The sequence below is a fragment of the Acomys russatus genome, chromosome 16, assembly GCF_903995435.1.
Source record: "Acomys russatus chromosome 16, mAcoRus1.1, whole genome shotgun sequence".
NCBI classification, from domain to species: domain Eukaryota; kingdom Metazoa; phylum Chordata; class Mammalia; order Rodentia; family Muridae; genus Acomys; species Acomys russatus.
The window spans coordinates 24,740,595-24,801,542 of NC_067152.1; the positions used below are offsets into that span (position 1 = coordinate 24,740,595).

Sequence of the window (60,948 nt, forward strand, 5' to 3'; positions counted from 1 at the left end):
AAAAAACAAACCATCAAAAAACAAAACAAAACAAACAAACAAAAACCCAACCAAACCTTGTTAGTGTATACAACTTATGCATTTATTTATTCATTTATTCCTCAGCTCATCTCCCCTACAGTACCTCAGGTTCCAGGGTAAAGATACATAGTGTAGAGGACGCATCTTAAGATAGCCCATGAAGAGCTTTCATTTTTGGATTGGAGAGATGGCTCAGGATTTAAGAGCACTGGCTGCTTCTTCAGAGGACCTAGGTTCAATTCCCAGCAACCACATGTCGGCTTACAATTGTCTATAACTCGAGGAGTGCGGCCGCCCTCTTCTGGCACTACATGCAGGTGGTGCCCAAGTAGAAAACACACACACACACACACACACACACACACACACACACACGCACGCACACACACACACACGCACACACACACACACACACACACACACACTAAACCTGGGGCTGGAGAGATGGCTCAGAGGTTAAGAGCCTCTGTTCTTCTGTTCTTCCAGAGGTCCTGACTTCAATTCCCAGCAACCACATGGCGGCTCACAACCATCTACAGTGAGATCTGGCGCCCTCTTCTGGGCAGATGTACATGTAGGCAGAGCACTGCATTATAATACATAAATAAATCTTTTTAAAAATAATAAACTTTTTTTTAAAAGAGCTTTGATTCACATAGAAACAGGACGGGGGGATTGAGCCAGACAGGGCAAGAGAATCTCTGAGAGTTCAAGGCTAGCCTGGTCTGCATAGTGAGTTCTAGGTCAACCAGGGCCCTCAAAATAATAATAAGGGCTAGAGAGATGACTCAGAAGTTAAAAACACCTGCCATTCAGGAGCTGGGCGTGGTGGTGCACACCTTTAACCCCAGCACTCAGGAGGCAGAGGCAGGTGGATCTTTGAGTCTGTAGATCTCTGATTTACAGAGCTGGTTCTAGGACATCCAGGGCTACACAGAGAAATCTGTCTTGAAAAACCAACCAACCAACCAAAACCAAACCAAACCACAACAGAAAACTACTTGCTGATCTCGCAAAGGCCCAGGGTTTGGTTCCCAGCACCCAGATACCAGCTTATAGCTGTAACTCCAGGGGTTCAGCCACCTTCTTGTGGCTTTGCACATAGGGGGCACACAAGCAAGCAGAGCAATCACACACATGAATGAAAATAAATCTTTAAATATAGTTCAAAACTCCATTGAAACGTTATGCCCAAAACTATTACATTCTGTTGTTTGTAAAGTTTCCCCCCCCCCCACACACAAGACCAATAGGAATATATTGAATGGTGATAAGATAGATGGCTGGATAAGAAGATGAATGAAGGCCGGCTGTGGTGGCGCATGCCTTTAATTCCAGGTGGATCGCTGTGAATTCGAGGCCAGCCTGGTCTACAAAGTGAGTCCAGGACAGCCAGGACTACACAGAGAAACCACCCCCCCCAAAAAAAAAAAGAAAGAAAAAACCGAACGAATATCTCAAATGACTGTCCACTATCGCTTTGGCAAAGAATAGGCTTGACCTCTTTTTTTGCTTTCAATTGTTCTCCCTTCTCCCTTCCCCGATTGCTCTCTTTCTTTCCCCTTAGTGTCAGGGAAAGATAGCCCTTACACGCAGCTAGCTCTCCCCAGCCTCTCTAAGGCTGCTTCCCAGGACTTCCTGGGGCCTCCCTTTCAGCTGCCACATGCCACTCTTTCCAGTTCCAGCTCTGCTCAGCGGTGCCAAGGTCACCTGTGCGACGCCCAACTACAGACCCACATTGGCAGCCAGCGGTGCAGCAGCCCGAACCTTGGCCCATTCCGCCACCTTCTGGCCGTTCAGAAAACTTCATCTCTAAAGCGGCGGGGGAAGGTCAATGCAGCCCTTGAAAGCTTCCAGGAACCTGAACTAGAGCAGGGGCTTAACATTTTTATCGCGTGGAATCATCACAGCCGCTGCACCGGTGGGCCTTTAAGGTATACAGAAGCGAGGAGACGCAAAGAAACTAAGCTCACACGCTAAGCATCGGGGGTCTGAGATTCCTATCCGGGGCTGTTCGATTCTGTTTGGGTTTTGCTTGTCCGTGTGAATTTATGTGCTTTGGATTGAGGAAGGGAAAATACTTGGTTGCACTTTTTCACCTCCCTCCAAGGAGGGCAAAGGCCTCACAGCACCTTCCCAACAGTTGTCTTCCAGAGAAGGGTGTAATGGATGTTTGTGTGGCAGGGACTGGTTAAAAAAAAGAGAAAGAAAGAAAGAAAGAAAGAAAGAAAGAAAGAAAGAAAGAAAGAAAGAAAATATCAGGAAGAACCTTGCCTCAAAACAGTGTGCTCAGACCCAGTGAGGTAAGGAAGGACCACTATAAAACCTTGTCAGTCCGAGCAAGCAGAAAAGCAAGTCAAATGAGGTCTTATAATAATTGTTCTTTGGACATCACCGCCTGTTCTTCCAACTCGAGAATAATAACCCAGGAGTGGCATATTATTTTTACATCTCATTTGCATATGATTAATTCCGAAGCGAAGTGAATGGAAGTCACGCTGGCTTCTCAGCTCTCCCACCTGTTTGTCCAGTGGCCCCCTCCTCTAACCCTTGCTGGGCTCTGCCACCCCCACCAGCCTCTACCCACCCCTTGCCCCTGCCCCTCCCTCCCCACTTCCCTGTTCCCTTCCTCCCTGTCACCCACGCAGCCTCCGCCACCTGGCCACCCACCAGAAAAACTTTTCCCCAAGTTCCTGAGAAGTCGCGTAGGATCCAGGAGAGAAAAATCAAAGTAATAAAACCTCATTTAATTCCTAACGGAGGGCAGAGCTGTGAGCTGCAATTATCTTAATGCGGAGCTATTTTTACTCTCTCTCCATCTCTGTCTCCTGCCTTTCTGTCATGAGGCTTTCTCCTCTTCACTTCCCTTTGTCTCCTCATCTCTCTCCACAACCCTCCCCCCCCCACCCCAAGTCCCTCCTAGTTCTGTGTCCCTCCCCTTTTGCCTGACCTCTGCACAAATATCTCTCTGCCTTTCATGATTCCAAGGTTGAGGAGCCAGAGGCGTTATACCCAGACAAAGCTGGCCAAAGAGGTGAGGACCACCCACTGTCCCCAAAGGTCCATCTTTTGGGAATAAATTACCCCTACCACCATGGGGGTAATCCTTCTTGACTGTTCGGGTCAAACCAGTGTGTTCCCAGAAGTTTCCAATGGGCACTGGTGTTCCCAGAAGTCTCCAGGTCCCACTGGGGGTCAGGGCTTCATCCCTGTCCACTGTCCCCTTTGATCCACCCTTCTCCATGCACCCTGCTAGGGAAAGCGCCATTCTCTTACCCCTCACTTTGGCCTAAAGGCTGCCCAGGCACTGCTTGATTGAACCCCGCTGGGCTTTGTCGGTCCCCACTACACCCCATTTGGAAGAGGGGTCCTGGAGCAAGCCAGAAACTGGCAGAGATGCCCACGACTCAGGGGCAGCAAACTATCATGGGCCTGTTTCCCAGAAAATATGTAAGTCAACAAGCAGTGGCCAGGCCTGGGCCAGAGAATGTGGGGCCTGGCCACCAGGACATACTATTCCCAAGAGCAAATCTCAGCCCCTGGCACACACTTCAGTCTCATGCCCCAAAGGACACTGAGTCTGGGGCAGAATGGCATGCCCCTGACCTCATTTCCATTAGACTGCATTGGCCTCCCATTCTACCCCAGGGGCAGAGTGCTGGGGCTGGGAGTGGAAAAGTTGCTGGTGGAGTTAGGGGTGTGGTGGAGAGGGTTCCTGCTGTTCCTGGCCTGAGAGTGACCAGCTGAGAAGACAGCCAACACAAACAGAACCCCAGGAGGGCACACACAGGCACAGGTCCACACACGCTCCCTGAGCACTACAGAGAGGTGCTCAGTCCTTCTTGCCAGCCTCACAGAGGGTAGTGCCAGCTCCTGCAGAGACTCAAGGGTTCGGACACATAAACAGCAGGACTTAACCCAAAAAGCAGCCCCTCTCTTCCATAACACACACACACACACACACACACACACACACACACACACACCTCTGTAGAAGAGGCTGGCACCTCAGAACGATCATCACGCACCTCTCTTCCCCCATCTCTGTTCTCCAACGCACCAAGCCCACACACGTGATGGCACGTGTACTGGTTAGGCAGGCCACCAACTCTGCCCCCTGGGCTGGTTCTGTCCCCTCCCTCAGTAGACGAGGAGAAAAGGCAGGAGACACGTGAATGCTGGGTACACTGTGGCAGGGACTCATCCCTCTCCTCTCCCCTCTGGAATATGCTCTCACATTCTCAGCCTCAAGCCCCTCTTCTGCACAGCCCCCCGCCGCCCCCCCGCAAGCTGGCACCCGCTTGCCCATCACCTTGACAGCCTCTGACATCCTCCTCCACACCCACACCCTCCCACGCACGCACGCAGTCCTCCCACACGCTGCCACTCACACCCGCATCTTTGACACTCTGACACACTTACATAGACACACACACACTCGCACCACACCGACCCCCCACCCTCGCCAGCTATAGCACTCCAGGCCTCTGGTATTCACTTGCACATACTCCCCACCACGATAACTGACATGTGTCCTCCCTCGCACACCTCTCTCACACTCGCTTTCTAGGACACCCCCATTCACAGCGTGACATGTTGGCACTCTCTTCTCGACCTCACAGGCCTCCCTTAAAACTCTACGTTCCGTACGGGGGGAGGGGAGGTGCGTGGGGGGGGGTGTGAAGGGGCCGAAGCGGTTAAGGCCAGAGTCCTGGCTCCAGCTGCCTCTGCCCTCCCCTCTCTCCTTTAGCTTCACGCCTGAACTCCATCAATAATGCAACGCCGACTTCTGGGGAGACAGCGGGGGGAGGGGGCCCGGGCCGCTCCCCTGGCCTTAGCTCTCACTCCACACCCTCCTTCCAGCCCTGGGAGAACACGCTTCTCGATGCTCATTGGCCGCTTTCCCCTAAGCCCTCCCTCCGAACGCCTGGGCGCCAGTCCCTGGCGGAGGGGACGGGCTGGGACCCCAGGGTTGGGACCTGTGGGGTGCAGCTTGCAGAAGCAGAGGCGCAGAGAGGAAGGAGACAGAGGGAGAGCAGCCAGAAGCTGGTGGAGTGAGGCCGGGGGCAGCCCGCTGAGACCTGCGGAGAGCGCAGGTCGGGAGCCGGAGCTCCGCGCCCCATCCCTGTAGCGCGCAGCCGAGGCGCGGGGACCGTGAGTCCTAAGCTGGGGACGCCGAGCCCGGTGCTACAGGCGAGCCCCGCGGTCTAACCCTCCAGCCCTCGCGGAGCGCGGGATTTTCCTGGGTGCGAGGACACTGCTCCTCCTCCGCGCACCACGCGCTAACAGTAGCTCCGGACAGCCGGACAGCGGGCAAGGTTCATCCCTACACCCCAGGAGCGCGCAGCCCGCCATGGACCGAAAGAAGATCCAGTTCTCTGTGCCCGCGCCCCCAAGCCAGCTCGACCCCCGCCAGGTGGAGATGGTAAGGGGGCCGAGCCCCATTCACATAGCGCCCTCACCACACAGCCCGGCCGGTCCCCTGCTGAATCCTGCCTGGACTGCCGGCCAGGCGCCCCACAGGACGGGGAGTTCACTGGAGGCTCCTAGTAACTTTTCTCCCCAAGACCTTTGAGCCGATCTTGGGGCGGGAGAATTCTTGCAGTGAGCGTCTGGAGGCAGTCTGTTCGTGGGACCGCTCTTTTGGCCCTTACATAGCCCCGCTAGGCTAGTCCATTTCCCACGGGGACCACGTCACCCTGGTGGCACCCTTATGGGCACAAAGAGCTCAGGCGTCTGACGCTGTCACTTCAACCACTTAGGGTCTAGAGGACCACGGTTTCGCCCTATAGACCTGGTCTGGGGGTCCCCAGAATGTTGTTTTTGACTACTTACTGGATCAGGACCAAGAGCCACAACCCCAGGGAGGTGAACCTTCTTTGGGGGTTGGGAGACCTACAAAGGTGTGCGGGGTGGGGGTGAGGGTGGGGGATTGTGGAGTGGAGAGGTGGTGGAGGCAGAGGGCTGTACTCCTCGACCTAGCAAGGACACTTGTTGCTGAGATGCCACTGGCTCTGAAGAAGGCATGGAGAATTGGGCAAAGCCCTTCTTGGGGTGTTTGGTTCGGGTGGGCTGAAGCCTGGGCCTAAGCAGTTTTTGGCAACAACCATTTCAGCTCCAATTACCTAGGCCTCTCTGCATTTCCCTGGAGCTCCAAGGGGACCTAATTAACTGACAGTTGGTCTGATTGCCAAGCTAGGGGTGGGCCAGGAGAACAGTTTTACTTTTTTTTTTTTTTTTTTTTTTCCATGAGAACTGGGTAAAGATCTCCACAGCTTGAGAAAGAATGTGCCAGGGGCCCAGACTCAAACCCCTAGAGACTCCAGCAGACCCTTGGGTGTCTGGGGGCTCAGGCCCACACCTGAGCCTCAGGTACGGATGGAGGTGCCTGCAGTAGCAGCCTCCGACCCCTTCTGCAGCTGAGCCCAGCACTTGAGCTGACCTTTGGTGGGCAAGGGTCATGGGTACCTCCCTCAGAGTGCCCACAATGACAGTAGGACCTGTCACCACTTTTGGCTTCTAGAGGGCTTTCTATGGTAGCTGTGGACTGGGACCATCTGGACAAGGAGTCAGTGGATGATCTTTCTAGTCCTTTGGACCCGGTGTGTGCTGTGTGACCTTGAGCAAATTGCTGAACCTTTTCTAAGCCTCGGACTTTTCATCCCTGTGAAGTGAAGAGACTGAGTGAGCTGCCTTTGATTCACAGGCTCCCTGAGGACTCCAAAGCCCTGTTTCCAGCTGGTAAAGGAGATGCTGAGGGCTCTATAGGGTGTTTACCTTGCTCCCTTCTTCCATCTCCCTAGATCCGGCGCAGGAGACCGACCCCCGCCATGCTGTTCCGGCTCTCAGAGCACTCCTCGCCAGGTAGGGCCCCTGTCCACCCACCCCACCCACCCCCCCCCCCCCGCAGCTCTCTGGTGGCTTTCTGAGGGCCCCCATGAGACAGGGGGTCTGGCTGGAGACTGGAGGCCTGGAAGGCCAACTCAGCTGGGTTGGTTTACTCTCTTGGCACCTGTTGGCACCAGGAGTGAAGGGCACACTTTTGCTGTCCCGAAGACCAAGGCTTTGGGGAAAGTAACCTGATTCTTTTTTCTCTTCCTCCTTGGTCATGATTGGTGTTTGCCTGGTGGCCTTTCTTAGAGGAGGAGGCGTCTCCCCACCAGGTGAGTTTCCTGGGGTGGCTGGAAGGACACTTGGCTGGGCCCTGTGGGGTGGGGAGGACAGATGCCCTCAGAGCCAACCTAGGCCATCACAGGACATATTAACATATCCATCGATTTTCCTTGGGAAAATCCTGCTCTGCACGTCACCCTCTCTCTTAGTGGGGTGGGGTGGGGTGCACATGACGGAGGGTCCTGCTCTGAGCCAGGCTTCTGTGTGGCCTACGTGTCCTGTGCTCTATCAGCAGAGTTGCCCCCACTGGAGGGAGGGTAAGGGAGGGGGGTCTCTGGGGAGCTCACTTCAGCCGCCTCTTCCCTGTAGAGAACCTCTGGAGAGGGCCACCACCCGAAGTCGAAGAGACCCAACCCCTGTGCCTACACTCCCCCATCGCTGAAAGGTACCAACCCTAGCTCTCCATCTGTCATGTGGTCTCCTGGAGGCATGCAGCTGGGCTGACGCGGGGGAGGAAGAGGAAATGTCAGGGGCAGAGAAAGGGCAGCTGTGGTCTTAACAGTAGGCTGAGAGGTTGAAAGGGAGAGCTGGTTAGCCCCACAGGACGAGACGCATTGAGGGGAGACACTCTGGGGGTGTCTCTACTGGGCCACGCTCACCCCCTGCTTTGCCCTCTGGCTCCACAACCCTGCACAGGCTGCAGCTGCGTCTTGGACTCTCCTTTGTCTGATTTCCTGTCAAGGTGCCATTCCTGTCACATATTGCCAGGTGTCAGTGGTGGGCACTGGGCGAAAAAGATGAATAAGTTTTTTTTGTTGTTGTTTTTATTTTTTGTAGGCTCACAGCGTAGCTCAGTGGAAGAGCGCTTGAATGACATACATAGGGCATCGAGCCCCTGCTTACAGCCCTGGTTTTGTTTGTTTGTTTGGTTTGGTTTTTCAAGACAGGGTTTCCCTGTGTAGCCTTGGCTGTCCTGGATTTCCTAGGTATACCAGGCTGGCCTTGAACTCACAGAGATCAGCCTGCCTCTGCCTCCTGGGTGCTGGCATCACAGGCGTGCACCACCATACCTGGCTTACAGCCCTGATTTAAAAAAATAAATAAAAAGGCAATATGATGGCACAGAGCTCTCTAATCTCTCAGCCTTTTGGAGACAGAGGCAGGCGTGTTTCTGTGAGTTCAAGGCAAACTTGGGCTATGAGAGATTGCTAGGCCAGCTAGAATTGCACAGTGAGACCCTATCTCAAACAAACAAAAACATCCCAAACGAAAACACTCCCCCCTCCCCAACACACACACACCATACTTAGGAGGCAGAGGCAGGAAAACTGCTATGGAGGTCAGCTTGGCCACACAGTGAATGCCCAGCTAGCTAGGACAACACAGCAAGACTGTGTCTCATAAAGAAATGAAAAAAAAAAAAAATGAGTAGTTTGTTCCCTGGCCTCCAGGGTCCTTTGCTTCTAAGGGTCAGGGAGAGTTTGCAGGAGGGACAGTGCTAAGGCTCATGGAATCAATGAGCCAGGAAAGGCAGGCAAAAGGAAGGCAGTGTGCAAAGGGCTGGTGGTGTGAATCTAGGTTTTAGGGACAGCCAGAGGTTTGGTTTCTGCCCAGGGAGCTGTGGGAGATACATCTGAAGGAAGAGCAGGTGCACGGTGAGTGTGCTAAGCGTGTGCAAGTGTGCCTCTTCCTAACTAAGTGCCAGTGGCCTAGCCACCCCCCTCTGGTGGCCCTTTCTGGCCTGTCCCCCCTCCTCTTGGTGCTGGGGGCAGGGGAGGGGGCACGCATGCACCAAGAGCTCCCCCAGGTGGGTGGGTTTAGTATAGTTTCCCAGCACCAGCCAAGGTCAACAGGTGCACCCACATTGGCTCGCCTGCCAAAGCTGGGGACAAGGAGAGACGCTAGGAAGCCAGGAGAATGGCTCCCCTTCTCCCAGGACAGGAAAATGAAGGGGGGAAGCTGTAACAAGTGACAGGGTGAAAGGACTTCCTGTAGGGACGTGTAGAAGGGCTTACAGCAGGCGTGAAGATAAGCGGCACATTTCCAAGGAGTATAAGAACTTGGCCTTGAGACTGGGTGTAGAGCACGGACACAGCACACGTGAGGCCCTGGCTTCCAGCACCAGCACCCTGTGAACCAAGTGTGGTGACACGTGCCTGTAAGCCTAGTAGCACCCGGGAGGTAGAGCCAAGGGGATCAGAAGTTCGAGGTTATGCTCAGTGACTTTGAGGCAAACTTGGGATCCATCATGAGACTCTATCTTAGATAGATAGTGTGCCTCTTCTCCACTCTGGGCTGAGTGAATGTGAGGGAGAAAGTGTCTCCTCGCCCACCCACACACCCTCGTCCTTTTGGGGGAGGGGCTGGGGATGGGATCCAGGGTCTTACACACTATAATGCTGAGCCACACCCCTGGTTCAGCCCTCCTTGACTTTGGTACTGCACTTGGGGAGTGGGCTGAGGTAGGAGTTTAGGGCCTGGAAATTTCTTGTGCACCAAAAGATGACAAAAGATTTGCCTATGCTAGCCTCTCTGGGCTGTATCCACAGAGTCTGGGAAGGGAGAGACAGGGTTGTGGAACGGAGTCAGGAGAGAACTCAACTGGGGTACTTGAAAATGATTTTTTGTTTTTGTTTTTGTTTGTTTGTTTCTCGAGGCAGGGTCTCTATGTCTTTCCTTGGCTGTCCTGAAGCTCTCTCTGTAGACCAGGCTGGCCTCGAATTCACAGAGACCCATCTGCCTCTGCCTCTTGAGTTCTGAGGTTAAAGGCGTGCGCCACCACCTACCTTCTGGGTTCGTGAATCTTAAAAAGGAAGACTTGGGCTGGGCGTGGTGGCGCACGCCTTTAATGCCAGCACTCTGGAGGCAGAGGCAGGAGGATCGCTGTGAGTTCAAGGCCAGCCTGGTCTACAAAGTGAGTCCAGGACAGCCAAGGCTACACAGAGAAACCTTATTCAAAAAAAAAAAAAAAAAAAAAAAAAAAAGGAAGACTTGGGGTAGGAGGATATTATTAGGGTCTGAGACATGGAGAGGAGGTATGAGGAGACAATGTGGTAGGGAAAGTGTAGACTCTCGAAGGCCCAGCGAGACATGAAGGCATGAGAGACTTGAGCTAAGGCAAACAGGAGCTCACGGGGTGCCAGCGCGGGTGCTGTGCACACCTATTATCACAAAAACTTATTCTCCTCCCCAGCTGCCTGCCTGTCACCTCCTCTCCCCCAGCCCAGAGGCCCTCTATACCAAGATGGTTCTATCTGGCAAGCTTAACGCTTTCTGGACAAGGGAAAATGCCTGTCAGGGCTTGGGTTTTGTAGGGCAGGATTCATGAGTCCTCCGGGAAGGGTGGACAGCTCTAAGCCTCAGGGGATCAGGCGGGCAAAGGGTGCTTCCAGGTCAGGTCAGAACTCTCTCAGTTGGCTCAAGGTGAAGCTTTGTCAGGTCCCCAAGGCCAGGGCAGGGCAATTTATTGCGATTTTATTGCCTGGGTAGCTTGCCCACAGCCTGCGGGAAGAGGTAGGTTGGGAGCTGGGGGCAGGGCGGGGCATGGGGCACACACAATGCGCCCTCTGTGCCTGTCCCTGAGTTGGCAGGAGTGCAGGGCCCTGCTCAGTGCACCGGAGGCTTCCAGCCTACCCCCTGGGCTGCTAAGGGGAGGAGCCCCTGTTGGATTAAGTAGCCAAGAGGCACTGACCACTGCAAAGAGACCAGTCTGGGGCCAGTGAAGCCAGTGTCTCGCCCACTCTAAAGTCCTGATAGTCCCTGGCCCCTCACTGACTCTGCTCTAGTCTTTTGCTCTGTTTGAGGAGGAAGGATCTTTATGTAGCCCAGGCTGGCTTAGACCTTTGTGTAGCTAAGGATGCATTTGAACCCCTGATCCTCCTGCCTCTACCTTATGGATATGCTCCTGCTAGGAACAAAGCCCAGGGGTCTGTAAATGCTAGGCAGGTAGTCTGTCAACGGATCTACACCCCCAGTCCCTCCACCCGAGTCTTAACCCAATAATGTTCCTTCAGACCTTGCCGTTCCCCAGAACCCCCAACCCATCCCTCCCTTCCTCCCTCCCTCTCTCCCTCCCTGCTTTTCATCTTTGGGAAGCCGCCCACACTGTTCCTTTCCAAGGCTGAATCTGAGCAGGTCTTCGTGGTGGTGGTGGTGGTGGTGGTGGTGGTGGTGGTGTGTTGCTGTTTTCTGGGTCACCGCAGAGGAAGCTGGGAGATTAGGGATATGGGTCAAGACAGTGAGGGTTGCGTCGTACTGTCCACTTGTCCAGCAAGGACTTTACTGGCTGCAGAGTGCTGTGACCTCAGGCTCAGAACTGTCCCTGCTTTGGGAACCTGGGATGCTGGGCAGGATTGGACAGAGAGACATAGCAAGGTGGATTGTGAACAGTGTCAGGGAAAATGGCTCTGGTGTAGAGGCCTGGCGCCTTCTGCCTGGGGTTAACCCTGGCAGACACTCTCTGGTACCTGGGCACCTAGCTGTGTAAGCTCCCTGGCCAGAGAATGTTAAGCTGTTGCTGTGCTGGTCTGGTCTTGCCCAGCCAGGTGCCCTGTGGTGGAGGAGAGTTTTTCTGGTGCCAATCTCTGGGGGAGAGGGCAGCATCTTGGAAGGCTTAAGAGCCAAATATGATGAAAATGTACCCTGTTGTTCCCACTTTGGTTTGACACTCCCCGACGGTGGAGTGGATTGCGGCCTTTTGCTGTCAAACACAAGCCCCTTAGGGCACCACCTCTCCCTCAGTTGCATGCATGAGCCGTTCCTCCAGCTCGGCTGACCCTTGTCCCTCTCTGGGTCCCCTCTGCCAGCTGTGCAGCGCATCGCTGAGTCCCACCTGCAGACCATCAGCAACTTGAGCGAGAACCAGGCATCAGAGGAAGAGGATGAGTTGGGGGAGCTTCGGGAGCTGGGGTACCCAAGAGAGGATGAAGAGGAGGATGAGGATGAGGATGAAGAGGAGGATGAGGAAGAAGACAGCCAGGCGGAGGTCCCGAAAGGCAGCAGGATGATTGGTAAGCTGAAGGGACTGTGGTCTGTGGTTTCTGCTGCCATGGGTCAGGCATGGCTCTTCCAGAAGGATCTTGTGATGCCCTCTGTGGCCAGCTCCTGAGACCTGGCATTCCCCCCACCCCCTCCCCCACCCCATGCTAGTTTAGGTTAATCCTTTATCTGATTAAGTTTTCCCCATTGCTCATCCCTTTCTGAAAATTTAGGCAAGGCACAGGACAATTGGACTCACTCCCCACAGAAGTGAATTATGAGGAGGTTCAGAGGCAAAAAGAAAACCCAACATTCCATTTCCTGCAGTTCTGAACCTAGCATGTTCCCTCTCCCCCTCCCCCTCCCTCCTCCTCTCCTCTCCTCTCCCCTCCCCTCTCTGTCTCTCTCTGTCTCTCTCTCTGTGTCTCTGTCTCTCTCTGTCTCTCTCTTTGTCTCTCTGTCTCTCTCTGTCTCTGTCTCTCTCTGTCTCTGTCTCTCTCTGTCTGTCTCTGTCTCTCTGTGTCTCTGTCTCTGTCTCTCTCTGTGTCTGTCTGTCTGTCTGTCTGTCTGTCTGTCTGTCTGTCTCTCTCTCTCTCTCTCTCTCTCTCTCTCTCTCTCTCTCTCTCTCTCTCTCTCTCTCTCTCTCTCTCTCTCTCTCTCTTTTCTCTCTGGTTTTCTGGTCTCTTCTCTCCAGGATCCCTGACCCTAGTCTCTTTCCTTACTAGGAAAGGGCGAGAGAGTGCCCTCTAGTGTCCAGATGTAGAATCGAGGATTTAAGAGCCAGTCAGGCATCTAAAACCTACACAGGAGGCTTTAGAGCCAGAGAACCTATAGGAGACCCTGACACCCAGGCAACTAGGCAGAAAGACCTCACCCCCTCCCGTGGTTGTGTCCTTCATGCCACAAGAGGCTATGCTTCATCTATTTCACTTGGTGCACATTATGCTTTTGGGAATGACAAGCAGTCTCCCTCTTAAAGCGTTTGGTCCTTAGCTGGGTGGTGGTGGCGCACGCCTTTAATCCTAACACTTGGGAGGCAGAGGCAGGTGGATCTCTGTGAGTTCGAGGCCAGCCTGGTCTACAAAGTGAGTTCAGGATGGCCAGGGCTACACAGAGAGACCCTGTTTCGAATTAAAAAAAAAAAAAAAAAAGCTTCGGTTCTTGAGCTGAGACAAGATGACTTGGATCTCCTCTCTGCATCTCTGGTTGTGAGGACATCAGAAGGCTGGAAAGGCTGAGTGAACTCCTTCTGAGAGAGAGAGACATACACCACCAGAACACATAGACAAATTGATGACAGCTGCTCCACTTCTAGCACTCCCGAGTGACTCTTAGGGAACCAGCTCTGTGGCGATTGAGAGGGCAGGATCTCATGGTGCAATCCAGGTCGGCCTGAATCTGAACAATGTTTCTCAGGTTGACCTTGAACTCAAAGCAATCCTCCTGCTTCAGTCTCCTGACTGCTGGCATTACTGGCATAAGCCTACTCACCCAGCTTCCTGGAGGTATTATGTTATCTAAGGTAATATTTTTCTTTTTCTTTTCGAGAAGGGTTTCTCTGTGTAGCCTTGGCTGTCCTAGACTCACTTTGTAGACCAGGCTGGCCTCAAACTCACAGCGATCCGACTACCTCTGCCTCCTGAGTGCTATGATTAAAGGCGTGCGCCACCATGCCCGGCTTCTAAGGTAATCTACACTGATCTTCTTACTTAGCATTTCCTTCAGAAGTGTGCTTGTGAACTAAGTCACGCGGCCAGTCATAGGGAGGATTCAATCCAGTGTTCTGCCGCGATGTCTTGGAAGCTTGACTCAAGCCATCAGACTGCACTAGATGGGTCCTCCACCTGTAGCTGTGTACCCTCTTTTTTCCAGTGGGGCAGAAGCTAACTTGTGGGCAGGGTCTGGAGGGGCCCTGGGAGCGCCCACCTCCCCTGGATGAACCCCAGAGAGATGGAAACTCTGAGGACCAAGCGACACTGAGTGGTGAGCTTTGAAGCAAGGAGTTGGGAGGGAGCTGGAAACCTCCCGGGCCAAGCCAGGCCTTCAGCCTTCTTTGTCTTTCAGAGCCTGGAAAGGAGTCCCAGCACCCTACTCCTGAGCCCGGCACATAAGCTCAGAGTCCTGCATCTCCCAGGAGGAAGTGCTCCCCCAGAAACCCACTCTGTCCCCACCCTACTTTGTACCCTTCCTTTCACCTGCTAGGGCTGCGGCTTCTGACTTCTAGAAGACTAAGGCTGGTCTGTTTGCTTTGGCTGAAGCCCAGAGTCCCCGATGCCTCTCCCTGCCAGTCAGTTCTCTCCTATTTACCCGGTGGGAGGGGGGAGGGGGGAGGGGGGAGGGGAAGAGAGCCCACATTGGAAAACCCAGAAGGCCAGAAACAAATATTCGCCCTTCACAATTTCTCCTCTCCAGATCCGCTCCCTTAGGCATAGGAGACCCACAGGGCAGGCCCTAAGATCTGGGGAAAGGAGGTGCTGAAAGCCACCTGCAGATGCCCTGAGATCTCCAACCCTCTTCCTATGGGAGTAGGAGTGGGTGGGGGGAGCTTTAAGTCCCCACCCCTCTCACAGACTTCCACCAGGGCCCAGGCCTCAGGCATTCCTTTGCACAGCCTCGACATTTCGGATGTCTTCCCCACCGTCCCATTCCTGCTGGGTGCCTCCAAGATGGACTGGCAGAGGCTGCTTGTTGCGTTTTGTTTGTGCTTTGGTGCCAGAAATGCCACTTAGTGTATGTCCTTAGAGGGGCCACACAGTGAGGGGGAACCTGGTTCCCCTTGTCCTCTGGCTGCTTGGCTCTCTTCCCATTTCTTCCCTGACTCCAGCCCTGAACCCCCTCAATGCTGTAATAAATCTTTGTAAATAATTCTCCTGAGATTCGTCTTTCAGGGGAGGGAGGAGAGAGCAGGAAATAATGGCATGTTCTAACAAGGAAAATGGTGGTTATCTAAGGGTCAGAATCGTGACCCTGGTGTCCAGCCCTTCCCAGGGGCCATTTCTGCATACAACAGACATTAAGCATGACAGAAATACTAGCTCCTGAGGGAGATGACTAAAAAACCAAGGGAGAACAAAAGCCCTTTGAAAGTGTGTGATGGATGTGATGATGTACATAATCTCAGCCTTTGGAAGGTTGAAGAAGGAGGATCCCGAGTTCGAGGCCAACCTGAGACTCTGACGCCAAAACAAAAAATAATGTTTTTGTTGTTGTTGTTGTTTTTGTTTTTTGCAAGGGATCTGTGCCCTCATATCGCCCCCTCATACAGTTTCCCTTTACCCCACAGGGCCAGCCCTGTCTGGTCTAATAACCATGACATCCTAGAGTTCTTTCCTGTCTTCCTGCATGCTCTTTAAACAGCCTAACTTTGGCTGCGGCTCAACTTCCGGCTCTTGAGTCTGAGGCTCCGGGTGCAGAGCAATGGGACTGGGGCGGAGCTTCAGGGCCACACGATTCCCGGTTTGCCTTTGGGGCGGGCTCAGCGGCGGAAGTCGCGGCGCTGGGGGATCTCCTTCCGCTCTGTGGAGTTGCTTGGGCCGTGGAGCGGGACTGCGGCTGAGGCAGGAAGAGTGGGGGCCGTGGTGACATAAAGCAGGTGGGTCCTGCAGCGGTCGCTGGGACCGGGTGGTGGTATGAGAGCTGTCCCTAGCTGACGGATTCGGCTTCCCTGCCCGGTGTCCGTCTTTGGTTCGGTCCGGCCCTTCCCACGCCCCTCGCGCTCCGGTTCCGCCCCCTTCCTCTCTGCTCGCTCCTTTGCTAGCCCGGTTGGGGTCGGGCTGTCTTCGTCCTCTGGTCGCTTTCCTAAGCCTTCTTCTTTATAATAGGAGACGAGGCGAGGAGTTGGTATCTGAGTATTATGGGGCAATGGTAGGGCGTGGGAAGGGGTCAGAAACACGAGGAGGAAAACATACTTTCCAATAGTCTGCATCTCTGCCACCCCCTGTTTTCCCCAGCTTCCGCTGGAAACATCCACGCATAGCTTCCTAATGATTTCAGAAAGGCCCTTTAAAACTTTTGACTCCTCAGAAGTGCCTCTTATCAATGGCTCTCATTCCTGACGTGCTCCCACCTTTTGACCCCCTATATTTCCTGATTTTCCCTCTTACCTCTCTGACAAGAGGTCAGAAGTACCTCTTTACTCTCTCTCTGGCCCAACCCACTTCTCTGTGCGCTGATCTTGACGATGCCAGCGCTGTCAAGCTGTCTATGGGACGCCAGCGCTTCAGACGGAGCTCGCATGCTTTGAACCTGAGCTGGTCTTTTCTCTGTAAATTCACTCTTCCGCTCCTGTCCTATGTCGAAGAAAAACTCCGGAATTGCCTTCCATCCTACACCCTCAGTTTGCTCAGAGGTGTCAGGATAGCTAACTTCCTGAACCTTCTCTGTCACCACCCTTATGGAGATGTTTCTCAGCAACTTACTGTCCTGACTGCTTGCAGCCCAGCCCGAGCTCCAAACTCTGGCTCTTGTAGACTTTTTAGATTACAAGTCTGATTGTGTCATTTACTTCCTTACAGCCTCTTGCTTGCTTCTCATTGTCTGTGGGGAAAGGCTGACTCCCCCAGAATATTTAGGGGAGTGCTCTATGGCCATGTGGCTCTGTGGGACAGGCCTTGCTCACTAAAGGGTCTTTTTGTCCTGGTGCCTTTGTATGCATTGGTGCCTCTTTCCTCTCAGACCTGCTGGGCCTCCTCCTAACTTGTCCTTCAGTGTCCTGCATGGGCAGCACCCATCTCCTACCTCATTCATCTCCACCCGGAAGGTTGGGCACCCCTCTGTCCTCTGAGCATCCTTACCATCATAGCTGAGGTTTTAGACCCATGGACCAGCCTACTTGGGCTCTTAGGTTGTTTTGAGACCTTGGTGAGGGAGAGCAGTACCTCCCCCCTTCCCTTTCTTCATTTGGAAAATGGTGGTAGCAATGTCTTTCTACCTTGTAGAGTTTTTTTAAAAATTAATATTTATTTATTTGTTATTATGTATACAGTACTCTGCCTGCATGCACACCTGCAGGCCAGAAGAGGGCATCAGATCATGTTATAGATGGTTGTGAGCCACCATGTGGTTGCTGGGAATTGAACTCATGACCTCTGGAAGAGCAGTCAGTGCTCTTAACTGCTGAGCCATCTCTCCAGCCCCTACCTTGTAAAGTTGTGAGGATAAATGAAGTAGCGTATGCATAAAACTACCAGGCCTGTGAGTGCCTAATAAACACAGTTAACATGACTTAGGTAGGAAAGAACACTCCAGTTCTCTGTCTGGTGGTGATGTTTACTTTCATGAGCTGCTTGAGGATGACAGGTGTGGCTGGCTTCTCATTCTGTCCCTGGGTCCTAAATGAAATCTTAGGCTCACTAGGAACAGAATCTGGATTTACTGAGTAAAGATTCGGGGTGAAAAAGATCCAGGCTTTTGGGTTTCATTTCCAGCACTGCCCGCTCCACCCCACCCCCACCCCACCCCCGCAAAAGCAAGGCAGTAGTCGACGGTGGTGCACGCCTTTAATCCCAGCACTCGGGAGGCAGAGGCAGGTGGATCTCTGAGTTTGAGGCCAGCCTGGTCTGTAGAGGGAGTTCCAGGACAGCCAGGGCTATGCAGAGAAACCGTATCTTGGAAAAACAAAAAACAAAAAGGTATCAGGACTGGCACTGTGGGATGGGGTTAGCTGGAGCAGTAGTTCAGTAGTGGAGCATTTGCCCAGGTCTAGCACTGAAGACAACAGAAAAGACCCAGGCCTGACTGGGTCTGCTCAGGAAGACAGTGGGTAAATGCCACGTGGTCAGCGGTCTTCTCTAGCCAGAGGACTCTACCAAGAGCTCTACATCTGAGGGAGAGAAAGCCCAGAGGCTGCTTTTCAAATAAATATGCTGACAGCAACAGCAAGGCCTTAAGGCAAGAGGGTGGGTTTAGTAGGGGTGGGGAGACCATCGTGAACGCAGAGAAGAGAGAGCTGGGTCTTCCTCTGCCGAGTGGTTCCTTTCTGTGATGGGCTGTGAGAAAGTATCCACTTAGGATAAGAAGGGGCAATGACACGGAGATGTCTAAAATGCTGGTGTTTGTGGCCATTTTGGATGCTTTCTAGCCAAGCCATGCTGTAGACCAATGTCTAGGCCTTTCTTCCTCCTCCTCCTCTTCCTCCTTCTTTTTCTTTTCTTTTTTTGTTTTTTCAAGACAGGGTTTTCCTGTGTACCCTTGGCTGTCCTGAACTTGATTTTGAAGACCAGGCTGGCCTTGAAATCACAGAGATCCACCTGCCTCTACTCTAAGTGCTGGGATTAAAGGTGTGTGCCATCACGCCTGGCCTTTTTTTTTTTTTTTTTAAAGAAAATAATTTTTTTATTTTGTTTGGCTTTGTGAAACAAGTTTCTCTGTGTAGCCCTGGCTGTCCTGGAACTCGCTCTGTAGGCCAGGCTGGCCTTGAACTCAGAGATCCTCATGCCTCTGCCTCCAGAGTGCTGGGACTAAAGGCATTTGCAACCAGGCTCAACTTTTGTTATGTTTTTTGTTTTTGTTCATTTGTTTTGAGACAAGGTTTCTCTGTATAGCTCTGGCTGGCTCACTTTGTAGACCAGGTTGGGAACTCACAGTGATCCACCTACCTCTGCCTGCTGAGTGCTGGAATTAAAGGCATGCACCACAACGCCTGGCTTGGAGGCTGATTTTTTTTGGGGGGGAGAAGGAGGTTTCAAGACAGGGTTTCTCTGTATAACAGCTCTGGATGTCCTGGAACTCGCTCTGTAGACTAGGTTGGCCTTGAACTCATGGAGATCCACTTGCCTCTGCCTACCAAGCGCTGGGATTAAAGGCATGTGCCACCACGGCCTGGCCTCTGAGGCTGATTCTTGTAGGTCTCAGATAGCCCCTTTGCCCTGTGGCTTCCCTGACCTGTCACTGCAACCCTGGTCAGATGCTTCTTTCTCGGGGAAATACGGACCTCTGTGTATACATTTCTGAAAGTGCTCGGTACATCAGGACAGCATGGATCCATCCGTCAGTCTTCCTCACTGGGTCTGGTGACTCTGATAGAAAAAGCCAGGGTCGGGCACACTGCAGGCTCTCCTGCCCCCTGCTGTTGGTGGAGCTGTTGCACCCCTCGGCTCACGGGAGCACTGCAGTGTGCCTGGAGCACTCATGCCTATTCCATTGAGTGTTAGTGCTGTTGCCTCCCTTCTACAGATGAAGAGGCTGAGCCTTGAGGGAGGGTGGCTCAAGGCCACTCGGTAGCAATGTGAAGACTTGTGCTGTAATTTCAGAAGCATAGCCATGTTCTAGGCACTGCCGCTGTCCCGGCACCCAAGAGAGCGGCTGGCACATCTGGGAGGAAACAGGGGACAATGGAGGACATGCCATGTTGTCAGTTGTGTGTCCTTCTGAGTGTTTCCTGGCTGAAGCGAGGCAGATGTAGGCCTTTGTCTGGTCAGAGCTGGACCTGGAAGGAGGAGCCTCAGGCGGTCAGGCCTTTTTTTGAGAGAGCTGATAACTCTCCGAGGTGCTGGCCCTTTCCAGACTGACTTTGGGAACTTGATTTCCTCAGCCTCTGCTTTTACCCAGTTTCTCTAAAGAAGGGAGTGGGGCCTGACTCTTCAGCCCCTGAACAGGCCAGAGGTCATAGAGACACTGAGCTAGGGGGCATTGTGGCGGGGTGGGGGTGGGGGTGGCAGAGCGAACCCAACACGTGCGGTTGAGCTTTCCAGTGATTGTGTGGTCAGAAACCAAGTCTAGGAAGGAGTGGTTACTTCCTGTGCTAGCCTGCCTCTCCTCTTCCTACTTACCCTGAAGAAAGGGGAAATGGAATGCATTTTGGGTTTGCAAGTGTTGTATGTGTCACTGCTGCCGTATGCCCCATTGTCCTCAAATTTCCACTTGTCCTCTGCGGGTGTGGGAGCAAGTAGGTCAGCTGTTCCTAGGCCGAGGGCAGGCAGGAGTCACCGGACAGGAGAGCCATCCTGCTAAACTTCCTGAGGCAGAGTCCCATCCGCTAGGCCTGTGGACCTTTGGTTTGGGCACAGTGCCCTGCCGCATCTGCCTGAGCCTGTGTGGTAGCGGGTGGTATGGGGAGCTGTCACTAAGGTACTCTCTGATCTCCGTTTTACCGAAAAGGAAACTGGACGAGGCCCCGTGAGCTGGCCAAAGGCGGACAGCCCAAGAAGGAGTGGCCCTGGGCTTTTGATCTCAGGTCCCGCGCTGACCCCAGGCCTGTTCCTCCTCTCCCGTTCCAGGCAGGCCTCACACACCTGTAGAACAGCTGACTTAATAGATAGCCCGTGCCTTGCCACTGTGACCCGGGCAGCCAAGGCTCAGGTCTAGCTGTGAGGGAAGGGGTTACTGTCCTGAGGTCAGAAGACGCTACATGGTAGAGGAAAGCTTTGCCTAGGAGGTGACGGGAGTTCTCTGGCAGTAGGGGAGCCTGCTGTGCTGTGTTTGGGAGCAGCCCTCCGTCACGGGGGCTGGCGTGGGGGTCAGGTGTTAAACCTCATGTCTAGAGAAGTGTGCAGGGCCTCTCCTCCTCCTCAAAGTTCCGCCTGCAGGTGACTGGGAAATCAATTCCTTTGTTGGCTTTGGGGGAGCTGCCAGGGCCCTGAGCAGGGCAGGGTGCCAGATGGGCGAGATCCAGTTTCAGGAAGGTTGCTTTGAGGGCCCGATGTTGAGTGATCCTATGCATCAGAGAAGTCAGCCAAAGTAGTCATCCGCATGCGTTTCCTGGTGTCCTCCTCTGGGTGTGCGGCAGCGGGCAAGCAAGGGACTCCCCGCTGTGTGAGAAGATGGCAGGGAGCACAGAAAACAACAGTGTTAGAGTACCAAGTGCCATGACCAAGGAGAAAGCAAAGCAAGGAGGATGGAGCAAATAGGGAGGCTCAAGAAAGTTCTCTCTGTGGGGCTGCTTCCATGCAAACCACGGGTGGAGCAAGAGGGACAGCTGTGCAAGACACCCGGAGTTGGGACGTGCTTGGTGTGTCCAGGGACAGCGAGGGGCCAGTGTAGCTAGAGTGGAGAATTCAAGGAGGAAGAGACAAAAGAAGGGGCATGCTGTGGGCACAGTGGGGACCTTGGCCTTTACTCTGCGCTGGAAGGCTCTATAGGATGGCGGCCTTTGGGCCCTGTTGTTTGACCTAACAGAATTCCCATAATTACTGGCAGACTCTGGTCAAGTACAAGGAGGAAGGAAGGAGATAGAACCGTGAGAGGCGGCTCAGGCATCAGGTGAACAAGGAAGTAACCGAAAAGAGGGTAGATACTGGCTGGATTTAGAAAGGCAAGCCCAAAATTGTGTTGGTGGTTTTTGGATATGGGGAAAGGGCCCTGGGCTCCCCAAGTGAAGGCTGGATGTTGGGGGCTGGTGAAGCCTCCTGTGTAACAGGTCTCTGCTCACTGGAAAGACCCCTGGGGTGGGTCAGCTGTGTTCTTCTGGAACAGTGGGCAGGTTTTGGAACCCAATCTCCTCTTCCGCAGGGGGCTATCTTTTCCTCTCCTCAGAGGGTGTGTGAGGAGTGAAGGGGACAGTGTGTACAGGGTGGCGCCAAAGACTGCTACCGTCTGGGTTTTGTTGCTTATGTGCCTGTGACAGGCCACAGGCCAGGGTTGCTCTCTTTTGCTCCAATCTGGCTGCTTAGTTGCTTTTTTGTAGTTGTTGTTCAGAAGCCAGAGTGACTGAGAGCTACAAGGCTTTCGGGCTTTTTTTTTTGGTTGGTTTGGTTTTTTTGAGGCACGGTTTCTCAGTGTTATCTTGGCTGTCCTGAACTTGCTTTTGTAGACCAGGCTGGCCTCGAACTCACAGCGATCCACCTGCCTCTGCCTCCCATGTGCTGGGATTAAAGGTATGCGCCACAACGCCCTGCTGCTTAGTCGCTTTTAGCCTAGGCCTCCTTGGGGATGCTTTGCCCGATATCCAGTCCTGACCCAGAGACAACTCATGGGCTCTTTCTCTACAGAAGAGGCAGGAGAGTCAGGGACGTCCAGGTCGCTGCCTCCTTGAGCCGTCTCTGCAGTGCCAGGAAGGTCCTGATGTTTGTCCCATGTTACAGAAGAAAAAGACTGACGCCAGGAGAGAAGTGTTGAGAAGCCAGGTCTCGGTCCTTCTCCCAGCCTGGAGACCATTTTTCACCTGGTTTCTCTGACTCCCGTGCTTTGTACTAAGTTCGAGTCCCCTATAGCAACCCCAGAGGCTTACATTTTTCGGGGCACATGGACCCCTCCTGGGGTGGACTGCCCTGTCCTCAGGAAGTATTTGCCTGTCCTGGAACTTCCTCTGTAGGCCAGGCTACCCTGGAACTCTGAAATCTACCTGCCTCTGCCTCCTGATTGCTGGGATTAAAGGCCTGCACCACCACCACCCAGCAGTCCCAGGAAGTATTTGGAATTCTTGCAGAATCCACTGTTGTTCTAGGCACTTTCCTTGTACTGCCAGACAGTCAAGGTCAAGACAAGTGTACCCCACCCCCCATCCTCTACCTGCAGGTGCAGCAAGTACACAATAGCAGAGGCTTAGCCAGTGCTGTCACAGGAGTCTTGCCTTGGACAAGAAGTGCCTTCTGCGGGGCGGTAGCTCACAGGATATGGAGCTGCAGGCAGGTGGCTGGGGCCTCTGGCCTGTGGAAGAGAGCTATAAGAACCCTGTCTGTGCCCCTGCCACCTAAGGGCCCAATTTTCACAGTTGGGGAATCCTATCTGCTCCCCACATCTGCATGGAAGGGTGACAGGAAAGACCAGCGCTAAAGAGCCACCCCGGCGCACACTCCCTAAGGCCCTCTACTGAGAACCGTGACAGACCCCAACTTCTGCCCTTACCTCAGCCTGGCGATCTACCCTTGCCTGGAGCTGGAGTAACTTGGCATTCTGCATGACCAGGGCACCAGGCTGAGGGGCTGGGGAGCCTGCTGTGTGCTCTGTGCCACCCAGCAGGTTGGTTATAGAGTACAACTTCGAACTCGGGCCTTTCGGAGTGGCTCTTAGTATCTGTCCCTGTAGTGAGCATGGTCACAGCATACCACGGCTAAGCTGTTTCCCTGTTATCTGCCACACTGCTGCCTCAGCCACTGACCAAGCCCTCATCATCCCCTCCCCCTGACGCTTGTACAAACAGCATCTCTGTGAGGTAAGAATTCTAATGCCTCCAGTGTTTGCAGAAGCTGCAACACTTGGGGGGTGGTATGGGGAGAGAGAGAGGAATCATATGTGTGATAAAATATGCAACATAATATTTGCCAATTTAACACTTTTCAGTGTGTAGTCCAGGTGTGCTAAATATACATATAAAATCTGTGGGCTGGAGAACTGGGCTGCTCAAAACTGCCTGTAACTTGCCAGGGCATAGTGGTGCACGCCTTTAGGCCCCGCAGAGGCCGCCGTAGCTCTGAGTTAGAGGCCAGCCTGGTCTACAGAGGGAGTTTCAGGACAACCAAGGCTATACAGAGAACCCCTGTCTTCAAAAACCAAGCCAACCAAACAGAACAAAGTAAACAGAACCAAAATAAACTGTAAGTCTTGCTCTGGGGACCCACCATTCTGTTCTGGCCTTCAAGGGTACCCACATGCAAGTGCGTATATCCATTAACACATACACATAAATAAATAACAAGATAAATGCTTTTTTGTTTGTTTGTTTTTTGTTTTTCGAGACAGGGTTTCTCTGTGTAGCCTTGGCTGTCCTAAACTCACTCTGTAGACCAGGCTGGCCTCGAACTCACAGTGATTCACCTGCCTCTGTCTCCCAGGTGCTGGGATTAAAGGCATGCGCCACCACCACCCGGCAATAAATGCTTTTTAAAAGTTACATCTTCGGAAGGGCTGGAGAGGTGGCTCAGCAGTTAAGAGCACGGACTGCTTTCCAAGAAGACCTGAGTTCAAGTCCTAGCATCTGCATGGAGGGTTACGAACATCTAAAACTCCAGTCCCAGGGGATCCAATGCCGTCTTCTGGCTTCCGAGGGCACCAGGCACACACATGTGGTACACATGTGTGCATACATGCAGACAAAACACCCACATATATAAAATTTTTAAAAATTAAAGGGAAAAAAAAAACAGTTTAGGCTGGGCGTGGTGGCGCACACCTGTAGTCCCAGCACTTGGGGAGGCAGAGGCAGGTGGATCTCTGAGTTCAAGACCAGCCTGGTCTACAAAGCAAGTCCAGGACAGCCAAGACCATTACACAGAGAAACCTTGTCTCGAAAAAACAAAAAAACAGCTTAGTTACAGCGTGCCTGCGTGGCCTGCGTGAAACACTGGGTTTAGTCCCCAGCTCTACATAAACTGACGGCTCTTAGCTATAATCCCAGCACTCAGGAGGTAGAGGCAGGAGGATCACAAGCTCACAGTTAAGTTCAGTCCAGCCTCAGAGACACGAGATTGTGTCTTGGGGAAAAAAAAAAGCAAATACAGCTATGGACGTGGTTTATCAGCGCAGCCTTCACTCAGCCTGTAAGACTCCAGTGCTGAGAAAAATTAAATAAGGGAGCTGAGGAGACCAAGTCTCAGGAAGGTGCTGCTGCTTTGCCTCAGATCACAAGGGCCAGGGAGAGAGTGGGCCAAGCTTTGAACTCTGGCCTCAGGCCCATTCCATTCCATTCCACGTATGTATTCTGTTTATGGTGCCGGGCCTGTGTGTGCCAGGCGCTTTTGCTTTACCTCCGAGCTGCATCCTTGTATTTGCCACCTCGAGAGTCTGCCCGTGTGTCCCGGCCAGTGAGAGAAGGCTTGGGAAGCAAGGGAGGTTACAGTGACCTCTTCGTCCTCCCTGGGGAGTCACAGGGCCTGGTCCATCGCCCTATTCTCTCCTCTTCCAGCCTAGGGTGGGTGGCAGAACTTCTGATCCCACCCTTCAGCTTCCTTCCCACTCTCTCGAGCTTTCACAGCTCAGCTTCCACAAGCACACACGTGTCAAGTCTGCAGCCATCCCAGGCCGGCTGCTTCTTCTTGTTGCCACACGTGCTGTTCCCCTCCTAACACCTCTGAAGGCGGTTGGGTGGGGCCGGTGACAGCAGGCAGTGGGCTTGGGGGTGGGGTACTGCTCCCAGGGCCTACCAGCCTCTTCCCTCTGGGCCAAACAAGTGCTGGGGGACTTCTAGGGCAGGTCCCGGTCAAGGTGGCTTTTTTTACTGTGAGTCGGCAGGTATTCTGGCTACCAGAGGCCTTTTGAAGTCACCTGAGTGAACTGAGCTTCATGCTGTGTCCCAGGTCTCCAGGGTAACCCCGGGCCTGGAGGAGAGGCTGCTGTGTGGGTCCCTACTACAGCCATTGCCCACAGCAGATGGATTGTTGGGTTTTGTGGGTTGAGGCTAGAGCCTCGTACGTGCTAAGTGTGCCCTCTGCCTTTGAGCTATACCTGCCCACCAGAAATCTCATTTTTAGCTTTTTTTTTTTTTGAATCTAAGGATTCAGATAAAGTTTTATTTATTTTATCTTTTAAGTTTCTCTTGCGTAGAATCAGAAGTTTGTAAATAGGCCTTGCCACAGTGCCTGAGAGCCGCTGGAGACAGACTGGTGCCCCAGCTCTCTGTGGATTTGGAGCTGCTTTTGTGAGGAGGGTGGCTCCTGGCCAGCCTCCCCTCGGCCATCCTCTAAGCCCCCCTCCCCCATGCACGGCTCCCACACACTGGCATCTTTAGCTCTCCCAGCCCCCCCCCCCCCACCAGCACTCTGCTCTCAGCCCCATCCCGGTCTCTCGCCTCCCCAAGGATGTCTGGGTGTGAGCGTCAGGGCTGTTGCTGCTCCAAGTGTGTCTCACACCCAAGCTGCTGTCACCCAAGTCTTGTGCCCAGGGAGGGACCGGAAAGCTAGGGAGAAAGACATTCAGACCAGGAGTGGGGAAGCCACAGCACTTAGGAGTGAGATAGGCAGAAAAACAAAAGGGGAGGCAGAGGGAAAGGGACGAAGAGGCGCAGAGAAGATTGGAGGTGCAGAGAGCGGCTCCTGATTGGGAGAAGTGGAAATGAAGGCTCGGAGTGACATGGGTGACAGTCTTTGCTGTGGGCTGTGGGCAAACAGGCGTTCTCATATGTTACTGCTAGGAGTGCCAACTGCCAAGGGAATCTGGCAGCGCCTAACCAAACCACGCATGCAGGATGACCCAGCGGTGCTGCTTCTAGAGACTCTGTCTGGATGACGCACTCCTGACAGCGTGGCCCAGTACACATACTGTGTAATTCAGCACAGCGTTTCTGGCAATTTGCAAATAGAAGTGTTTGCTCATAGGACGTGGATTCAGTAAGAGGTGCTTCTTCTGTCACCTGCAGAACTCAGGCTGGGGCTGTAGCTCAGCTGCACGGTGCTTGGTCCCCAATAGGAGACGGAGAAAGGGATATAAATAGAGAACCAAGGCTCATGTGTGACTTAACTGTTAATCCCAGGTCTCAAGAGGCAGGAATGAATTTTGAGTTTGAGGTCAGCCTGGCCTATGTAGGATATCTAGAGTTTTTTTGGTTTGGTTTTTCAAGATGGTTTCTCTTTGTAGCCTTGGCTATCCTGGACTTGCTTTATAGACCAGGCTGGCCTTGAACTCACCACGATCCACCTGCCTCCACCTCCCAAGTGCTAGGATTAAAGGTGTGCACCACTATGCCCAGCTGATAGCTAGTCTTTTTTTTTTTTTTTTTTAATTTTTAAAAAATATTTTAAATTTAATTTTAATTTATGTGCGTTGGTGTGAGTGTGTCAGATCTTGGAGTTACTCACAGTTGTGAGCTGCCATGTGGGTGCTGGGAACTGAACCCCGGTCCTTTGGAAGAGCAGGCAGTGCTCTTAACTGAGCCATCTCTCCAGCCCCCTGATAGCTAGTCTTTAAAAAAAAAAAAAAAAAAAAAAAAGTACAGCCAGGTGGATCTATGAGTTCCAGGCCAGCCTGGTCGCAGGACAATCAGGGCTGCACAGAGAAACCCTGCCTTTAAAAAACAAAACAAACAAGCGAACAGACAAAAAGTGCCAATCGGCTCTATAAGCAATGGAAGAAGTCTTTTTGTTTGTTTGTTTTCGTTTTTTCGAGACAGGGTTTCACTGCTTTAGCCCTGGCTGTCCTGGAATTCCCTCTGGAGACCAGGCTGGCCTCGGACTCACAGAGATCCACCTACCTCTGCCTCCCTGAGTGCTGGGATTACAGGCGTGCACCACGGCGCCCGGGGAAGAAGTCTTTTATAAAGCTGATGTGCTAGAGTGCTCCTCTAGTGTAATTAAAAACCCCCATCACCACATACACGTGTGGTGGTGCACACTAATCCAGCAGGTGACGGCAAGAGGATCAGAAACTCAAAAGGCATCCTCAGCGACATACAGAGTTCAGGGCAAGCATTTAGATACACGAACCTCTGTCTCTAAAAAGAAAATAGGTTGAGGCCAGCCTGGTCTACAAAGCGAGTCCAGGATGACCAAGGCTACACAGAGAAACCCTGTCTCGAAAAACAAAAAAACAAAACAAAACAAAACAAAAAGTAAAAGAAAATAGGGCTGGTAAGATGGCTCAGTCATTAAAGGTGCTTGCTGCCAAGCCTGATGACCTGAGTCCCAATTCCTGGGGCCCCATGTGATAGGAGAGAACTGACTCCCACTAGTTACGCTCTGACCTCTGCATGCGTGTGGTGACACATGTGTACCCCCACAGATGTGTACATGCACACCCAAAAGAAATAAGAGGCTGAGAGATGGCTTTGTGCCTAAAAACATTGTCGCCTCTTCCAGAGGACTCCTCCGGTTCATGCCAAGCCTAGCGGTGTACACTTTTAATCTCAGCACTTGGAAGCAGAGGCAGGAGGGGTCTTTGTGAGTTCAAGCCACAGCTTGGTCAACACAGTGAGACACTGTCTCAAAAATGAACGAATGAGCCAGGTGTGGTGGCGCACGTCTTTAAACCCAGCACTTGGGAGGCGGAGGCAGAGGCAGGCAGATTGATGTGAGTTCAAGGCCAGCCTGGTCTACAAAGTGAGTCCAGGACAACCAAGGCTACACAGAGAAACCTGTCTCAAAAAACCATAAAAAAAATAAAATAAAGAGGACCTGAGTTCAATTCTCAGAACTCACGTGGCACCTCATAACCTCAGTTCCAAGGGATCTGACATCCTCTTTTGCCCTCCCTGGGCACCAAACACGCATGTGCTACACAGACATACATGCAGGTAAAACACCCATACATACTACAATAATAATTTAAAAAATCCAAAATGGCTATGGATCGTGCTGGTTCCCTGAGAAGGGACGCGTTGAAGTCCTAACACCCCTGTACTCCAAGGTGGGGTCATCATAGGTGAGATGCAATCGCCAGGAGCAAGTGGGCCCCTAATCCAATAAGGCTGGTTCTGTGTGACTAGTGTCCTTAACAACAGACACAGGGAGAGTTCACGCCAAGGAGTGGCAGATTGCTGTGTCCCAGAGCTGGGATTCATGCACTTGAGATAGTTCTGCTGGCACCTTGATTTTAGACTCAGAGACGCTGGAAGCTGGGGAGGGCCTGGCTCTTCTATTTCTTAAAACCTGCTGTTTGTTTTTCCTTCCTTTTCTTTCTTTCTTTGTTATGCCAGGGGTTGAACTCTGGGGTTCTCGTACATGCTAGTCAGGGGTTCTATTTCTGGGCTACATCCCCACTCCAAGTTCTTATGGAGAGTTTGTTTTGGGTTTGGGGTTTTGTGCAGCGGTGACAGGGAGGCTGACTCTCACTGTCTGTCCCAGGCTAGTCTTGAACTCGTCTTTCCTCAGTTGGATTATAGGTACACATCACTCTACACAGCTCAGACTTTTATACAAGCTGGGCTGAATGAAGGCAGAGTGTTTGCGCCCAGCATGCAATAAATCCTGGGTTCAAACTCCAGCGTAAGCCAGCAGAGTGGCGCATCCTTTATTCCCAGCTCTCAGGAGATGGCAGCAGAAGGGTCAGAAGTTCAAGGCTGCCTGCCCGTGGCTCCACAGGGCTGAGCTACAGGAGACCCTGTCCTTCAAACAAATAAGCAAGGAGACTTTCTGGGAGAGGGAGAGAAAAGAAAGAGAAAAAAGTAAAAGATGATTTTAAGCTGTTCTGGACTACAGATGAGAGTCTCTTACAAGTAGACGTACAAGTAGAAAGTTGCTTTGAGAAAGAGACAGGAGGAGATGAGGGAGGAAGGGAGACATATGGGGGGGCACAGGAAGTGTCACTGCCCTTGGAGATGGGGCACGCTCGGCACAGTGTGCTGAGTCTGCAGTCTCGGATGGCTGAAGGAGCTGGGCCCGGCTTCCCCTCAGTACCCTCTAGGTGATCATGTACAGGAGCATCCTTGGGTCTAGAAAGTAGCTTTCGGTTTTCTGCTGAAGACAGTCTGTCTGCATCTATTTGTGGGGTTTGCTCAGAGGCAGAGGGATGGGCCTGCTGTTGGCCACAAACTGGGTCCCCTTTAGGACTTGCTAGGTTAAGGACCCCGAAGGTGGCAGATGGGAAAGAGGTGTAACAGAGACAATACCAACAGATCAGAAAGGAGGGTGGGGCCGGAGAAATGGCTCAGAGGTTAAGAGCACCGGCTGCTCTTTTGAAGGTCCTGAGTTAACTAGGGATCCTTTAAATGGCCAGACACACAAAGCAAATCACATTACAGTGGCATGTCCATTTATCCAACAGTCAGTTACGAAGCACCTGCTGTGTGCCACCCATGGTACCAGCCTCATGGAAGATAGCAGTGACGAGTCAGTCAAAGCCCTGCACCTGCCCTTGGACGTCACCGTCCAGGGGAACAAAGAGTAGAGCATGAAGATAAAGTTTTGGGGACCAGTGAGCTCCCTGAAGAGAGCCAAGTGGGGGAAAGTGCCTTCCTTTGAGTGGGGTCTGGGAATATGGCCACTGTGGGCAGAGTGTGGGGCGTGGGGAAGAGTGTTCCAGACAAAAGGAAGGCCAGGCTCGGGCCAGAGGCTGAACGGGGCTGCCCCATGGAGGGACCTGACTGAAGGCCCAAGTGGCTGTGCTATCTATGTTGGGATCAGAGTGCTGCCTAATTGGAAGAACTTGGCAAAGCACCCACCCTACCTCACCCCTCTGCCAGGGCTTGGGGGAGCTGAGGGAGGGTAGTAGGTGGGGGAATGGCAGGTTCCTGCCTTGTGAAGAAGAGGTCGCTGAAAATGAAGAGGTGATAGTAGTTGGGCCTAGGATGGGCTGACAGAGCTAGAGAGAAGGGACCAAGATGTCCATTGTCCATGCATGCACCACACGGAGACACTGCTCCAGAGGCCTCCCAGTTGCCATGGATTAGGGGTGGGAACGTGGCTTTGTGCTATGAAAACAAAGAACAGAGCCTGGGGCCCTCTTCTCCTGGGGGTGGGGGCGGAGACCGGCCAAAGGCTGTTGACAGGACCTTAGGCCAGCTTCAGTCTGTGCAGGAACAAGCTGTATCCCCAAGATTCAGAGGCCAGTTAGTACCCCTCTGGGGAATCCCAGAACCTACAGGCTGCAGGATAGAGCAAGGGGATGCTCAGATCTTGCCGGCTTGTGGAGCCCGGCGCATGGGGGCTTTTGAGCAGAGCTTTGGGCCTTGGTATAGGACGGGGGAGCCCAGATATGCTGTAGAATAAATAGGATCCCTGGGGGTGATACTCCAGGCACTGCTGGGACCCTGACAGCCACTTACCTATTCCCCCAGCCCCGCTGCCGAGGCCCCATTGTCCCTACCTCAACGTGGCGACCCACCAGGATGAGCAAGCAGCCTGGTGAGCTGGCCTGTGACTTGGAGCGCAGCCTGCCAGCCCTGGCCTCCCTGGGCACCTCACTGTCTCACAGCCAGAGCTTCGTCTCACCACCTCTGGAGAAACGCAGGGCCATCTCTGACGTCCGCCGCACCTTCTGCCTCTTTGTCACCTTCGACCTCCTCTTCATCTCCCTCCTCTGGATCATCGAGCTAAATGTAAGTGAGGGCCATGTTGTGTGGGGGGGTGGGGGGGGAGGCTGTCCCCTTGGTTCTTAGTTTCACCAACTTGGCACATGGGAGGGTTGCCTCACCCACAGGGTGGACCATCTGGGTTAAGAATGGGAAATGAAAATAGCTGCCGTAAGCCGGGCGTGGTGGCGCACGCCTTTAATCCCAGCACTCGGGAGGCAGAGGCAGGCGGATCGCTGTGAGTTCGAGGCCAGCCTGGTCTACAAAGTGAGTTCAGGATGGCCAAGGCTACACAGAGAAACCCTGTCTCGAAAAAAAAACAAAAAAAAAAAAAAAAAAGAAAGAAAAGAAAATAGCTGTCGTTAACTTCCACACAAAGAGAGATCCGGGACCGAGGGCTGGGGGATCAGAGGGGTTGTCATTTGTCCTAGGCCCCTTAGCAAGACCCTGAAGGAGCATAGTTGGACAGATCTCTAGCTCCTAGGCTGGGCGCTTAGCCTCTGCACCATACTGCCCCCTAGTGGGACTCTGCAAACAGGAGGAGAAGCACATCAGCTGAGCTGGGGGACAATTTTACCTTCTTTCTGTTTTACTTTGCTCTCTGGCTCAAGTTCATCCGTTCATCCATTTATTTAACAAACCTCCTCTGAGTCTCTGCTGTGTCCCCAGTGCTATGATAAGAGCAGAGAGGACTTCCAGTGGGGTGAAACACTTCCAGTTCCTGGTTGGTGGCCTGGATATGAAGCTGTCTCTCAGTGCAGCATCCACACCCCCATAGTGCTTGGCCCACCCTTGGGCCTGATCTGTCTGAGCCTCAGCACCCTCAAGCTGGTCCCACCTCGGTTTCCTCTCCTCTGTTAACTGTGGGATCTCAGTCCCCAGGGGCCCCTGCAGTTTTCATCTGAGGTGTGAGCTCACGGGCAGAGTTGTAGTTGGCAAAGGCCCTTTCTGCAAGTCCCGAGCTTGGCCTTTGTTGATGTGAATGAAGAGTTTGGGAAAGGAGTTAGCAGCAAGATGGAGATGAAGTAAATTTGGCTCTGGTCATGTTGAACTGGAGGGGTGAGGCAGGGTGGGTGAGGTAGGTGATTGCCCTTGTGTGTCTAAGGTGAACTGGTACCCCCGGGGGTGATGAGGGCACCATTGATCATCTCACTGATAAAGGGCTGGGCTTCGGAGATGTCCTAGGCATCTTCCTTTTGAAGGTCTCAGCCAGCATCCAAGCAACCCTACATCTCACCCACACCCCTAATTCAGTACCTATTTCATAACCAGAGAAGAACTTGGGGAAATGTTGATAATTTTGCTTTTGAAATTCTTGGGCTGACAGCTGTGATTGCTCAGCAGTCATCATGGCCTCCTGGAGGATCCCTGCAAAGTGCCAGAGCCTAACCCACAAACAAACTGCTCTCAGATGCAAGAAGGTTCCAGAATGCTGGCTTTAACTCTTAGAAGAGTCAGTGTAATACTTCACTTGGCAGACAAAGGGAGAGAAAAGGGTGTGTCTTTTTGAGACAGGGCTCATGCGTAGCCCAGGCTGGCTTTGAACCAGTGACTTACTGCCTCGGCCTCTTGAGCGCTGATAGTATAGGAATGTGCCACTATGCCTGGATGAAAATGTTATTAATTTCAGGCTTCTCGTTTTATTTCCTTATTTTGAAGAGAGAGACAGAGACAGCGACAGAGACTTGGGGAGCACATGCTCTATGGAGCCAGCTCTCTTTTCCATCTTCGCATGTGTCGGGGGTGGGGGGGGGGGGTTGTCAGACTTAATCAGGTTTGCATTATGAGGCAGTGAGCACCTTTGCTAATGGAGACATCTTGCTTGCCCCACTTAGGTGCTTTCTAAGGGTTCCTATGCTGCCTCACCCCAAGATCCGTGCTCAGTGGCCTGAGTTTGTAGCAAGTGTATGGCACACACCTGTAACTCCTAGCCCTTGGGGGACAGGCAGGAAGACTAGGATTTCAAAGCCGTCCTTGTCTGCATAGTGAGCTGGAAGCCAGCCTGGACTAAGTGAGACCCTGTTATCAACCAGGCTCCCCCAAGAAATCACCCCAGAATTTAGGTGACCTACCACAGTAGGAAGCCCCAAGTCTGGCTGATCACTAAGGATCATTTGGGGGCTCCATTACCAAAATCCTCCCTTCTCCCTAGGGGGTGGGTGTTGGGGGGGAGTGGCTGGGCTGGCACTCCATCCCCTCTGAGGAGTTGGGATACCGTCTGTCCCTTGGAATCTGTCCAGATTCCCTCACATCTAAGAGCCCTGGATGTTGGAGTCTGAGCCAAGGTGTTAAGGGTCTTGGTGAAAGTCCATGGTGGGCCAGGCAGGGACAGGAGCAAGGGCTGGTGGGCTGACTGTTCGTGTGGCTTCTCAAGGCAGCAGCATGGTGATGAATCCCACTCATTAAGCACAAACCTAATTGATTGATTTGCAACCTGGGGCTCTGTCTGACACCTCTACCCATCCACTCCCCCTCTGCCCCCTATCATCCCACATGGATCGTGGCTGGCAAGACAGAGAACCAGAGTGCTGCGAGATAAATAAAATTACAGAAGAGGCAGGCTCCAGGGTCTACTAGCTCTGCCTGGGCCTACCTCCTCCCCTGCACAGCCCACAGCCCACAGGCCTGTACCTTCCTGTACCTTCTTGGGCAGTGTACTTGAACTCAGTTTGGCCTGTGTGGGCTCTCTTGATCCTTGAGGAACCAAACTGGTGTCTGGGGTCTTGGCTGCTGGCTCAGTTCCCTTGTTGCTTCAGGGGCCCTCTTGGGTGGTGGTGGAGTATCATTCCTCCTCGGGGTGCCCTGGGCATGGGCTCCTCGCCGTCGCTGGAGGAGGGGCAGCCTTCGGGTCGCTTCCGCCCTCAGAGCCCCTCCTGCCTTCCTCTGCAGACCAACACTGGCATCCGAAAGAACCTGGAGCAGGAGATCATCCACTACAGCTTCCAGAGCTCATTCTTCGACATCTTTGTGAGTGACCCCAGGCTCTAAGAGGAAGCCCCTTTGCCTGGACTCTTCCTCCATCCCACACCCGGCCCAGTAAGGGAGGATCAGCTCATCTGCTGGCAGCCCCCCTGTCCCACCCCCCGGGTCTTCACGAAGCTGCTACCTGGGGGCCCCACCTTCAGAGAGCCCACGGTAGGGGCAGGGAGATAGGACTTGTGAGCAGACGTGTACACGCAGTTTGTGCCAAGGAAACACTGAGCCACTGTTGTCACCTGAGGCAAGGGTACCCTGCAGCAGCGCTGAAGAAGCCCTCCAGCCTCTGACGCTTCGGTGTCTCCCCTCTCCGCACCAGGTTCTGGCTTTCTTCCGCTTCTCTGGGCTGCTTCTGGGCTACGCTGTGCTGCGGCTCCGGCACTGGTGGGTGATTGCGGTAAGGTTCTACCTGTGGCAATTCTGAGGCCTTCCCTGGTCAGGGCTGGTGTGACGGCTGCGTGGAGAGGACTCACACCCCAGCCCCTACCTCCCCTCTTGCCCCACTTTTGGCCCAGCAGGTCACCACACTGGTGTCCAGTGCATTCCTCATCGTCAAGGTCATCCTCTCTGAGGTCAGTGGCTCAGGGCCCAGCTGGCCTGATCTAGCCTGAGGGTGGGCTTTTCTTCTGGAAGGTTTGGGGTATCTGCTCTCCTCTCTCTGTCTCTCTGTCTCTGTGCCTGTCTGTCTGTCTGTCTGTCTCTCTCTCTCTCTGTCTCCCTCTCTCTGTGTTTCCTCTCTCTCTCTCTCTCTACTTGGAGACAGGGACTCATGGTATAGTCCCTTGGCTGTCCTGGAACTTGCTATGTAGACCAGGCTGGTCTTCAATTCATAGAACTCTTTCTGCCTCTACCGCCCCAGTTTGGGGTTACAAGCATGTGCCACTTTGCTGGTTTATAAAGTGCTGGGATGGAACCCAGCCAGAGTTTCAGTGTCAGGCAAGCACTCTGCTACCTGGGACACACCCTCTAGCCAGAGCCTTTTTTTACCACCCCTACCACACACATAATTCGTCTTAGAGGGGTGTACCGTAACTGGTCCCTAAACAGCTGGTCCCAGAAATAGGGTATATATAGTCTGGCTAGCCAGAGCTGGTAGGTAGCTTCAGTAGAGGGGGGGCTTCTAGGTTTGGGGTAACCTCCTGCCATGGAATTCAGTGTTCTTCTCCTGCCTCAGCTGCTCAGCAAAGGGGCTTTCGGTTACCTGCTCCCCATTGTCTCTTTTGTCCTGGCCTGGCTGGAAACCTGGTTCCTCGATTTCAAAGTCCTACCCCAGGAGGCTGAAGAGGAGAGATGTGAGTGCTAGGGGTCAGGGCTGGTGTAAGGGCCGTGAGGAGAGGCCGCACTCCTCAGCCTCGGCCTTCCCTCTTGTCCCACTCTCTCTCTCCTGGCATAGGGGCTAGGGCCAGGTGGCCTGGGTTCTGAGAAGGTCCTCTTAGCATGCCTTAGTCTGAGCCATTTGCTGCTTTAGCTGCCTCCCTGAGCCCGAGATGAGGCTAAGTTGGGGACCTTTGATCTGGGATAATGGGACAATGGCCGTCCACATCTCCTTCTGCAGGGTATCTTGCTGCCCAGGCTGCTGTTGCCCGTGGACCCCTGCTGTTCTCTGGTGCTTTGTCGGAGGGCCAGTTTTACTCTCCCCCAGAATCCTTTGCAGGTGAGAGCTGCTGGGTAGGGAGCTGTCTTCAGGGAGGAGCTGTGTGGGGAACCAGGTAGGCTGGGTCTGTTCTTTCTGTTCCTTCTCTCAGGCTCCCTGGGGAAAGCCAGCAACCCTCTCCCACACACTTTGAGCCCCCACGTTCTTGCACTCACTCATCTGTGAACCCCACCACCTCCTACTCTTGCTCCCCACCCTTTGCCATTGTCATCCGCTCTTGTTTTCCACAGGGTCTGACAATGAATCAGATGAGGAAGTCACTGGGAAGAAAAGTCTCTCTGCGCAGGTATTTCACTGCCCACCTCTACCCCAGCCTTGGAATGGGTTAGTGCTGGGCTATGCCGGGCTGGACAGGTTCCCCTGCAGAGAGAAGGCCGTGGCCTTGAGTGCCAGCTATTGCCTGTCTGTTGGAGTACCTGCCCCACCACTGGCTGGTCAGGTCTACTGACATGCCCCCATGCCTGAGGCCACAGGGCCAGGGCCAGCAGCCTGGACCCCACATGCAGCCGGGCTGGTCTCTGGAAGGGTTGTGCACTGTGTGAAGAAAGAGCAGGCTTGGAGCAAAGAGGACACAGGCCGCGGGCTGATCCCTTTCTGTTCTCCTGGCCAGGAGCGGGAGTACATCCAGCAGGGACGGGAAGCCACCTCAGTGGTGGACCAGATCTTGGCTCAGGAGGAGATCTGGAAGTTTGAGAGGAGCAATGTAAGGAGCCTCTTCCCCACCTGGCTTACCTGCACGTTGTAGGAGTCTTCACCCCTTTTTTTCCTGAGCTCTGAGAAGTGACCCCCAAGGGCTGAGTAAACTGGAACCACATCCCTGTCCCAGGGAGGTGGTGGGATACGGAACTGGAGCTAGCCATATAACCTAGGATCTGCCACCCAGCAGGAGGCCAAGCTGGCCTGGGCTCCGGCTCCCTCTGTCCCCCCCTCGCCCCGCGCGCACGCCCCCCCCCATCTTCCCCAGCCCAGGCCTCACCTGACGTGTGGCTCCCCGGGATCCACGTTCTGAGGGGAAGCCAACCTCTGTCCCGTGCGTAGGCAGAGAGCTGGGGAAGCGGGGCGCCGTGCCCAGGTCCTTGCTGGCCAGTTCCTCTGGCCAGCCCTTGGCAGTTGGAGCTGTGGTTCTGGTTTGTCGTGGTAGCTCCTGCCTTTCAACGTGAGTGCAGAGCTGATCTCTGCACGTGGTCCTGCTTGCCAGAACCACCTTGTTTTAAAGGCTGCTCAGCTCTCCTGGACTCTGGCATTTTCACCCTCGGCTGCTGGAAACCTATCTTGCCTGTCACCCTTTCCTGTGCCAAAAGTTCCCCCCCCCCCCGTCAGTACCCCCCAGCCTCCTCCCTTACACTGTCTGTCCTTGCCACAGGAGTACGGGGACACCGTGTACACCATTGAGGTGCCCTTCCATGGCAAGACCTTCATCTTGAAGGTGAGTAGGGAAGGGGGGTCCCAGAGACACCTGCTCTGTCTACCAAGTCCCCCCGACCAGAGAAGGTGGCTTTTCTCTTATCACCCAAGCCCTGACCCCCCCCCTCAGACCTTCCTGCCCTGTCCTGCTGAGCTGGTGTACCAGGAGGTGATCCTGCAGCCTGAGAGGATGGTGCTGTGGAACAAGACGGTGACTGCCTGCCAGGTGAGCCACCCGGCTTCTGCTCGCCACCCCTCGCCACACAGCTCAGGGCACAGTCATACTTCCTCATAACCATTTTCCTCCAGGGGACCTAAGCTTCTCTCTATACAGTGGGAGCCGCTATGGTTCCTTCCGAGAAGGGCAAGAGGCAAAAAGACTCGGTGTGCTTACCTTGTACCCGGCCCGGGGCCTGCAGGCGGCAGCGACTCTTACTTAGTACAGTATCCCTGGCAGAGAGCAGGGTAGTCTGGAGTTCCTGGGGTGCTGGGGCAATGTAGGGGTCCCCCCTGTACCTCAGCTTCCCCGCATTGACTTTTAGATCCTTCAGCGGGTTGAAGACAACACCCTCATCTCCTACGATGTGTCATCCGGGGCTGCAGGTGGCGTTGTGTCCCCCAGGTAAGCACTCAGACCCTTTTCTCTCAGGTAACCCTCTCACACTTGGGACGTCTGTTCTGACCTGCCCTTCCCTCCGCGCCCCACCCCCCAGGGACTTTGTGAATGTCCGGCGCATTGAGCGACGCAGAGACCGATACCTGTCATCTGGCATTGCCACCACACACTGCGCCAAGCCCCCCACGCACAAATACGTCAGGTGAGCCCGGCCTCCCGCAATCTGTAAACAAACAACACAGGGTACAGCGTGTGCAGCTGGAACAATGCCCCTCTGACCCTGCGGCTGAGGCTCTGTTCTAGTCCCTGCCTCCCAGGCCCTGTCCATCCCAGCCCTAATCCTGCTAATCTTGCTGCCTGCAATCATGCCGCCACCACGGAGGCTGGAGGGCGCGCGCGCACGCGTGTGTGCATGTGTGTGGTGGGCAGCTGGCTGGGTGGGCTGAGGAGCTAGGGGTCGTGCTGGGTTCTGAGGTTTGGGTTTTACCTTCCTGCCTGGAGAGACTTAAGTCCCCTCTTGTTTCTTGGCCCCGCTGCCCCATCTGTGTGGATGGAGAGACAGTGGAGTTGAGGGTTTTTTTGTTTTTGTTTTTGTTTTTGCTGGTAGAGGGTGGAAGGGCTGGGGCGCTAGGTAGCTCTGTCCTCAGGGGGTGGTTCCAGTGGAACATTTTTCAAGAACTTGAGATTAGGGCTCTGCCTTGGCTGCAGTGGCCTTGCTAGGGGATGGGCAGGCCTGTGTCCTCTGTGTCACATCTTTATCTGCAGCTTAAGCGTGCTCAGCACAAAGGCCATGGGAGGTGAACAGCAGCCTGTGGGCCAGCTGCCTCCGAGGAGGCGCCCTCTTCTGGAGGCCACGATGTTGATTGGGGGTGGCGAAAGGTGCCACCCTAGGCTGCCATCCCACAGTTGCAGCCTACTTTACATGTCTGTACAGAGTGGATAAGGGCTGGGACCGTGGTGAGCTCCCTGCCACTGTGGGCTGCATGTAAGCACCAGCAAGGTGAGGTGGTCAGACTTGTGTGTCACAGGGTGAGTCGGGGTAGAAGGCAGGTCCTGCTGCCCCGGCGCTGGCTCTGAGCCGTACTGAGGCAGGGACAGTTCTTAGACTGTCATCTGTGCCCCTTTTCTACCACAGTCCAGCTGGGCCAAGAATGGGGTGGGGACAGCCGGGGGTCTTGCTTTGCTCAGCAACCCCCTCTCCCCTGTGGTCCTTCTCTCCTTAGGGGAGAGAATGGTCCGGGAGGCTTCGTTGTGCTCAAGTCAGCCAGCAACCCCCGAGTCTGCACCTTCGTCTGGATTCTTAACACAGATCTCAAGGTGAGGTTGTGGCAGGGAGCAGCAAGGTGGGCCCCTGCGGAGTGAAGTCTTGGTTGCTCTGCGACCTTGGCTCCTCTCTACCATCGGCAGGGAACCCCCTCCCCCAAGTCTCCTTCACTGATGGCCTTCTAGCCTTGAATTGTGGGAGACACGTGGCCCCTTTTCTTAACTCCTGATTCCTAAGGCCCCAGGAGGGATGGCTGGCTGCCAGTCTGCACCCCTCCATGGCCCCCCACCTGTTTATATGGCTACTGCCAAGACCTGGTTACATCGTGTTCCTCCCTGTAGAGACAAAGGGGGGGCCTAAGGCAGATTCCAGAGCTGCATCTGTCCCCAGCCCAGGGTACCCCTCCTAGCGCAGGCTGCTGATGGGAGACCCTGACGCACAGTGGAGTGACTTTTTCCTGCCTTCCCTAGGGCCGCCTGCCTAAATACCTTATCCACCAGAGCCTTGCGGCCACCATGTTTGAATTTGCCTTTCACCTGCGGCAGCGTGTTGGAGAGCTGGGGGCCCGAGCTTGACCTGTTCCCTTGCCACCCTGCAGGCCAGGGTTCTGTCGCTATCACCTCCGGAGCCGAGAGTGAAACTATTTTGGGTTTCCAGTTGCTCGTGAGGGACTGTATGCTAAGCAGCAGGTGGCAGCTCTTTCCCTGGTTGTAGCCTCCCACTAAGCCATACTGCCCAGGAACGGGGTCCTGAGCAGTCATGGGGTTGAGCACCCAGGCTCTGGGTTTCCCCAGATGGAAGGAGCTGGGACTGCCTTGCCTACGTTGACGCCAAGTCCCTGCCTCTGGAGAAGGCGACTCTTCTCCCAGGCCTTGCTGGGGATCTCAGGCTTGGTCACAGAGGACCTAGACATGGGTGGGGCAAGAGGGCAGCCCGTTGCCGGCATGAAGATGAAGAAGCTCTCCATTCCAACTGCCAAGATGGGTTTGTACCGATAGTGAAGGGTCTGTGACCCTCTTCCACACACATTGTGGGGTTGGTTGTAAGGGCAGGTGTGGTGACAGGGATGGCCCACATCTCTGCACCTCCACAGCCTTCCCTTCTCCCAAGGCCTCCTTGGGGACCTTTGTAATAATTTGAGCCAATTAAAAACATTAAAAAAAAAAAAATAAGAATATTGAATGTGGTGGTGCATGCTTTTAATCCCAGCACTTGGGGGGCTGGTAGATCTCTTGAGTTTGAGGCTGCCTTGGTCCACATAGCAAGTTCCAGGACAGCCAGACCATGTCCCCTCACAGATAAAATAAATGGAAACAAACAAAAAGCTTTGCCTGCTATAGGGCCTTGGGCTGATCCTTACTGCAGGTCTGAGCCTGGTAGCCCTTGACAGAAACTACCCAGCCTCTCACCAGCACCCTAGGCTCCCCATTTCCTGAAAGGTTCTAACTGAGATGGTCACAGGCCTCACGTCTGCAGCCCAGTGCGGAAGGTTGGGGAGACATGCCCACAGAACCACTCCAGGCCTGGAGGTGGCACCTGGGCTTCTGTGGCAGCCCGCCCAACAGACCCCGAGTCTACAAGGCTCAGCTTGTCCCTGTGTCCACACTGCCCTCACGCCATGGCAGCGTGTAGCCTGGGTTCCAGGCCCAGCCAGGCCCCTTCTCCCTTCTTTCCTCCCTCCATACAAGTTTTTGAAGGAATCAATTAGCCTAGAGCCAGATGGATTTTTCTTGGTCCTGGCTAGGTGCAAGATCATGGGCAAACCGTCCCTGAGCCTCCATTTCCTCCTTTGTCAAACAGAAGAGACCAGCACCATAGGGTTGTCAAAAAAAAAAAAAAAAAAAAAAAAAAAAAATGGTGTAGAGCAGGCAGAGGCCTCAGGAGCCAGTAATGTGCTAGTCTGCATCTGATAACAGCTGGGTGCTCTCTCTGTTGTCCCTAGGAGTCTCTGACCTGCTTCTTCTGGTGCCCTTTGCTTACTCCCTCAACAGCGCCCTCCTCCGTCTCCCCTGCCCTTCTCCCCCAACTCGCCTCCTCCTCATCCACCAGCGTCTTGTCCCATGAACTGCACTCTGGATGCTTGGGGTGTTCTGATGACATCTGTTTCCTCCCCTTCATAGGAGAGAGCTAGTCCCCTCTTAGGTAACACCTTGGAGCTGCCTCATTCCAGAGTTCATTCCACTGTGGCCAGATGAGCAGATAAAGTGACACTGGGAAAGGTGCAGGGACGGTTCCATAGTTACATAAAACACCGCCAGCCAGCTTGAGGCTGGTGCTGGGTCTCCTTCCTGACTGCTCAAGGGACCCTCTATTTCTAGCTCACCATTTTCTTCCGACACAGGCAGCTGGGAGGGAGCGCCACCTCCCACGCCTGCCTCCTCCATCATGACCGGTGGTGGTTCTTGGGATGCCACTTCTCTGAGCACCCTGTGACTCATACCCAGGGACCTCAGGTGTGGCCATACCGTCCTCTCTCCTGCTGGTGTGCTGCTGCCTAGGAGAGCCTGAGCACATGGTAACGCGATCCTGCTGGTCAAGGAGCCTCACTATGGTATGTGCCCTTGAGCCCAGGAGGTGACAGAGTGGGGGTGGGGAGGGTAGGGGGTGGCATCAGTTCCTGCTTCTCCTGTTCTGTTTACAGACAAGCTGCCATCCTCCCTGGACAAGGGGGAGCAGGCAGGGCAGCGGACAGTACCAAGGTGGCACGAGGCAGGGCACGTGCCTGGTCTGAGGTGGCATTTGCGGCAAGCCATATACCTGGAGGGGGCCCTCTCTGAGGACCCTAGGTCCTGCCAGATCTTCTTGCTGACTTTAGAAGCTGACCTCTGACCTAGGAGCAGCCAGAATCTGGGTACCCCCAGCCTCCGCCCTACACACAGAGCCCCACCACCACCAGTGAGTCTTGGCTCTGCTTATAGCATCTGACGCCAGAGGGGCTGAAAATAGCCCCTGGAGAAGTGGGGGGAAGGACACTATTTAAAGGGCTCCAGAGTTGCTGGGCATTACAGAGGGAGCAAGAAGGGATCATGGCCACTTCAGAGCTGAGCTGTCAAGTGTCTGAGGAGAACCAGGAACGCCGGGAAGCCTTCTGGGCTGAGTGGAAAGACCTGACTCTGTCCACCCGGCCGGAAGAGGGGTGAGTGTAATCTGGAAACCCTGCCTCTACTCCCCCAAAGCACCCGCTCCACACCAGAGCACAAGCCCCTGATGTTTCTGAGGGGCTCCCCCACCCCAGGGACCTGGCCATCCCAGGGAGACCCTAGTCAGCCCAAGACCAGACAACAGCAGGTCTCAGAAGCTCACTTTTTTCCTCTTTCAGATGCTCCCTGCATGAGGAAGATACACAGAGGCATGAGACCTACCATCGTCAGGGACAGTGTCAGGCAGTGGTGCAACGCTCGCCCTGGCTGGTGATGCGCCTGGGTATCCTCGGCCGCGGGCTGCAGGAATATCAACTGCCGTACCAGCGCGTGCTGCCACTGCCCATCTTCACCCCAACCAAGGTGGGAGCCGCCAAGGAGGAACGGGAGGAGACCCCCATCCAGCTGCGGGAGCTGCTGGCACTGGAGACAGCCCTTGGCGGCCAGTGCGTCGAGCGCCAGGACGTGGCTGAGATCACCAAGCAGCTTCCTCCTGTGGTGCCCGTCAGCAAACCCGGGCCCCTGCGGCGGACCCTGTCTAGATCCATGTCTCAGGAAGCTCAGAGAGGCTGAGATGGACTGTGACTCAGGCCCCACTGTGTCTGCCTTGGGCTGGGCACTTCCTGGCTAGGACCATGGAGGAGAGCTGGCCATGGCTGCTTTGTAGTTTGCCCAGAGGTGGGGGCTTATGGGAGAAGGGAGCCAGAGGCCAGGATGCCTAGGTGTCCTGAGTTCCCACAGGGAGGGAAGCAAGGATGATGGGCATTAGTGGTGGAAAGCTGAGCATCCTCAGCCGGAGAAGGAACAAGAGATACTGGTGAAGAGTGAGAGGCCCCTGCTAACAGTGACCTGTTCAGTAACAGGGATGGAGTCGGACGAGGGAGAGATCCGGAATGCTCTGGGAAGGAAGCTTGGAGACTAGGGAGGGAGAGGTATGTGAAGAGGGCGGAAGCAGGGCAGGCCCCCAGCACCCTCTGTTAGCACTGCAATAAATGCTCAACCACATCCCAGAGTTTGTTTGTTTGTTCTTTGTGGTTGGAGGTGGGTATGAACGTCGTCCCCCCGCCCCATGCATTTCTGGGAACAACCATACATTTGAGTTAAATATGGCACATGCGCTCCATGCTTAGGGGTGGGGTACAAGGGCAGAGCTGTGAGCAGGGTGACTGGTTCCCCCCTTCCTGTGTCGCTGCCCGGTCCTGGCTTCCATGTCCAGTCCCTGGCACTAGAGAGGATCTCCCAGGCCAGCTGGCATTGGGGTGTGTTTAAATGATATCTGTGGAGGATGTGGAAGGGGCTGGCACTTAGGGATGTCCTTGGCTGGGCCTTGGCGGGTGTGGATGGGGTCAGTGACCCTAAGGCCTGTCAGTTGTAGATCCAGACAGTCAGTCCTTGGCTGGCATCAGGTGCCCCACCCTCCCTGGCCTGGGTGGGAGGACAGGGTCAGGTTCCTGTCTGATTCCCTACAGCTGCTGTGATGGTTCATGCCCCAACCTGGGTGTCTGGCCTAACAAGGAGACTGTCCCCTTGGGAAAAGGAAGAGGCACAGAAGAGGATTGGATAGAAGGTGGCCATCCTTAATAATGATCCCTTCCTCCAGGCCTCTATCCCATCTCTGTCTCTGCTCCTGAACGGACACTTTGTTCCGGCCTCTGTCTGAGTGGCCCAAGACCTGAGCAGGTCTCTGCCCTGAGTGTCTGATGGCGTCAGAGATTAAGGGAGAGCAGGGCTAATGCTTTTAGCAAGCAGAACATCCGGGCATCTCCTGCAGGCCCCTGGGGACTATGTTGCTTATCTGGGGGGGGGGGGGCAACAAGCATGCGCTCCATGCTTAGGGGTGGGGTACAAGGGCAGAGCTGTAGCAAAGGCTGGGAAGCCACACACCGCAGAGGGCACAGGACTCACTCAGGGTTCCTGCTTTAGGAAGATCGGAGATGTTGTGACTAGGGTGTTTTACCATTTTGAGCACATGGGAGGGAAGACCAGCAGATTGTGTGCCAGGTACCTGGAGCACCAAGCAAGACCTGCAGGCCAGGCCCTGTCAACCCCCTACTAGGGACAGGAGTGCTGACTGGGGAAGAAGAGTCAAGGGCCTGTACCCGTGGGATGCCAAAAGCACGCCCCGCGGCTTCGCTGTTTCTCTAGTAGCTGTAGCAGTACCAAGAAAGCGCCCCGTACTCTTTGTACTCACCTGAGTCCGGTGTCCCTGGCGTGGTAGGAACATCATGAACCAACCGTGCTTGTTGGCCCCCCCGCCCCATATAAGCAGCATAGCCCCAGGAGCCCGCAGGGGATGCCCGGATGTTCTGCTTGCTAAAAGCATTAGCCCTGCTCTCCCTTAATCTCTGCCGCCATCGGACACTCAGAGCACAGGTCCTGGGCCACTCAGACAGAGGCCAGAACAAAGTGTTCGCTCTGGAGGAGAGAAAGGGCGCTGCTGCAGGACAGAGATGGCATCGAGGCCTGGAGGAAGGGATGACATTACTAAGAAGGGGGGGGGCAGGTTGAAAGGGATGAGGGATGCCCCAAGAGAGGAGAGGGGGCCCGGAGAAAGATGCTGAAACTGGGAATGCTGGCGATTCAAGCCTTAGGAAAGAGAAGCGATGGGATGCTGGGCCAACGTGCCTATATGGGAGACCGGAAAGGAGCTGGGTGCCGGCAGGAACGGGGGCTGGGGGTGCAGGCTGGCACTGGGCCAAGCAGGGGAAGGTAAGGGTGTGTCCAGCAGAGTGAGGGTGGGGCGGGAACCACGTGCTAATAATGAGCGCCCCCAACACCCTCAAGCCGTCTGTTGCTCAGACATTAATAGAAATGGATAGGATGACAGAGACGTGGTGGCCCCCCCCCCCCCGCCCCGTGCCTCATCCCTCGGCGCCGCCCGCCTGCCCCTCCCCCGCGACGGAGGGGTTAAGGGGGGGGGGGGGGGGGGGAACCCAGTGGTAGATAAAGGGATGGCGAAGCTAGCAGGGGTTTGGGAGGGGTGGTATAGGAGGCCCCAAGAGAAACATGAGCTGTGGCAGAGACTCGAAGGCCGCGGCAGGGATGGGCCCTGACTCGGACCCTGGCCGGGCAGCTGTTGCCTCAGCTTACCAGAGGTTTGAGCCCCGCGCCTACCTCCGCAACAACTATGCGCCTCCTCGTGGGGACCTGAGCAGCCCTGATGGCGTCGGGCCTTGGAAGCTGCGCTGCATGGCACAGACCTTTGCCACTGGTGAGCATGGGAAACTGAGGCATGAGAGAGCAGAAGTAATGGAGAAATAAAGGGGGGAGGAGAGAGAGAGAGAGAGAGAGAGAGAGAGAGAGAGAGAGAGAGAGAGAGAGAGAGAGAGAGAGAGAGAGAGAAATGTGTGGCGTATTAGATGGGGCCCAAGACGCAGGTACAGGAGTGAGCAAGTCAGCCAGGTTCGGTGGCTCACCGCCGAGGCTGGAGGACCACTTGAGGCCCGGAATTGGAGGCCTGACTAGAGTCTTCTTTTTTTTTTTTTTTTTTTTCTTTCGAGGGAAGGATGCTTAGGATTGAGAGACAGGCACAGGGGCTGGGGCGGGGGCAGGGGGGACGAGTACAGGAGAGAGACTGAGGGGAAGGCTGAAGGAGAGGTTGGAGACTGTAGACAGAAAGGCTAGATGCCTTAGCATCTCCCCCACTTCATCTTTGTTAGAGCTAGTTTTGAGTGGTGGAACCGGAAGCAGAGGAGCCAAGCTTCTCGCCAATGTAGGTAGGTAGCCCAGGATGGCGCCAGCAGACCCTGACTTCTTTGTAGGCTTGTTCTCCAAGTGCTCACACTACCCAGAGGAAACGCTGAAAAAGAGCATGGTGAGGCGGGGGTGGGGGTAGGGGACCAGGTTGCTGCAGCAGGGAGCACCTGGAAACCTCTTTCTCTCTTTCACTAGGTGAGGTGTCTGGAAGGACCCTCATTGACATTGGTTCCGGCCCCACCATATACCAGCTGCTCAGTGCCTGTGCCCACTTTGAGGACATCACCATGACAGATTTCTTGGAGGTCAACCGGCAGGAGCTGAGACTCTGGCTTCGAGAGGAACCAGGAGCCTTTGACTGGAGTGTTTACAGCCAGCACACCTGCCTCATCGAGGGCAAGGGGTGAGAGCTGGGGTGGGAACTTCCTGTGCTGTGGTGGACAGGGTGGTGGAGGGCAGCAGAGGACTGAGCCTCTGAGGGAAGGACTGAGCTCTTGCCTTGTGGCCCCCTCTATATATAGTGAGTCCTGGCAGGAGAAGGAGCGGCAGCTGCGAGCGAGGGTGAAGCGGGTCTTGCCCATTGATGTGCACCAGCCCCAGCCCCTGGGTACTTCGAGCCTGGCACCCCTGCCTGCTGATGCCCTAGTCTCTGCCTTCTGCCTGGAGGCTGTGAGCCCAGATCTTGCCAGCTTCCGGCGGGCTTTGCATCACATCACCACACTGCTGAGGCCTGGGGGTCATCTCCTCCTCATCGGGGCCCTGGAGGAATCATGGTACCTTGCTGGGGAGGCCAGGCTGTCTGTGGTACCAGTGTCAGAGGAGGAGGTGAGGGAGGCCCTGGTCCTTGGTGGTTATGAGGTCCGAGACCTTCGTACCTACATCATGCCTGCCCGCCTCCGCACCGGCGTAGATGATGTCAAGGGCATCTTCTTTGCCTGGGCCCAGAAGATGGAGGTGTAGGTGTGAGAGCTCCATATGCCAGGTGGTCCTGTGCCTCCCGTACTCCTTATTACCTGAAGTGGCACCTAATAAAGCAACAGTTCCCTGCTGTGTCGGTGCTGTTTGTGGCTCTCTTAGAAGCAAGGAATATGCAGAGGCCTCTGGGGTCTAGGAGGAACCAATCCTAGCTTTTCTGTTTTCCCTAGAAGCCAAGGTCTCGTTCTGTAGCCCAGTTCTCCCCACTTCAGGAAGGCCAAGTTCAGGAGGGCACACACAGCACCTGCTGCATGCCAGGCACTTGTGTGGTTATAAGCGGCCAGCCACCCAGCCTCAGCTCAGTAGAGGGTCCTACCAGCTTGTCCCCAGGGGAAGCTCGGGGAGCCTGAGTAGAAACAGCCAAAGCTAGAGGCTGAAGTGGAGAGCAGGGAAGTGTTAAGGTCCAGATACAAATACAGGCTGAGACACAAGAAGGCAAGAGCCAGTGCCAGCCCGCAGCCCCACCCACACCCCTACCTCCGATGGCTCTGCCTGGTCCCATGCCTGGTCCCTGTCATCTCACCCCCATGTGCCCAGGTAGAGATCTGCCACTGGCCAGTGATGTCTCCTTCCATCCAGCCCACCTTATACTCACAGAGGACCAGACTCAGGGTGAAGGAGACCAGGATTTGGTTTATTAAGCATGTCCTTTATTGTCTCTGGCCTTAAAATTGATCCTAGTATATACATAGAAAAAGAACCCTAATAGGCTGCCCAAATACCTGAGCTGGAACCCTGGCATAGCTACTCTGCCCCACAAAGAGGAAACAGGGCTCAGGTGCAGACTGTCTTCCTGGTGGGCTGGTTCAGGATACAGGCTGTATGGGCCCCGCTGGTTCTGGGATTCCCCTGGAAGAGCAAGCTCCTTTGTGGAGGGCAGAGACCATGTTCAGACAGAAGTTCCAAATCCTCTTCCCCACTGCCTGATGTCCCTGAAGTCCAGACTCTGACAAGGGGCAACAGCAGGGAGGTGGGGCGGGGGGCCCCCACGCCAAGATGAAGAACAAGAAGGGGGCGTCTTTTCCTCTGTGCCCTCCAGGGGCTGGTTCTGCAGGGTGCTCTCAAGATGTGTGTGTGTCGGGGGAGGGGCGGGGGAGAGGTGTCTGTGCTTTGGAATGGAGTATAAAGGAGCACCGGGCAGGCACCCACCCTCACATCCAGCACCCCAAAGCCTTCCAGGTCATATGCATATACTAGAGCTGGTTGGACTTGGGGGCCTTGGGCAGGCTTGGAGCTCAAGCGACTGTTGATGATTTGATTCCCCTCTTCTGCTCCAGCCTCCTAGCAGGGTGGCCCATGCATGTTCACCTCAGACACACACCTTCCCCCAAACCATCCTCACCCACCTGCCGCCTGAACACACACACCCACTCTCTACACTGTAGGTGAAGGCCCACAACCCTCCTGCCCTGCCAAACCGAGCTCACTATCTGGTCATCTCGGCTCCCAGCTCGGCCTATGTGTCAGTGTGTCCACTCCCAACCAGAACCTCAGGCAGGGTTCTAATCCTGAGCCCTCTGGGGCCCCAGCCCTGAGGGCAAGAATGGCAGGTGTAGGAAGCAGGGTGAAACACCCCCCCACACACACACCCACACCACCACAGGCCTTAGTCCCAGTCCTAGCAGCCCAGTTCCTCAGACTCAGGAAGAAATTTGGGGAGCTGAAGAACAGGTATCCAGTGCCACCTAGTGGCACTATGACAAAAAGAGATTGCCAATGTACCCCAAAGGCCTACAGGTGTGGTTTGGGGGAGCACATGGAGGTACTTGGGGTGGCTCTATGGGGGTGAGTGATGTGGAGAAGAGAGTGGTTGAAGACACAGAAGCAGTACTGATTTCTGTGGTCCTGAAAACGTGCTGTCACTTCAGCCCAGGCACAGGAGGGCTGGCTAGTCCCTGTCCCAGATGCGAGGAGGCTGTCCGAGAGGGCCAGCAAGGGGCAGGTAGCTACAAGATTTTAAGTCCAAATACCCCACATCTTCAAGTTCAAGAAGCTACAAGGAGAAAAACAATCATCTCAAGTGGGGGTAAGGGAGAAACATTCAGGACTGGGGCAGACCCGCTCTCTCCCGGGGTCTTTAGTCCAGCTTGAACTTGGCTCCAGATTCCTTCAGTAGGTACAAGCTGTCATCTTCCAGAAACCTGTGGGTGCAGAGATAAGCCCATTGACACAGCCACCCAGTTCTGAGAACCTCTCAGACAGTGGGGTGACAGCCGGCAAGTAGTAGGGCCAAGTGGGCACAGGAAGCCCCATTCTGCCCTTAGGAGCGGGCAAGGAAGGGCACAGGAAAGGAAATCCGGAGGTCGGGCTGCACTCGCCTGAAGAAGAGGACGTGGACAGGAATGGTGCTGATGTGCCAGATGGCATGGGCGTCCAGGACCCAGAAGAGGGGCGGGAAGTCGAGCAGCTCCAGCAAGGACAGCCCCTGTAGCAGCACCACGACCATCATACACCTGCGAGTGTGAGGCAGGCGCCGGTGGTTCCGTAGGCACCAGGCCAGCCACCATGCCAGGTTCACCAGGCCTGGGGGCCAGGAAAAGACTAGGCTTACTCACTGGACCTCCTCAATACTAGCCGCTTCCCCCTCCCACGCGCCCCCCTCCCCAACTGCCCCCGCTCCACAAAGAACCGCCCCATGCCCGTCCACAGCTCTCCGAAGGACCTCACCTATAGCCACGTTGGCCATCATGTTGTAGCCATAGTCGAAGTGGACAAGGCTTAGGTAAGAGATGTGCGCTGTGAGCAGCAGCAGCAGCAGAGCTCCGAAGGCGCTGGCCACAGACGGGTGCTGAAGTCCCACGGTCCTGTCCAGCCACCCAGAGCAACTCAGAGAGGGACTGGCTGTCCTCAGGGCCGAGTTCCCTCAACTATCTCCTCCCTGCCCCACCAAGACAGCTGTTTCGCAGAAACCAAGGGCCGCAGCTCCCAGAGAAGCCAGGTCCATCTAGCCCCTGCCATCCCCACCCAGGACAACCCTGAAGAAATGTGAGGAGGCCAAGGAAGAAGGCCCTGGGCAGTCCCTCTCTGCCTTTGCCCCAAGAGCTCACCTGACACAGCACAGGTAAACAGAATGCAGGATGACAGCTGAAGCACCGAAGTAATCCATCTTCTGAGGGTGGGGAGAACCCATGATGCCAGGTGAGGGGAGCAGAGCATGGGGGGCCATGGGGGGGACAAGGCATGGAGGGGGCAGAGTCTGGTCTTGCAGTCAACAGGAGCCCCACCTTGCACCCCCTCTGCCTATGGCTGTTTTACTGTGTCCACGGTATAAAAACGGTTAGAATGGCCCAGTAGGGAGGCAATCAGAAAGGCGTCACTGGGTGGGCATATCATGGCACTCAATATGTCATTTGGGATGTGATAGACATAGAGTCCAGTTGTGCTTATACTAGCTGGGTGACCCTGGGAAAGTGACAAAACTCTCCTGGCAAGACCCAGGTAAGGCTCCAGGTTTGGGAGGCCAGGCAGAGACTGCGGTTCTGCAGACAGAGCTGCCTTCACTCTGTGGAGCCTGCTCTGCCTTCTCCTGGGCTCCTCTGGGACTGTCCCATGCAGGGGGCTGGGAGGCGCTCACCTCTGTGAGGTCAGTGTCCCTGGTATGGAAGACTGTGGACCAGAACCAAGCATTGAGGGACACCTGAGGAAGGAGAGGCCAGTCAGCATGCTCCCCAAGGTGGAGGAGACCTGTGGGGGAGTCAGGGAGCTCTGTTGGGGAAACAAGGGTTTCCTGTGCCCTAAGAGCACACCCAACAAACCCAGGCCTCGCTGCCACCTAACCGGAGTCTCCTCAGGACCTCCCACTACTGTAAACTGCCACCCAAAATCCCCTAGGCCAAAAGAGCTGCAGCTTCCACAGGTTCTGGCCTGGCTTGAGAACCAGTCCAGCCAGCATCAAGTTCCCAAATTACCCAATCTCTCTAAGACAACAGCCCCCAGGGCCCTGCCTCCTCTCCCCCACCCCCACCCCACTGCCAGGTGATGACAACCCCACCCCAGCCCAGGGGAGCCTGTGACCTCAGCTTCTGGGGGCGGGAATGAGGTGGGTGGGTGGGAGGGGGGAAGTTGAGCTAGCTTCAGGGTGTGTCAGGAGGAACAGGAATCCAGGCTGGGAGCTGAAGCAGGTCCCATTGAAGGCTTAGGAAGACAGTGGCCAAGCTAGGCCAGCTTCCTCCTGGCTGGGCCAGCTTAACTTGCTGGGCCAGTAGCTGCTCTGGAGTCTTGGGGAGGAGCAAAGGCAGAACTGAAGAGGCTGTGCAGGAATGGCCCAGGGGAATGCTGGGGGCCCTCTTCCGAGAACAGAGCAGAGAGTGAGGCCTGCAAATGAACCATCTTGTGGGAGTCAGGTGCTGCCACTTTCTTTAATGCCCATATCCACAGCAGAGGCCCAAGTTACTTAGAGAACAGCAGGCTAGGGTGGAGACACAAACTTGAGACTGAGAAACCAGGGGCAGCTAGTCACAAAGGAAGAGCAGGACTTGACCCACCATACCTGGAAGAGTGGGCAGAGAAGTTTGCGGGACAGGCCCATAGGAACTGCCCACCACTTAAGTACCACAACAAGTGGCCAGTCAAGGGACACAAGAGCAGGTCAGGAAGCTAGTCTGTAGGGTCCCACACAGCAGGAGGGTCAATCATAGCTGAGCTCCTGCGTTTTGCTAGGCGCTGAGGGGAACAGAGAGGGCAGGGTGGAGGCAGGCAGGGCTTGCGGCCAGGCAGGTACTCCTGATGCTGGGCTGTGGTTCTGGGAACCCTCTACCCCCACCCACTGCTGAGCCCGGTTTTCTCTGCCAGCCAGTCCCATACAGTGCCTTCTGCTTACACAAGGCTACCTGAAAAATGACAAGGCTCTGAGGGATGTCTCATGGTGGCTAGGCCTCCTCTTCCAGCCCTTTTTCCTCAGGTCTTGGGAGGCATTTACATTTCCTGTGGATACCTGGCTGTGCCTCTGTCTGGTACCAAACCTAAGAGAGGAGGTCACAGACTTTGTCCCAAGCTAGGTTCAGCCACTCATCTTCCCAATGTGGCCACACAGAAGATAATCTCCTTTTTCAACTTTCCACTATTAGTCTGGTTTGTTGAGGATGAGTGGCCAAACCTGGCTTGGGACACAGGACACGGGTTGTGACCCCCTAAGTTCAGAACAAGTCTAAGCCCCCCCCCCCTCTAACTGGGATAGGCCTGAGTGGCCCTCACCTCCTCCCTCACAAGGCGTATAGAGCTCGGTCAGTGTGGGGAGAGGGGTGGCCCCAGGCTGGAGACAGGGCCCAAGCAACAAGGACTAGGCAGGCCAGGTGCAGAGACATCTTAGGGAGGACAGTGGCCCTGGAGCCAGTGTGAGAGGGAGGAGGGGAAGGTAGCAGGCACTGGCAGCCAGCCAGGCCTCCTTGTCACCCACAGCAGGAAGGGGGAGGTGACAAGAGGGCTGAACTAAGTGGCAGTTGGAACATTGGAAGCAGAGGGTGGAGGTACTCTGGGACTGAGCTCCACAGACAGGTGGGGGTGCAGGGTTCCTTATCTGCCAGCCTCCCAAGGGCCTTCTGCAGCTTGTACTCTGCGCCCCTTGGGATGGCCCTCTCTCCTAAGGAGTGTCCCACAAAGGGTGGGGTCTTCCTGATCCTTTCCTCAGACTCAAAGGCAGAGTAGCTAAGAATGCAGGCCCTGGAGCCAAACCCAGGGGCTTTAGGCTCTAACCACAGCACAGACTTTCCTGTGTGTCCTCAGGCAACTTATTTTCCGCTGCTCTGCCTCAGATTCCTGCTACCTGTGGTTTTTACTGCCGAGGCCTGGCACACAGGTGTCCCAGGAAGCTGCAGGAAGCTGCGTTTCCTTCATCACATCCACCAGGCTCGCCCCACCACTTCCTTTCATCTGACCTCCAACTTCTCCTTCCTCAAAGGCCACCAAGTTCAAGGTCAAACCATGGGGCTCCAGGGACCCTGGCTCCCAGGGGGCAGACAGTTCGGCTGTGGGAAGAGCTCTTTTCTTTCTTTCTTCTTCTTTTTTTTTTTAATTTTAATTTTGGTTTTTTTAGAGACAAGGTCTCTCTGTGTAGCCTTGGCTGGTCTGGACTGCTTTGTAGACCAGGCTGGCCTCGAACTCACAGCAATCCGCCTGCCTCTGCCTCCTGAGTGCTGGGATTAAAGATGTGCGCCACCACCGCCTGGCTTCAGAGCCCATTTTCATGTTCCCAAGCCACTGCCCATGAGTGTGGTCCCATCAGTATGATTCCAGTGTCTCAGAGTCCCTTGAGTATGGTCCCACTGTCCTATCAATATAGTCCCAGCAGGTGCTGTTTCTCTTCAGAGCTTGCAGTCAAACACAAGCAGAGGACAGATGGACAGGGAAGGGGGGAGAAAGTCCCCGTGCACAACTGTTCTACACTCCTTGGTTGTGCCTAATGTGGCGGGAGGGACCAGCAGGGAAGGTGAGAATTTTGTGTAAACACTGAGAATGGGAGACACAGGGCCAGGGCAGCAGTAGTGGCAGGGACCGGGGGACAGGAGGCTGGTGGAGGGGGCAGGGGGCTGTTTCAGTCTGCTGGCAAATAGGAAAACAGACAAAAATATCACAGCCATGAAACTGGTTGGATGCCAAGTGAGCCAGATCTGTCAGGAATTTGACCCCAGTGTTAAGCCCCAGTGCTTGGGGCTGTCATTGACACCATCACGGTGGGGACAAGTGGATCTTTAAATAGCTTGGTGTCTCAGAAGTGGGGGAGGCAGAATGTTAAATATGATGTCTGTTGCTATCCTGCCCCCTCCTCGGGGCCACAGGGGCCACAGAGGAGCAGGGCAAGGCTGCCTTGGGTTCACTCTAAGAAGAGGTGGGGCTTTTTCTCCATCATCAAAGAATGATCCCTGGGCTAATGAGATGGTTTGGGTGAAGGTACTTAGGCCAAGCCTGGTGACCTGAGCTCAAATCCCAGGACCTACATGATAGGCGGGAATCAACTCCCTTGGGATGTTGCTGACCTCCACGTATGAGCCATGGTGTGTACATTGCACACCCGTATACACTAATAAATCAATATTCTTTGTTTTGTTTTGTTTTGTTTTGTTTTGAGACAGGGTTTCTGTGTAAGAGCCCTGGCTGTCCGGGACTTGCTTTGTAGACCAGGCTGTCCTCGAACTCACAGAGATCTGCCTGCCTCTGCCTCCCAAGTGTCAATAAATATTCTTTTTTTTTTTTTTTTTTTTTTTTTTTGGTTTTTTGAGACAGGGTTTCTCTGTGTATCCTTGGCTGTCCTGGACTCACTTTGTAGACCAGGCTATCCTCGAACTCACAGCGATCCGCCTGCCTCTGCCTCCCGAGTGCTGGGATTAAAGGCGTGCGCCACCACACCCGGCTCTCAATAAATATTCTTAAGAGGTTTCTTTCATTTCCTAACCCTGCCTCACTGGCTTCTGTCTGACAGTTGAGAAGTCCTCCCTGAAGGCTAGCCCATCATCCGGCTACACTTTCAGCATATCTCTTCTCTTGCCGTTTTCCTCCATAGAGACGGGACAACCAGTGCCTGCCGCTTCGTCTCACATCTACACCTAAGGACCTTTCCTTGCTAGATAAAGGTAGGGAATTGGTTTGGCCTCCTAGCTTTGGCGGAGGGCCAGCCGCCCGCCCCCATCCCCACCCCTCACTCCAAGGACGTCAAAGGGCCACAGCATGCAGAACTCTGGCAGGTTCCACAGCCCCTTCCTTCCTGGTACCTGCTTGGGGCTGACGTTTCTGAGTTCGGCCGAAAGACAGAGTTATCAGAGAGTTATACCCCTGCCCCACGACAGAACCTGGAGCTGGCAAAGGGCTCTCCCATACACACCCTAGCACAAATGAGAGCCACACTTGTTCCAGAAGACCTGGTCCGGGACAAAGTCCTACGACCACACCCTCCAGGCTAAAACACAAGGCTAAACAGCAAGTGTGAAACCCAACTTGGAACACGTGTGGCAGCACCCGCCTACCACAGCGCTGCCCAGCCATCCAGAGGCTGGGAGAGTGGAGGCCAAGGGCCAACCTGGGCTACACAGTGAGACACTGTCTCAGCAAAACAAAAATTAGATCATCCAACCAGAGTGGACACTGTGATCCTGTGTCTCTGGGAGACCTTACAAAGGCAAGAAAGGGTCCCAATGACCTTAACATCTGTCCCCAACCAGAGGACCTGTGCTTGGCTTTCCAGCTCTTAGGTTTTGCTAAGCACTCTGGGAGCATCTATGATACTTCGTGGGCTGACTGGGTCGATGCACAGGCTTTGCTCTGGAGTGCTGGACTACACAAATGCAAAACCTGATTTTACCCTCAGCCAGTGTTTACTCCAATGAGCACTCGGGCCCTGGAGCCCATTGATGTGGTGCCAGAGGCTAGCCCTATCTCCTCTACTTGATGACTTGTTAGCTGTTATCTGGAGCCAAAGCCCTGTGTGCCTAAGTCTTACTCAGAGGGCATGGCATTTGATGAGGGTCCCACAAGGAAATGTTGGTCAAGTGGTAAGGACAAGGCTGGCACCACATACATGTATGTGGTTTTCCTTGGTAATGCCCACTGTTCTAGAACTTCCTATGTAGCCCAGGATAGTCTTGGACTCAGGTTGGTCTATCTGCCTCCACTTCTCAAGTTCTGGGATTACAGGTATGTGCCACCACATCCAGCTATAATTATTTTTTCAAATTAAAAAAATTTTTTTGTTTGTTTTTTGAGACAGGGTTTCTTGGTGTAACAGCCCTGGCTATCCTGGAACTCGTTTTGTAGATCAGGCTGGCCTTGAACTGATAGAGATCCTCCTGCCTCTGCCTCCCAAGTGCCAGGATTAAAGGTGAAAGCCACCAAGCCTGGCCAAAAAAAAAAAAAAAAAAAAAGATAGGGTCTCAACTATACAACCTCTGACCTCAACGCAAAGTGGCACAGGCTCCTGAGTACTGGGCTCAGGCATGGTCATTCTGCCCAAGTGTCCCAAACTCTTAATTTTTTCCTTTTATTTTTATTTTATTTTTTAATTTAATTTTATATTTTGCTGTTGTTCCACAGCTCTTAACAGTTACTATTATCACGGAAGGGCAAACACTAGGGTCTAACCCCTCCTTCCACGTCCTCTCCCTAGCCAGGCTCAGCCTGTGCATCTCAGCACACCTGTGCTATGAGCTGTGGTCAGAGCCCTTCAACCACTAGATCCAGGAGTGGCCTTCTCTCCTGCTTGTCCCGTCCTGTGGCTCTTGGCCTTTCTGGCCTACAGATGTCCTTACCCTCTGCTGTCTTTACACGGTCTGCCTTTGTCTAGAAGATTCCCCTGCTCTCTTCATATTTATCCACGCACCTTCAGCTCCTCATGCCTGTTGCCCTATCAGGGGCCCAGCCCCATCACAAGCCCTACAGCCCTCCACTGTGTTTCCTCAAGGATGGACTTTGACATCCAATTGTGGGATTGGGAGACTAGAACCAGAGGGCAAGGACCTGAGGTTTTTACATGTTTTGGGGCCCCAGCACCCAGCAAAATGCTTGGCACACAGCAGGTGTCCAATGGGCACAAACGGAGGTTCTTTTGGCAGGAAGGTAAGCGGGAATTTTTTTCTCTTAAAGCCTGTCAGAGAAGCTCTGTCACACAGACAGCCATTGCACCCCCCCCCCTTTTTTTTTTTTTTTTGGTTTTGTTTTGTTTTTCAGAGACACGGTTTCTCTGTGTAACAACCCTGGGTGTCCTGGAACTTGTGCTACACACCCCAGGCTGGCCTCAAACTCAGCGCTCCACCTGCCTCTGCCTCCCAGGTGCTAGGAATAAAGGTGTGTGCCACCACCGCCCAGTTCCATTGCACCCTCCTGTTGTCACTCAGTGTCCTCTGTACCCAAGTCCACATTTCTCCAATGATCCTGGGCTCTGTATTCTACTTCCTCAGAGCAGCCACACTGGTGAGACTGAGGTCTCTTTCTTTTTGTTGTTGTTTGTTTGTTTTGATTTTTTTTGAGACAGGGTTTCTCTGTGTAGCCTTGGCTGTCCTGGACTTGCTTTGTAGACCAGGCTGGCCTCGAACTCACAGAGATCCGCCTGCCTCTGCCTACAGAGTGTGCCACCATGCCCAGCTGAGATCTCTTTCTTATTCAGATGGACCAACCTGGGTTCTCCAGCGACAAACCAGGACTCAGCTGAGCTCTGAGCCAGAACAAAAGTCACATCAATCCTCCTGAGGGGTCTTGGAAAGACCTGCAGTCCTAGCACCCTCCCTACTATCCACTTCCTGTCCGTGTTAGTAAAATGCCCTACTATCCACTTCTTGTCCCTGTTAGTAAAATGCCCTACTATCCACTTCTTGTCCCTGTTAGTAAAATGCCCTACTATCCACTTCTTGTCCGTGTTAGTAAAATGCCCTACTATCCACTTCTTGTCCCTGTTAGTAAAATGCCCACTGAGTGTCGTTGTAGCTTCTCACTTAGGACACAAATAACGTGACCTCCCTCCTTCCCTAGAAGACCGGCCTGGCTCTCTACTAGAAAGTAAAGCCTGGTCCAGCACCTCCCTTTTTTGCTTTGCCTGACTACAACACAGTTTATCCCTGGACAAGAGAGAGACTGGATGCTAGAAGCCCATCATTGGAGATGTAAGTGCTCCTCTGTTCAGAACAGGGGGTACTGAGTGTCCTGCCAGGCTACCTACCCAAGCGAAGGCCATGCAGGTATGGTACATGGGGGAGGAGGCTGGCACAGAGGCACGGTAGCGGCAGAGCATCACCAGGCTGGCCAGGCCATTGAGGAGTGAGGCCACGGCAGAAGCTGGTTCTTGGATGAACAGGAACCGGGAGAAAGGCCACTGAAAAAGGAGAATAGGGAGGAGGCCTGAGGGGAGGCAGCCCCTAACTGGCCTGGTCCACCTTGTCTACGCAGCTGTATCAACAGGTCTCCAGCTGGTTCCTTGGCTCAGGACTTTGGCCAAAGCTTTAAGTTCTCAAGTCCCTGGTGAAGAGGACAGTCTCTCTCTCTGGCCGGCAATTGGAGCCTGACTCTGGGGACAGCAGACAGGCAAGGTGAAACCACACAGACTTGCCATCCCGACCTAGGTCCCATCCTTCCTCAGCTGAGTCCCACAGTCCTCCAAGTGCCTGATCACTTTGTGGCAAACTAGGGTAAGTCGTGCCAAACCCCACAGGCCAGAATGAGGTAACATTGGGTCAAAAGGCACAGAGCACCTAGGCAATCTGAAAGGTATTTCTAATGATCTAGACTCCTATCTGAGAAGCAATGGGAGAAACACCTTAGTCAGGGCCAGTGGAAAGCTCCACCGGTCCTGAGAGGCTCAGCGTACTGTGAGGGGACACAGACCTTTTAGCTTGTGTGGAGAGAGGGTGTTACTATGGAGCCTTGGCTACATAGACCAGGTGGATCTCAAATTCATAGAGATCTGCCTGCCTCTGCCTCCCAATTGTTGGGATTAAAGGCGTGCGCCACCACACTTGGCTTAAGACACAGACCTCATTACTCCAAATTCAGAAGCACGACACATTGGCACCATCGGAAAAGCAAGAGATTCTGAGTACCAGTAACTGCCCTACCACTCACTGCCTCCCCGTGACTCTCCCACCTCAGCCTGCTGGGACAGGATGGCCAACTCGGGACTGAAGGCCACCACCATGAACCTTCGACCCTCCGACTCACCTTGCCATGAAACTGAGGCACTCTGTGACCCTCCTGAAGGTAGAGGCCCACAGCGACCCACATGCACTCATACCTGCAGTCATCCTGACAAGTCCAGCCTGAAACAGAGGAAAAGGACTACAGATGGAGTCCTCCTGCTAGAGGCCAGGTGTGAATGGAGAGGCCAAGAGGATCTGAAGGCTGGGGAGAACCAGAGGAAATCTCAACATCTTACTTCCCATTTGGAGAGAGAAGAGAGGGCGGGTGTATGAGAAGGAAGGGAGGGGTGGGAGGGGAGGAGGGGGAGAGAGAGATTTAGCAGTGGGAGCAAAGAGAGTAAATAGTCTCTTCTCTCTTTATCCAAGCTCTTGGCATTTGGCAGGCCCCTCTGTGGGGACCTGGGTTTGTCCCTGTCCGTTCTGAACACAGCAAGGAGTCCTTGGTGCCTACCCACCTCCTATGAAAATAAAGCTGAAGCCAGGCGGTGCTGGCACACGCTTTTAATCCCAGCACTCGGGAGGGAGAAGCAGGCGGATCTCTGTGAGCTTGAGGCCGACCTGGTCTACGAAGTGAGTCCAGGACAGCCAAGGCTACACAGAGAAACTCTGTCTTAAAAAAGAAAGAAAGAAAGAAAGAAAGAAAGAAAGAAAGAAAGAAAGAAAAAAAGAAAGAAAAGAAAGCTCAGACCTTTCGCCCCAACTCTGTTCCCTTATTGCCACTACACTCTTGGTGTTCCCTGTTCTGTGGGTAAACCAAGCTCCTGCATGTGGCCTTATCTTCCCAGGGCCTCTAAGCTCTCTATTCCCTCTGGAATGGAAAAGGGGGGGGGGGGGTAGTAATAAGGATGAGCTGTTGGTCAAACAGGCCAGAACTGGAAATTCTGCTTTACCACTTTATAGACAGTGTGACCTTGGGCAAGGTTCCCATCTTTAAAATGGATGAGGGAAAACTATCTGCAACGGTTGTGGTGGAAGCCAACTGTCCTGCTGTGGCAACCTGTCAAATGTGGGTGCTCCGTATGTCAGTTCATATCATTCCCTCTCTAAATTGTCCCTTGGGGATTCCTGCCTCCACCCATTGAAGCCGACTCCCATTCCTTCCTCTTCCAAATGCACGAAATGCTTCATCTATGGGTTCAAACCATTCCATCTATGAGAAGGCTAATACTCATCTGCTCGGGGACTATAAGCCCGGAAGCGCAGGCTCCCGGTCTGCCTCCTATGTTATTTCAGGTCTTGTACGCTGTATTTAACAAGGAGTGGTTTGAAATAAAAATAATGAAGCCTCTGGAAAGGTGGGACAAGCTGATGAGACGCCGCCCCGCCCCCCTCAGACCCCCAACATTCAGGAGGCTCCACATATGTTAATAAGAGAACTCCCCTTATAAGAGAACCCATGGGGAAACTGAGGGCCTGAGATTGCAGAGCAGTAGGGAACAATAGGCGGAGCTAAAACCAACGGGCGGGGCTTACTCGGGGTGGGTGGGGCTTACCAGCTAGGCTCATGTAGATTGGCTGGCTGGAGCGGAAGTGCTTCAGCGCGTCCCCCGAACAGTTCCGTTCCTCGCACCGGAGCACGCAGTCGCGGTACACCGGCTCGCGGTCGCCCTGGGAGCCCCGCGCGAGCCCTACTGCCACGGTTAGCAGCAGCAGCTGCGCCGTCCTCTCGGCCATCCTATCACTCTGACCGGCGGACGAGGGAGGAGTTTGGGAGAGTACGAAGTCCCACTTCCGTAGCAACCGGAAATACCTGTGTTCACCGTTGCACCCGCCTCTGACGGCCGCCCACTTTAAATAAAAATTCCCGGATTCTAGTGGGCGGGTAACCCATCTTGAATCTGCTACCTCTTCTTACTCTACAGCGTTCAAAGGGGAAGGAGCGGTTTTTTTGTTCAGGAGCAAATTAAGTGTGTTTTCTCCCTTCTTTCTCCATGATCTCTGTTTAAAGCGGACCCCTTTCTGGCACTCGCGCACTTAGATTCCAGTTTTCAAATGTTCTGGGCGCGCCAATTCTCTCATTTCTTGTGCCATTATCTTGATTAAAGACACTGTCGTTAAAATAGCTGCAGAATTTAACAGGTGTCCTTGTCTCTATTTTGGTTTCCCTCCGATAGGCATTTCTGCTCTACTTAGCTTTCTCTTACTGTGCTTAAAAGCATGACCAAAAGCAACTTGGGAAGGAAAGGTTCGTCTTAGGGCACTGATAACAGCCCAACACTGAGGGAAGCCTGGGCAGGAGGCTGGAGGTAAGAACTGAAGCTGAGGCCCCAAAAGAGTGCTGCCTGCTCACTTGCTTAGTCTCTTATAGCACCCAGGACCACATGCCTAGGGTTGGCACCGTATTAATTATTAAGCCAGAGAGTATCCTACAGGTCAATTTGAAGGAGGCATTTATTTTCTTTCTTTTCTTTTTAGGTTTTTCGTTTTTTTGTTTTTAGTTTTTTGAGACAGGGTCTCTCTGTGTAGCCTTGGCTGTCCTGGACTCACTTTGTAGGCCAGGCTGGCCTCGAACTCACAGCGATCCGCCTGCCTCTGCCTCCCGAGTGCTAGGACTAAAGGCGTGCGCCACCACCACCCTGCTCTTTTTAGGTTTTTCGAATCAGGGTTTCTCTGTGTAGCCTTGGCTGTCCTGGACTCGCTTTGTAGACCAGGCTGGCCTCGAACTCACAGTGATCCACTGCCTCTACCTCCC

At 54.1% G+C, this 60,948-nt stretch overlaps 5 protein-coding genes across 6 annotated transcripts; 4 read left to right on the top strand and 1 right to left on the bottom strand.

Annotated features, from left to right (window-relative positions):
• Positions 1–5,181: 5,181 nt before the first annotated feature.
• On the top strand, positions 5,182–14,436 carry Ppp1r1b (protein phosphatase 1 regulatory inhibitor subunit 1B). Its single transcript, XM_051158480.1, has 6 exons — positions 5,182–5,446; positions 6,825–6,885; positions 7,162–7,184; positions 7,504–7,579; positions 11,940–12,143; positions 13,984–14,436. Exons 1-6 carry the CDS (start codon positions 5,375–5,377, stop codon positions 14,103–14,105), a joined length of 558 nt encoding a protein of 185 aa, XP_051014437.1. The 5' UTR covers positions 5,182–5,374; the 3' UTR covers positions 14,106–14,436.
• Positions 14,437–30,726: 16,290 nt separating this feature from the next.
• On the top strand, positions 30,727–39,567 carry Stard3 (StAR related lipid transfer domain containing 3). Of its 2 annotated transcripts, none has more exons than XM_051158485.1 (14): positions 30,727–30,949; positions 33,812–33,889; positions 34,218–34,282; positions 34,417–34,470; positions 35,073–35,203; positions 35,454–35,552; positions 35,783–35,838; positions 36,163–36,255; positions 36,916–36,978; positions 37,087–37,182; positions 37,499–37,578; positions 37,670–37,774; positions 38,796–38,889; positions 39,307–39,567. In XM_051158485.1, exons 1-14 carry the CDS (start codon positions 30,740–30,742, stop codon positions 39,409–39,411), a joined length of 1,329 nt encoding a protein of 442 aa, XP_051014442.1. In that variant the 5' UTR covers positions 30,727–30,739; the 3' UTR covers positions 39,412–39,567. The 2 variants fall into 2 exon arrangements, with proteins under 2 accessions (XP_051014442.1, XP_051014441.1); XM_051158484.1 differs by having other exon boundaries at positions 34,218–34,295; positions 35,073–35,190; positions 39,307–39,564.
• A 2,237-nt stretch (positions 39,568–41,804) lies between these two features.
• Positions 41,805–42,981, top strand: Tcap (titin-cap). Its single transcript, XM_051158482.1, has 2 exons — positions 41,805–41,972; positions 42,156–42,981. The coding sequence occupies exons 1-2, from the start codon at positions 41,863–41,865 to the stop codon at positions 42,547–42,549; spliced, it is 504 nt and encodes a 167-aa protein (XP_051014439.1). The 5' UTR covers positions 41,805–41,862; the 3' UTR covers positions 42,550–42,981.
• Positions 42,982–44,975: 1,994 nt separating this feature from the next.
• On the top strand, positions 44,976–46,665 carry Pnmt (phenylethanolamine N-methyltransferase). The gene is made up of 3 exons (XM_051157833.1): positions 44,976–45,187; positions 45,868–46,075; positions 46,194–46,665. Exons 1-3 carry the CDS (start codon positions 44,983–44,985, stop codon positions 46,630–46,632), a joined length of 852 nt encoding a protein of 283 aa, XP_051013790.1. The 5' UTR covers positions 44,976–44,982; the 3' UTR covers positions 46,633–46,665.
• A 2,032-nt stretch (positions 46,666–48,697) lies between these two features.
• On the bottom strand, positions 48,698–59,994 carry Pgap3 (post-GPI attachment to proteins phospholipase 3). The gene is made up of 8 exons (XM_051158486.1): positions 59,750–59,994; positions 58,279–58,376; positions 57,284–57,436; positions 50,222–50,284; positions 49,695–49,756; positions 49,315–49,451; positions 48,966–49,170; positions 48,698–48,788 (listed from the first exon to the last, which is right to left on the bottom strand). Exons 1-8 carry the CDS (start codon positions 59,928–59,930, stop codon positions 48,725–48,727), a joined length of 963 nt encoding a protein of 320 aa, XP_051014443.1. The 5' UTR covers positions 59,931–59,994; the 3' UTR covers positions 48,698–48,724.
• Between the last annotated feature and the right edge of the window lie 954 nt (positions 59,995–60,948).

Bases quoted from the DNA above. Each gene is read 5' to 3' on its own strand.
- Stard3 (XM_051158485.1), top strand. From the start codon at position 30,740: ATGAGCAAGCAGCCTGGTGAGCTGGCCTGTGACTTGGAGCGCAGCCTG. The intron at 34,471-35,072 runs GTCAGTGGCTCA...CTCCTGCCTCAG, and splicing joins TCAAGGTCATCCTCTCTGAG to CTGCTCAGCAAAGGGGCTTT. The intron at 37,775-38,795 runs GTGAGCCCGGCC...TTCTCTCCTTAG, and splicing joins CCCACGCACAAATACGTCAG to GGGAGAGAATGGTCCGGGAG.
- Tcap (XM_051158482.1), top strand. From the start codon at position 41,863: ATGGCCACTTCAGAGCTGAGCTGTCAAGTGTCTGAGGAGAACCAGGAA. The intron at 41,973-42,155 runs GTGAGTGTAATC...TTCCTCTTTCAG, and splicing joins TCCACCCGGCCGGAAGAGGG to ATGCTCCCTGCATGAGGAAG.
- Ppp1r1b (XM_051158480.1), top strand. From the start codon at position 5,375: ATGGACCGAAAGAAGATCCAGTTCTCTGTGCCCGCGCCCCCAAGCCAG. The intron at 7,580-11,939 runs GTACCAACCCTA...CCCCTCTGCCAG, and splicing joins CACTCCCCCATCGCTGAAAG to CTGTGCAGCGCATCGCTGAG. The intron at 12,144-13,983 runs GTAAGCTGAAGG...TCTTTTTTCCAG, and splicing joins GAAAGGCAGCAGGATGATTG to TGGGGCAGAAGCTAACTTGT.
- Pgap3 (XM_051158486.1), bottom strand. From the start codon at position 59,930: ATGGCCGAGAGGACGGCGCAGCTGCTGCTGCTAACCGTGGCAGTAGGG. The intron at 49,757-50,221 runs GTGAGCGCCTCC...CCCCACCCTCAG, and splicing joins GGGACACTGACCTCACAGAG to AAGATGGATTACTTCGGTGC. The intron at 48,789-48,965 runs GCGAGTGCAGCC...CTGCACCCACAG, and splicing joins GTCCACGTCCTCTTCTTCAG to GTTTCTGGAAGATGACAGCT.
- Pnmt (XM_051157833.1), top strand. From the start codon at position 44,983: ATGAGCTGTGGCAGAGACTCGAAGGCCGCGGCAGGGATGGGCCCTGAC. The intron at 45,188-45,867 runs GTGAGCATGGGA...CTCTTTCACTAG, and splicing joins GGCACAGACCTTTGCCACTG to GTGAGGTGTCTGGAAGGACC. The intron at 46,076-46,193 runs GTGAGAGCTGGG...CTCTATATATAG, and splicing joins TGCCTCATCGAGGGCAAGGG to TGAGTCCTGGCAGGAGAAGG.